This window comes from Bufo gargarizans, chromosome 3 (genome assembly GCF_014858855.1).
Source record: "Bufo gargarizans isolate SCDJY-AF-19 chromosome 3, ASM1485885v1, whole genome shotgun sequence".
Lineage (NCBI taxonomy): Eukaryota > Metazoa > Chordata > Amphibia > Anura > Bufonidae > Bufo > Bufo gargarizans.
The window spans coordinates 18,460,651-18,527,898 of record NC_058082.1 but is presented as its reverse complement, the minus strand read 5'-3'; the positions used below and the strand labels follow the sequence as shown (position 1 = coordinate 18,527,898).

At 46.8% G+C, this 67,248-nt stretch overlaps 1 protein-coding gene across 2 annotated transcripts; it reads right to left on the bottom strand.

The window, feature by feature from the left end:
• Positions 1-25,737: 25,737 nt before the first annotated feature.
• On the bottom strand, positions 25,738-53,585 carry LOC122932613. Of its 2 annotated transcripts, XM_044287120.1 has the most exons (20): positions 53,464-53,585; positions 49,136-49,280; positions 48,856-49,023; positions 48,641-48,781; positions 48,361-48,528; positions 48,163-48,286; positions 47,933-48,043; positions 46,232-46,369; positions 45,998-46,111; positions 45,799-45,884; positions 35,338-35,633; positions 33,864-33,917; positions 33,657-33,795; positions 33,278-33,582; positions 30,119-30,308; positions 29,938-30,045; positions 29,444-29,580; positions 29,154-29,360; positions 28,009-28,235; positions 25,738-26,897 (listed from the first exon to the last, which is right to left on the bottom strand). In XM_044287120.1, the coding sequence occupies exons 2-20, from the start codon at positions 49,244-49,246 to the stop codon at positions 26,344-26,346; spliced, it is 3,378 nt and encodes a 1,125-aa protein (XP_044143055.1). In that variant the 5' UTR covers positions 49,247-49,280; positions 53,464-53,585; the 3' UTR covers positions 25,738-26,343. The 2 variants fall into 2 exon arrangements, with proteins under 2 accessions (XP_044143055.1, XP_044143056.1); XM_044287121.1 differs by lacking the exons at positions 48,361-48,528; positions 48,641-48,781.
• Between the last annotated feature and the right edge of the window lie 13,663 nt (positions 53,586-67,248).

Genomic DNA, 67,248 nt, shown 5'->3' with positions numbered 1-67,248 from the left:
CATCAGAAAATTCACACTGGGGAGAAGCCATTTTCATGTTCTGAATGTGGAAAATGTTTTATTCGGAAATTAACTCTTGTGGATCATCAGAGAACTCACACTCAAGAAAAGCCATATTCATGCTTAGAATGTGGGAAATGTTTTACCCAGAAATCAAGTCTTATTCAACATCAAAGAATTCACACAGGGGAGAAGCCATTTTCATGCTTAGAGTGTGGCCAATGTTTTACACACAAATCATCTTTGAATAAACATCAGAGAACTCACACAGGAGAAAAGCCATTTTCATGCTCAGAATGTGAGAAATGTTTTACCCATAGCTCAAGTCTTATTGAACATCAGAAAATTCACACAGGGGAAAGGCCATTTTCATGTTCTGAATGTGGAAAATGTTTTACCAAGAAATTAATTCTTGCTGAACATCAGAAAACTCACACAGGGGAGAAGCCATTTTCATGTTCTGAATGTGGAAAATGTTTTATTCGGAAGTTAACTCTTGTGGATCATCAGAGAACTCACACACAAGAAAAGCCATATTCATGCTTAGAATGTGGGAAATGTTTTACCCAGAAATCATTGCTTGTTCAACATCAGAGAATTCACACAGGGGAGAAGCCATTTTCATGTCCTGAATGTCGAAAGTGTTTTAGTCAGAAAACAAGTCTTGTGGAACATCTAAGAATTCACACAGGGGAGAAGCCATTTTCATGTCCTGACTGTAAGAAGTGTTTTAGCCAGAAATCAAATCTTATGGCACATCTAAGAAGTCACACTAGGAAGAAGCCATTTTTGTGCTCAGAATGTGGGAAATGTTTTGCCCATAAAGCAAGTCTTGTTAATCATCAAAAAATGCACACACAGGAAAAGCAATCTTCCATAACTGTCTGCCAGACTGCCCCTAATAGTAATGATACCCTCTACAGTACCCCCAATAGCAATGCCCCCCAAGAGTCCCCCCTATTAGTAGTAATGCCCTCCATACTGTGCCCAATTATACCCCCGAAGTTTTCCCAGTATTAATCATGCCCCCATAGCCCCCCTAGTAGAAATATGACCCCCCTATTGTGCCCCCACAGTTTTGCTGATGAGAGCAAGACTTCAGATTCGGAGATGCTTAACTGTAACTTCAAATGGAGGTGACCACTACACAACTACACTCCAAATGAACGCTGATAATGTGATTCTATTAAATATAACAATAAGTATATAGATATAGAGATATCTTATCCTTCTTTAGGCGAATTAAGTATATACAAAGAATAGAAAACCTCTGACAGCGACACATCAGCTGGAAAGTTCGTTTCAGGGAAAAGCAGTCCGAGTCTCGGTCGGGAAAACATTTATATGCGAAGGGCCCTTCTGTAGATGAACTTCAACTGCTTAACTGAAAAGGTCCAGCTTTTATACTGTTTTAACCAAAGAGCCTCACCCCCTAATGGAATGTAGCCGGCTCATGCAATCTAGAAGGGTCACTGTGTAGATCTTGTTCATCTGTTATTATTTCGGACCTTGGAGGGGCCAATTCCCAGATCCCCAATAAATCAGAATCCCAAGATAACCTTGGCAGACAATGCAAACTCTTTTGAACAAACATTTCATTTTTAGGTCAAATAAGTAGGACAATACCTTACGTACATATTTGAGGCATGTCTCTTGGTTCAGTCTATCAAATAATAATGGACAAGGTCTCACACAAACATTTCCGATGCATCTTCAATTCATGCACAGGTCATTATTAGTTTTAGTCATGTGACTTAGTAGTGAATTGTTCCTCTGACTGTTTTTTATTAGTACCACTTACTTTTCCAGCCTTTGAGATGCGTTGCTGTCAAAGTTCTAAAAGAGTTAATTTTTTTTAATGAAATTATGCATTTTCTCACTTTCAGCATCTGATATGTGATCTGTGATGTATTGTGAATAAAATATGGGTCTGTGATATTTGTAGATCGTTGCATTCTGTTTGTATTTACATTTTACACATCGTCCCAACTTTTTTGGAACTGGGATTGCGCTTTCATGGAATTTTAGTCCTCTCTTCTCTGAACACCTGATTTAATTCAGACACAGCCTTAAGTTTTGTTACATGAAGTGTTCAGCTAGAAAACATCTAGGCACGTAACAAAGAAGTAAGTTCCACTGAAGACATCAGTCGGGAGACTACAATCTCTTTGTATGATGCCATGTTGGGAACTGTTCTATGACTGTTGCTTACTTTACTCTGTAAGTTGTCTTTTATGTATTTTATCACAGTTTAGTAAACTTATGCGCCTAAGCCATGTCAAGCCTATTTTATCCCTGGCCCCTAGAATATGTGACTTACAGCTGTTCAGTAGAGATGGCCTTGCGGTTCGCCTGGCGGTCGTTTCACGGCAAACTTTGCGCGTTCGCGATTTGCCGAACATGCGAACATATGGCGATATTCGCATGCGTCATATTATTTTGCATTGCGCTGTACTTTGACCCATGACACATCCATCAGGTGGGACAAGACAGCCAATTCAGACGTTTCAGCACATGGACACACAGCAACCCTATAAATAAACTCGATCTGGCAGCCATTTTACATTCTGTGTTTTGCCAGTTTAGGGAGAGGTTGCTTTGTGGAGCAGGGACAGGCTGTTAGGGACACCAAACGCTCGCTAATATGGCCACAAAAGTCCTTTGAAGGACTGGTATAGGTGTGCCATCAATAGGTGTGACTTACAGAGGGGTGTGATATACTTATAATATACTTTCTAACATAGAAAGTATATTATAGTGCATTTGTATTGTGCAGCAGTTGTGTGCAGTTCTGCTGCGATACCGCAGGTATATTGAGGGACAAGCGTTATTGGAACAACTATTTGCAACGGGTGTGATTTACCTGTTGCCCCCCCCCCAAAAAAAATATGATTAAGGGGTTCAAAATACCTGCTCCCACAAAATACTGATTAAGGGGTGCGATATACCTGCTTCCACCAAATATTGATTGAGGCCTGCGATAAACCGGCTTCCACAAAATACTGATTGGGGGGTGCAATATACCTGCTTCCACAAAATACTGATTGGGGGGTGCAATATACCAGCTTCCACAAAATACTGATTGGGGGGTGCAATATCCCTGCTTCCACAAAATACTGATTGGGGGGTGCAATATACCAGCTTCCACAAAATACTGATTGGGGGGTGCAATATACCAGCTTCCACAAAATACTGATTGAGGAGTGCGATATACAGCACCTGCTTCTACAAAATACTGATTAAGGGGTTCTATATATACCTGCTTCCACAAAATACTGATTGAGGGGTGCGATATACAGTACCTGCTTCTACAAAATACTGATTGAGGGGTTCTATATATACCTGCTTCCACCAAATATTGATTGAGGCCTGCGATACATCGGCTTCCACAAAATATTGATTGAGGAGTGCGATATACCTGCTTCTACAAAATACTGATTAAGGGGTTCTATATACCTGCTTCCACAAAATACTGATTGAGGGCTGCAATACACCAGCTTCCACCAAATATTGATTAAGGGGATTGATATTCGGGCTTCCATCAAATACTCATTAAGGGGTTCTATATACCTGTTTCCACAAAATACTGATAGAGGGGATTGATACACCGGCTCCCACCAAATATTGATTGAGGCCTGCTATACACCAGCTCCCACCAAATATTGATTAAGGGGTTTGATATACCAGCTTCCACAAATACTGCTCTTCTATAGGGACTTTGTCACAGGGTCATTTTGAAAATGACAGGCAAAGGAAGAGGCAGGCCATTCCGCAGGGGTGGTAGGAGTCGGGCAGGTGCACTAGGCTGGAGCCTAAGTGGGAAGTTGGAGAAGATGCGTGCGATTACGTCAAAGGACACACCAGAGTTGGTTGAGTGGCTCAGCCTTCCGCTTCTGCACCCTCCTCACTCTCTGCTGTGTGCACCCCCAAAGACACCACCACCATAGCCCCTCCACTCAAGTCAGTGGAATTATTTTCCCTTCCATTCCCAGACCTTACCCATGCACAGCTATTCTTGGCATCGGATCAGGAAAAGGAGGTAGCAACGGCCGCCACCCAGTGTTCCCAGATCAGCCCAAAGTCCCCGCTGTTGCTACCTACTCCGAGATCTCTAATGTCAGTAGTGGTGAAGGTGACAATGATGATGTGTCGATGGATGTCACGTGGGTGCCCACAAGAGGGGGGGAGTTCAGATGGAGAGATGGAGCAGCAGATAGGGAGAAGGAGGAGAAGCAGGAAAAACTCGCAGTGCACAGGAGTCAAAAAGCAGATTGCAAATGTATCTGGAGCGAGCCATGCACGGTCACATCTTGCGCTCCCGTGATGCTGGCACATGGCTCTGCAGTGTGGGCTTTTTTTAACGTGTCAGCTGCTGACAATAGTGTTGTCATCTGCAGCCTGTGCTGTCAACGCCTAGGTCGTGGTAAGCCCAGTGGAAGCAACACCGTCAGAACCCACAAAGCCACACTCCCGGCGCTCCACGTCCTGCCTCTTCTCCTTCTCCTCTCTCCTCCAATTTGTCCTCCACTCCACCTTCCACCGTGCCGTCGTCATGTTCATCTGGCAGAAGGCAGGCTTCTGTGGCCCAAATGTTCAAGCGTGAAAAGTTGATGACGTCGGATAACCCTTTTTCCCAACGGCTGACTGCTGGCTTGTCGGGACTGCTAGCCCACAAACTACTGTTATATAAACTGGTGGACTCGGAGGCCTTTGTGGCCATTGGCACACCGCAATGGAAGGTCCCCGGATGGAAATATTTCTCCCAGAAGGGCATCCCAGAGCTATATGGCCACGTTTAGCGGTAAGTGAATATATCTCTGGCACACAGTGTCGGTGCCAAGATACATTTGACTAGCAAATACGGGCAGGGAAGGTACATAACTTTTACTGCCCACTGAGTGAACCTTCCGACGGCCATCAAGCATGTAACCTGTGGCTCCTGTGTGGATTTGGTGTTACCACCACGGAGTGCATGCAGACCTGCCTCTTCTTCTCCTCCTCCTACTCCATCCTCCGTCTCCTCCTCAGCTGACTCCTCCTTTTCCACTGCTACCGCCTCTTCCGCTGCACCCCCCAAGCTCCCCAGAACCTATTCGACATCCCAGGTAATCTAACTGGCCTGCAGTAAAATTGTTATCCACTGGCCGTCTAATATACCTCCAGCCACATAATCACTTGTTCTTTTCTTTCCGGTGAATGCCTAATGTTTGGGGCCTGTACTCCTGTGGCCTAAATTAAAATCTTTCTAGGCTCCAGCAGGTCGGTTAGCGCCCAGCCCACCGCACCGCAGTCACTTTTTCGCTGATTAGCGTATCGCTAATCAGCAATGGTACTTTATAGTATCTGTAAGTGATCAAAACTGATCACAGTCAGATCTATAATAGTATTAGTGTCACCTTAGCTCGCCCTCCACCCAAAACGCAGTGTTTGCCCAATCAGGCCTGATTGGTCGCCCACACGTGCGTTCACCCACGCCCGCCCCGCCGCAGTGACAAAAAATTGTTATTTATTTTTTATCACTGCACAATCACTTTACAAGCGCTGCGGCGATAAAAAAAAAATCAGTTTTGATATTTTTTTATCAACTGCAGCGGCCTCCGGTACTTCGCTAGCCTCCCATTTGTAAGACAGGCTTGCTTTTTTTCTTGGGTAGTCTCAGGGAATACCCCTAAATTTAGTTGACCAAATGGCAAATAAGGGGTATTCTTCTGAAGAGGCCTACAGGCTTCTGACCCAGTCGGATGAGGAATGGGAACCCTCATCTGATGAATCTAGCGGATCAGAATGCGAACCTGTAGAAAGCAGTAGTAGTCTGGCCCAAAGTTCGGATGATGAGGTTGAGGTCCCTTATACCACCAGGCGTACCCGGCCCCGTGTTGCTAGACCACAGGTTGCACAGGATCCGCTTCAAGGGCAGCAGAGTGGGGCTGGCGCTGTCGGATTACGTGGTGAGGCATACACCAGCAGCGCAGCCCATCATGGACCTAGAACAAGCACTGCCGTACAACATGGTGAAGTGGCGAGCACCAGAAGGGCAGTTGAAGGTGGTACGGTGCACGTGCAGTAGTTCCCCCATCGCAGCCACCGCACAGACAGGCCCGTTGAGCCCCTAGAGTCCCTGAGGTGCTGGAAAACCCTGATTTGCAGCCCCAATCTTCAGCCGCACCAGTAGTTCCCCCTTTCACCGCCCAGTCTGGAGTTCAGGTTGAGACAGCTCAGATCGGATAGGCACTGGGGTTTTTTGAGCTGTTCTGGACTGCGGAGCTCTTGGACTTAGTCGTGGCAGAAACAAATCGGTATGCCACTCAATTTATAGCCGCCAACCCGGGAAGCTTTTATGCCCAGAAGGATGTGGTGTCATTTAAATCCAGACTACGGACTGTGTGGACAGACATGGGATGGGACACGTGTGAGGAATATGGATTAATATTTACTGTCAGCCATGCCCTCACACCCCCATTTGCTGACAGATAGCAGAGGTAGGGAACTCCACAGGAGGGCCCTGCTTCAAAGCCCCAGCCCTGATTGTAATTTGATGCACCTCTTGGGATGTTCAGTGTACATGCAAAATAAGTTTCCACCCCCCCCCCCCCCCCCTTCAGCCATCTGAGTGTCAGTTGGCCAGGAAGACAGCCCCCAGGGGGTCCAAGCTTCAAGGAGAAGTTCACACCTCAGTGCACCAGTTTGGAGCCACCTGAATCCTGCAGTAAAACCCTCAGCATGGGGTATCCGCTCTTGCCCAGGATCAATGAGACCTCCCAGATATGTTGGCACCTACCTTTTATAAGGAATTATGAATTGCCTGGCCATCGCAGGCGCAAACCGGATACATATTTGTGTCCCGGTGGCCACGAGGTACGTTCCCATGGTCTTTGTTTACTGGGACGAGGTCAGGATAGGGAGCTATTCATATCTCCCCACAGTGTCGGACTGGTGTACATAGGGACTAGCAGTAAAATTTATTTTGGGGGCCCACCGTACGGATACATTCAAATATAATAAAAATTCTAACAAGTTTTTTAAATGAACATAAGCTGGTTGAGGTACTGTACATTGAATATATGTATGTAGTGTACTAAATCTAATGTGTTGTGCCACTTGTGCAGGGGGTGGGAGACTAGGGGCCCACCTTGCTCAGGCGCCCACCGGGGGATTCCCCTGTACCCCTGTGGGCCAGTCCGAGCCTGTCTCCCCATAGAAACCACATAACGGTACCAGGTTTGGGCTCTACTTGTAGCCGGAACCCAGGCAGGTCCATTAGTCCCAGAACCATCTCCCTGTGACCCCCTGGTCTGGAATCCCTAAAGGGTTTTGTGGGTCATTTGCTGCCAGCCCAGAAGAGGGGGAGTGGACCCCTCCCTGAGGCAGGGAGGGGATGGGCCAGCTACAGGTTAAAAGTCTGGTGCCAGCAAGTAGGCGGGTCTTTCTCTGAAGAGGGGTCACATCCTACACATGTGTTTAGAGGGACCCAGGAAATAACTGAGCTCATGGCCCTTCATGTGGACTCCAGCAAAGAACATCTCAAAGGAACTTTCATCATACTCGGTAACTGACTTTTACACTGCTTAACCCTGTTGTAACCATATAACCTGTAATCTGTAACCTCAGACCACTGTATATATTCTTAGTGTATATTGTGTTAAATCTAGTGTGCTCTTACGGCAATTAAATCTATAATTTAATCTTGTGCTATCTTGTATCTCGATCACGAATCTCCACGTCCGTGTTTTGGCCTAGTTATAAGCTACCGCGGGTTGGTTTCTGACCCTATATAATCCCGTTAGCGGACCGGGCTTATATCAAACGAGACTGGTGGCAGTTACCCGGGCTGAGGGCGTGCTGTTTTCACTGCGGCAGTGAAAAGGCTCCCGCAGGTTCTTGCTTCTCTGTGCCCGCGTGGACAGGAGGTGTGTGTGTAAACTATACCAGCCTGACCTTACATGCTCCTCTGGGCGTAACTTCACATTTTTGGTAAACCCTGTGATCATACCAGGTCTCGTGAGCCCGACATGGTTGACGTCAAGTGGGCACGAGGTGTGGTATTCATCACATATAAAGGACCAATGGGACAAAAACTGTTGACATCTGCCTTCATGGAAGGACTGAGACCTGCTTTGCAGGTGAAATTGAAAGCCTGCAAACCAGAGCGGAGAGTAACGCCATTAACTCAATTAGTTGCTGCTGCTAAAGGTCTGGAGCTGGACATGTCTAGTTCCAAGCCCTCAAAGATAAACATGGTCCAGGGCCAACAGAGATCATGGTCTGGTCAGCAGGGACAAGGGAGACAGAGAATGATTTTAAATGTTACAATTGTGGAAAGCCAGGACATATTCGGAGAAACTGTCATTCCCCTCCCCAACAGGACCAGGATCCTCAGACTCAGGGGCCTGCGCGCACCCCTGCCTCTGTGGGTTCACAATAGGAGGCTGGCAACCCTGTTTCCTTATCTGCCATAAGTACAGCAAAAGCAGGATGTCAAATACAAATACCGGTTCAGGTGGGGAATCAACACGTTCCCTTTCTGGTAGACACGGGGGCAGCCAAAACAGTGATAAATCCGTATTACGTTATACCATGGCAGATACAGTCAGGCCCATAAATAATGGGACATCAACACAATTCTAACATTTTTGGCTCTATACACCACCACAATGGATTTGAAATGAAACAAACAAGATGTGCTTTACCTGCAGACTGTTAGCTTTAATTTGAGGGGATTTACATCCAGATCAGGTGAACGGTGCAGGAATTACAACAGTTTGCATCTGTGCCTCCCACTTGTTAAGGGACCAAAAGTAATGGGACATAATAATAATCATAAATCAAACTTTCACTTTTTAATACTTGGTTGCAAATCCTTTGCCGTCAATTACAGCCTGAAGTCTGGAACGCATAGACATCACCAGACGCTGGGTTTCATCCCTGGTGATGCTCTGCCAGGCCTCTACTGCTTGTTCTTGGGGCATTTTCCCTTCAGTTTTGTCTTCAGCAAGTGAAATGCAGCTCAATCGGATTCAGGTCAGGTAATTGACTCGGCCATTGCAGAACATTCCACTTCTTTCCCTTGAAAAACTCTTTGGATGCTTTTGCAGTATGCTTTGGGTCATTGTCCATCTGCACTGTGAAGCGCCGTCCAATAAGTTCTGAAGCATTTGGCTGAATATGAGCAGATAATATTGCCCAAAACACTTCAGAATTCATCCTGCTGCTTTTGTCAGCAGTCACATCATCAATAAATACAAGAGAAGCAGTTCCATTGGCAGCCATACATGCCCACCCCATGACACCACCACCACCATGCTTCACTGATGAGGTGGCATGCTTAGGACCATGAGCAGTTCCTTTCCTTCTCCATACTCTTCTCTTCCCATCACTCTGGTACAAGTTGATCTTTGTCTCATCTGTCCATAGGATGTTGTTCCAGAACTGTGAAAGCTTTTTTAGATATTGTTTAGCAAACTCTAATCTGGCCTTCCTGTTTTTGAGGCTCACCAATGGTTTACATCTTGTGGTGAACCCTCTGTGTTCACTCACATACACCTACCTCCTGGAGAGTGTTCTTGATCTGGCCAACTGTTGTGAAGGGCGTTTTCTTCACCAGGGAAAGAATTATTCGGTCATCCACCACAGTAGTTTTCCGTGGTCTTCCGGGTCTTTTGGTGTTGCTGAGCTCACCGGTGCGTTCCTTCTTTTTAAGAATCTTCCAAACAGTTGTTTTGGCCAGGCCTAATGTTTTTGCTATCTCTCTGATGGCTTTGTTGTGTTTTTTCAGCCTAATGATGGCTTCACTGATAGTGACAGCTCTTTGGATCTCATCTTGAGAGTTGACAGCAACCGATTCCAAATGCAGATAGCAGACTGGAAATGACCTCTGGACCTTTTATCTGCTCATTGTAATTGGGATAATGAGGGAATAACACACACCTGGCCATGGAACTGCTGAGAAGCCAATTGTCCCATTACTTTTGGCCCCTTAACAAGTGGGAGGCACAGATGCAAACTGCTGTAATTCCTGCACCGTTCACCTGATTTGGATGTAAATGCCCTCAAATTAAAGCTGACAGTCTGCAGGTAAAGTACATCTTGTTTGTTTCATTTCAAATCCATTGTGGTGGTGTATAGAGCCAAAAATGTTAGAATTGTGTCGATGTCCCAATATTTATGGACCTGACTGTAAGTGCACAGCGTGTACCCGCGTCTGGTTTCACGGGGAAGTTGTCTATGTTCCAGAAACATGGCCTATAAAGTTGAAGATCAAAGATAGATCTATAGGACTTTAACATGTATATCTGTGAAGGTTCTCATTTATCCAGGTCATGGTATATCTGTAAAGAATAAATCAAGGCAACTGGACTTACTGTAGATTTCTTGAAAACGTTTCATTCGTTCTTCCAACGAGCTTTCTGAATTCTGAGTGACTGTCCGAGAGAATTCTTGTACACTCACTCAGAATTGAGAAAGCTCGTTGGAAGAACGAGAGAAACGTTTTCAAGAAATCCAGTTGCCTTGATTTATTCTTTACAGATATATACCATGACCTGGATAAATGAGAACCTTCACAGACATATTGCAACACATTTTGGAGGGAAAACCCTTAAACTTGTACGAGAATATGAAAAGACAGCAAGAAAACTGGCAGACTATAGAAATCACCTGCGTTTCAATCTCAGATGCCGAAAACAGGGGCTGGTACCGTTTGGACTCCACGGTGAAGGGTCACAGAGCTGAGATGATTCTACAAAAAGCCCAGAAGCAACTACTAAATGAACTTCCCAGAGAATTCTTGTACAGTCACTCAGAATTGAGAAAGCTCGTTGGAAGAACGAGTTAAACGTGTTCAAGAAATCTACAGTAAGTCCAGTTGCCTTGATTTATTCTTTACAGACTTAACATGTAGAGCTTGGAAGAAAGACGAGACAGAAGGGATATGATAGAAACTGCTAAATACATAAAGGGAATCAACAAGGTAAAAGAGCAGAGAAGATTTAAAAGAAGAAAAACTGCTACAAGATGACATAGTTTTTAATTAGAGGGGCAAAGGTTTAAAAGTAATATCAGGAAGTATTACTTTACTGAGAGAGTAGTGGATGCATGGAATAGCCTTCCTGCAGAAGTGGTAGCTGCAAATACAGTGGAGGAGTTTAAGCATGCATGGGATAGGCATAAGGCCATCCTTCATATAAGATAGGGCCGGTGGCTATCCATAGTATTCAGTATATTGGGCAGACTAGATGGGCCAAATGGTTCTTATCTGCCGACACATTCTATGTTTCTATGGTAACACAGTTGTTGGTCAAAGAAAATATTTATTTTAATCTGCTAGGCACTGATGTTTTGCAGTCACTGGGGGCAGATATTCATTTTAATGAAGATGGTACCACGCAGGTAGATATAGGGGCCTCGGATTAGGTCCTCTGTCAGGTCATGGCATTATATTTGGAGCCTGACCCGGAACCTCACCTGCATTACAAGGACCGTGAGGAACTTCAGGTGGTCCCCAGTAAATTGTGGGGATCTACAAAACTGGATATTGGTAAGCTCAATGTCACGCCTTTAATAGTTCATCTTAAACCCGGTTGCCAACCACCTCGAGTCAAACAGTACCCATTAAGTCATGCCCAGGAGCAATCAGTGGCCCTGCATGTAAGAACTAACTCACCAGCAAACACGCCCCTGTTCCCGGTGAAGAAAAAGCCCATAAAGGGCCAGCCAGTTACATATCGAATGGTTCATGATCTCAGAGAGTTAAACAAGGTCACTATATTACAGATCCCCATTGTACCAAACCCACACACCTTGTTCTCATAGGTACCACCAACTGCTACACGCTTCACTGTGATAGACCTGACAAATGCGTACTTCAGTGTTCCCCTAAACCCAGACTGTCAATACCTGTTCGCATTTACATTCAAAGAGAACCAATATACATGGACAGTTTTGCCACAAGGGGCACAGAACTCACCTACCATGTACACACAAGCTTTACAGTCAGTATTATCTGGATGACAAATTCCTGATAACATTGTACTGTTGCAATATGTTGATGATTTACTCCTGCATGCAGAAAAACGGAAAAGCTGTAGGGAAGCCAGCTGTGAAGGACATAAAGCTTCCTCAGGGGTCAAAACCTCTGAGGATGTTTTTGGGTCTGGTTTCATACTGCAGACCATGGATAAGGCATGCGTCTATGCTTATGCAGCCTTTGTACGATTGCCTGTCGTCAGATCCTTTTTGTATGACAGAATAGGCAATTGACTTTTTTACTCTAAAATTGGCAATACTGTCTGCACCTGCTCTTGGTATTCCAAATTATGACCAGCCATTTAACCTGTTTTGTTCAGAGCTCCAGGGACACAGTACAGCAGTACTCACTCAAAAACATGGTGATAGACACACAGTCCAGTTGCATGGTTGAATCGTGTGTCCAGGGGAGCTCCTTCATGTGTCAGAGCTGTGGAGGCAGTCCAGCTCATGGTGGAAAAAACATCTGACATTGTCCTTGACTACCCTCTAGTGGTACAAACACCACGTGACATTCAAGGCATACTCAGTCAAGTACAGCCAAAACAAATTTCTGTGGCCAGGCAACTGAGGTTACAATGTTCCCTCCTCATGCCAGACAGCATTACCTTTAAGAGATGCACAACTCTGAATCCTGCTACATTGTTACCAATCACAGATTCAGAAATGGGGAGGTAGGTACAGGTCCATTACTTGCAGAGTTAATGGAAAAAGAAGGTCATGATTGTGAATATTTGCTGCAACAAGAGACCTCAGAATTTTCACATGTTCAAGACAAGCCTCTTGATAACCCTGATTTTGAGTATTTTGTAGATGGAAGTAGGTTCATGGGAGAAGATGGCCGGTTCCACACTGGATATGCGGTGGTCACAAAGCATGAGGTAGTGTTGGCTGAACCGCTCCCTCTTCACGTGTCGGCACAGGAGGTAGAGCTGAAGGCACTCTCTGAGGCGTGTAAAATGGCCAAAGACAAAAAGGCGAACATCTACACGGATTCCACATATGCTTTTGGTATTGCTCATGATTATAGACCAATTTGGGAGGCCAGAGACTTTTTGACATCGGCAGACCAGACCATTAAGAACAAAGACTCTGTATTTGAACTAATGAACTCTCTCTTGTTACCTGACGAAGTGGCTGTCATAAAGGTAAAAGCCCACACAAAACAAGGGACTGATGAATCAAAAGGAAACTACAGGGCTGACAAAGCTGCTAAACAAGCCGCCCTCAAGCCCAGAGACACTGAGACTGTACCGGTGTATGCCTTTGGGCCTCAGGAGATGTCTGTGGAGGTTTTGGTAAAACTGTCTGCTCAGGCAGATGAAGAAGAAAAAGAATCGTGGACTAAGAGAAGCACTACCCTAAATGAGCAGGGACTATGGGAGGTTCAAGGTAAGATCTGCCTACCCAGAGCCCTGCATTCGATGATGGCCCAAGAAGCCCATGGGGTGACGCACCAGGCAAAAGGTCCTATGATCAACAGTGTGGCCAAAAGGTGGATCGCTCCAGGGTTCTCCACCAAGGAAAGCAGGTTTCTACAAAGTTGCATGATTTGTGCTTTGAATAATCCCGGTCAAGTGGTGAAGACTCCAAGCAAGCACACTCCTAGGCCATTTTACCTGTTCCAGAGACTGCAGATAGACAATATACAACTGCCTAAGGTAGGAGTATATGAGTTTGTTCTCGTGTGTGTTGATCTCTTTTCAGGGTGGCCGGAAGCTTATCCTGTGTCTAAGGCAAATGTAAAGAACACCACAAAGAAACTGGTCAGTGAACTGATATGCAGGTATGGTGTTCCTGAAGTCTTTGAGTCAGATAGAGGTTCCCACTTTACATGTGAAGTGATGAGAGAGGTTGGGTAAGCTTTAGGGGTGACCCAAGCCTTTCATACAGCTTACCATCCCCAAAGCAGCAGCCGTGTTAAGCGACTGAACGGGACAATTAAGTTAAAAATTCAGAAGGCCATGCAAGAAACAGGTAAACCATGCACAGAGTGTTTGCCTCTAGCCTTGTACTCAATAAGAACCACACCAAACAAGGAGGCAGGGTTGTCCACCTTTGAGGTATTGTTTGGTAGTGCCCCAAAGATAGGATTGTATTTGCCTCAACAGTTGCGGACTGATAAAATGGTCAGCTATATGAAAGCCCTCACTGAAAGGTTAGATCACACTCAGAGACAAGTGTTTGCTTTCATTCCAGACCCTGATTCAATAGAAGGCACACACAGTATTGAGGCTGGAGATTGGGTGGTGATAAAGAGGCACGTGAGGAAAACCTTTGAGCCCAAATTTGATGGTCCCTTCCAAGTCTTGTTGAAAACTGCAACCTCTGTAAAGGTGGAAGGAAAGCCTAACTGGATTCACGCCTCACATTGCAAGAAAGTGCCAAACCCTGAGGATGGAGATCCTTGCACTGCTACTCCTGGCTCTGAGCATCCAAGCTCGACATGTGAACCTAAAAAGTGACTGGGACAATGCCCTTATTAGGCATCATCAGGTTATGTTAAAGAATATGACAGATGCGGACAATATAAAAACTGTTGGATCTGTACTCACAGTCCTGTGAGTTCAAAGACTATGCCTTATTTAGTGATCCCGGTGCCGTGGTTAGAGCTTGCTAACATAAACTGTAGACTTTTTATCCATTCGAAGACCAGAGAATGAAAGTCTTATGTTTAACTCTACTGCGGTGCCCCTTCCTATTGCTGGATGGGTAGAGCCCCCCTGGTGGCAGGCCAATGTGACCGCAAAAAAGGACAACACTGTCAGAGTATGGGATTTTGATGGACAGAATTGGGCCAGAAAGTACGAAAGCTTCATCTAGGAGATTTTGATTTTCCAGTATCAGTCTCTTTTGCACTGGCCCAGGGATACGATCAGACTAAAGGAGTCACTATAGTAGCCATACAAAGGACCCTACATAACGTGTCATGGGAGCATAACAGCAAGTTTGAAGGGCCCATAAAGGATAGTATGCGGGGGTTTTTTCGGGTCCGTGCGATTATTCACTACATCCTCCTCTCTCAAAGATCCTCCAGTTATGCAAGCACTAGTTGGATGCCGTATACTCCCAATATTCCTCTTTCCACTACAGCTCCTGTAGGAAAAGCGCACCAATAGTGTAGCACAGTATATGCTGCTCACCTGCACCTTTCCTCCGATGTTCTTATTCCTTAGTAGTTCTATATAACATAAAAGCTCCAATAGTGAAGAGACGCTATTCAGTAGATAAAACCTTTTTTATAATACTCACAAATGTAGGTGAACACAAGCGATTCTAACAAATAGCAGCCTATTGCTCCTGCCCGACCCGGGTTTCGCTCCAAAGCTTCATCAGGGGCTTCATCAGGCAGGAGCAACAGGCGGCTATTTGTTATAATCGCTTGTGTCTACCTACATTTGTGAGTATTGTGAGAAATTTTATATATTATTCTTCATGGTTTGATATTGAATAGAATGTGTAGTGTTCCCAATGGATTTGTGTGTATGGAAATAAAAGCTATTAGAAGGATTTTGAGCTTTATTCACTTTTTTAAATACACTGCTATTATTTTGAACACAACTGTACTTTAGTTCTGGACTATCTCACTGCCAGGGAAGGAGGAATGTTTCTAGTGATAGGACCAACCTGCTGTCATTACATAGATCCACAAGGTAACCTCTAGATAAGGGCAGGTATTGAAATGATGAAGGAAATGAGAGATAAGTGGTTGGATGAACACAGTGCGGATAAAGATTCTTGGTGGTCAGACACTTTCTCTTTCTTGAATCCAGCAAATTGATTCAAAAATATTGGTGGATGGCTTGTGGGTATAGCACAGGGGATATTACAGCTGTTGATTATTGCACTTATTTACATTGTGATTAAGCTCACATTAATGTGCTTGAGTAAAGTGACAAAACCAGTAGCAGGAGAGATTATTAAAAGGTGTTGAGACTATCCCTCATCCAGGTACGGATATGCAGAATCTGGGAAACCAGCAGCAAAGGGGAATGTCTGACTGAAGTATGTGTACCTGTTGCCTGCAATGAGTGAATATCTTAAAATGGGGGAATTGTGAGGGGATTGCACCTTCATTTTTGTATTCTGGATTCTGGTTTATTTGAGGTCAGAATGGAGAATTGCTGAACTGTGTGAACGTGAGACAAACAAAATGTATGTTGCTTGTATTGGCTTGAATCCTAGAAACTGGGTATACGTATTTCTGTTTCCTCTCAATAAAGTTAAGAGATTATTCTGATACAACCTTGAGTCTGTATTGTTTATCTCTTCCGAGTACTCGCACCTTTACCTGATTGGGACTCCAGCATTAATTATTTAGTATTAATATCTCCTCCAATTTGTCTCGGCTATTTAAGGATAACTTCACCAACCTCCTTCAATGTTTCTATAAGGAGTTGGAGTCCTGGCACCGTAGAGAATTCTCCTGGTTCGGTTCAATTAGCATAATAAAATGAACCTTATGCCAAAATTACCTTAGCGCCTGCAGACCATGCCCATTCAAATCCCTGCCACCTACTGGACCCCACTTCGTCAATGCTTTACGATGTTTGTTTGGTCATCTGGAGGTCATAGAATTAGATGGGAGATCTTTACTCGCCCTAAAGAAGCAGGTGGGACTGGTCTTACGTATTACCACCTGTATCATCACATGGCATACGCTAGGCTTTTGGACATGTTTAATCATGGTAACCCTAAATTATGGGTAGTCTTGTCCTGGATTCTTCAGTTTTCTCCCCAACAGTTCTCCCATGGCTGGCAGGAAGTCTAGATTCTGTCACAGCCTCGATATTCTTCACTACTAACCATATATTTGCGGACTTGGCCAGCATTAAACCCCGACATTCTCTTATTAATCCTAAAAGCCTCCTTGTCCCAATCACAGAAAACCCCTGGTTCCCGCCGGGGAGACGTGTCCGCTCCGCTCATGTCCTCTCGGGGACCTCTTTAAAACATCTTCCTTACTAAATGACATTGTGCCTTTGGCACACCACTTTGAACTCACTCAGCTGTAGGGTTGTCAAGATACCAAAATTTTGATTCAATTGCGATACTCGATACCACGCGAAAAAAATAAAACCCCAAAAAAGCCACGTGTATTCTGCTTTTTCAGGAACATCCGGCCCATAACAGAACAGTCCTATCCTATTTTTTGGGGGGACAAGGTGACTAAAAATTTTTTTTCTGTTACGTCATTCACCACATAGGAGATTTTTTTTATATTTTCATAGTTCGCACTTTTTCAAGCGTGGCGATATGTAATATGTTTATTTTTTTATGTATATATATATATATATATATATATATATATATATATATAAAGCAAAAAATGGAACAGCACCTCCTGAGACAAATCGCAGGTGCAAGCTACCCGGCAATAATACAGCAAACAAATAAAGTAGCAGCACACCACTAAATGCCCTAAGACTGAGTGAACAGGTGAATGTGTGAACAAGGTCAAATACATGACGCCAATATTTACTGCAAAGCAGTGAAGAAGCTCTTAGCGCATATTATTGATCAAAAATATGTCGAGCCCACCTACCAGACGACAAGGTAGCTTCTTATCAGGTGGGACCTACTCTCACATGGAGGGTCCAGCTCCATTGTTACTCTGATTAAAAACACCAAGGGGTGGGGGATGGGCGGGGAGTGCCAAGTTCCAAAGAGGATGCCTGGTCCTCTATAATATACATATAGCCGAATAACGTAACAGCACCTCCTGAGACAAATCGCAGGTGCAAGCTACCCGGTCTCAGGAGGTGCTGTTCCGTTTTTTGCTTATATGTATATTATAGAGGACCAGGCATCCTCTTTGGAACTTAGCACTGACCCTGTTCACACATTCACCTGTTCACTCAGTCTTAGTGCATTTAGTGGTGTGCTGCTACTTTATTTGTTTGATTGATATATATATATATATATATTCAGCAGGCTGAACTCAGCCTGCTTTTGTGGGAGGGGCGTAGGGGGCTTCTTAAGCTCCACCGCACAGCTCTCCTGGTGCACGTCCTCTCTCGCCTTTTCGGGTAAGAGGAGTTGCACCAGTCAGCTTCCTGTTCAGGCCTAGCTGCACTGTACGACTATTCTGTGTGCCAGAATCCCCGCGTCATTGGTAAGTCGCTCTGGTCCTTTCTCCCCCCCCCCGCCGTCACCCAGCACCAGCCAAACTTTTCCCCCCCGCCTCTTCTCCTGCCGCCGCCGCGCTCGGGGGGGGGGGGGGTTTGGGGGTGTCGGTTCCCGCACTGTTCGCCCCACACAAACAGCCGCTTTACTCACCCTCGCGGCTCACATTGCACGCCCGCACCACCGGCACACCACGCCAGATCCGGCCGGCCCCATCACAGCTTTCCTCTGCTCGATCCGCCCCTTCCGCCCACCGCCTTGTGCTCCAGCGGCGGTGAGGGCCTACCACCGGGCCGTCGGGCTTCCCACCCACCACCGCTCACTACTGCCGCATCAGTCCCCTGCCGCCCACCGCTTCCTCCTGCCGACACTCGCCCAGGCCAGAGCACCGCTCCCGTCCGCGGCAGTGACCAGGAATCCGGCGGCCGGACACACAAAAAAAAAAAACACGCCCGCATGGATGACATGACTCATTTCGGGTTTGGGTGGTGGCCGGTAGGAGGTATCCGGCGGCTCAAGGGTCCGCTGTGGCGCGGCGGAATTTCCCTCCGTCTCAAGAGCCTGACGGGTGCCCGGCGTCATCATTCCGCGGAGTGGTCACGCCCGGGTACCTACCGCAAACATCCTCATCCCAGTCTGGCCAGCGCCGCTGACTCGCAGCTTCTGACACAGCATAACTCCTGAAAAAAAAGGTTTTTATTTTTCTTTTAAACACATACGCTCAGGTTTCCAACCCGGCCATCCTTCACAACTCTTCTGTCCGCAGGAACGCCCTGCCTTCTTCTCATTACTTTCCTCTCTATCTTGTCGTATGTCATACATCACAGGCAAGGCCTGTATTCCCTCTTTCCATATGACATTGCATTTGTTCGTGTCCTATCTCTCTCTCTTTGTTTCCGCTCAGGTCACGCAACCCATGTCTTTTCACGCTGGTGCGCGCACCACGCATTCTCACACCAACCCCCGGGCCTGGTACGCCCAGGCCCCACGTTTCCCAACAGTCATCCTTACCAGGTACGCCCTGGACTGTCCCTTGACCTTGATCACACGTCTCCGACTCCCAGGATCGCCCTGGCACATGTTTCACTCAGCGACCCCTTGTTGCTAGTCTCTCCATCAGTCAATGGTTCATGGTCCACGTTCCATCTCAGGGGACCTGTTCAGGAACATCCAACAATGTAATTCCCTTCCATAGGGTGTTAAGGAGAGGGACAGTGAAGGAAGGACGCTGGAAAGCTGCCCCAGGACAGAAGCGCCAACACCTGACCCATCAAGGAACTAAGGGCTAAACCAAGGTCCAACCATGATTGTAGAAGGATAGGACCGCGGGGAGAGAAAAAAAACTGAGTGAGGGGATGTCCCGGCTTTCACAGAAGCCCAGGAAGGACCTCCAGGTCCTATAATAGATCCTGGTAGATGCAGGCTTCCTGGCCTGAATCATAGTGCGGATGACGTCTGCCGAAAACCCTCTCCACGTCAGAATGGCGGTTTCAATAGCCACAACGTCAGCTAAATGCTGATGTAAGACCGAACCCTGTGAAAGAAGGTAGTCTCTGAGTGGCAGTGACCAAGGGACGTCTCCTAGAAGGAGAACGAGGTCGGCATACCATGCGCGACGGGGCCAATCCGGAGCGACTAGGATTTGTCGGAATGCCCTCCATCTTGATCTTCCATAGAACCCTGGTAGGAGGTGAAGGGGAAAAACACATATGGAGGGAGAACTCCCGCCAAGGAGATATCAGGGCGTCCACGCTGCATGCTTCCGGAACTCTTGCTCGGGAAAGGTGGGAAGCTTTCGTGTAGATACCGTAGCACACCCAGACCAATGGAGGAGTCCCTGTAGAAGGAGGGATGTGGAGGGTGCCACAGCGCACCAGTCAGGACCGGAGCGTGCCTGGAAATGGAAGGCCACCAAATGAATACCCCGTGCAAATGCAGATGAGGGAAGGTAGTAACTTAGGAACTACCAAGGCATGCGGGTGGCTATGAACCATGAGCCAGAGGAGGAAAAAGACAGGAGAATAGGCTAGGTCTAAGCCCATTCCCCGTCTGAGACCGGCGCTATACAGAAGTAGCCCAGGAATAAGTATCTGTGCAAAAACTCTACCTGAGGAGGAAGCCAGGCAAGGGGAGTCACACTGTATTGCTAGCCCCATACCCTAGCAGAGGAGGGGGCCACCCACAGAGGCCACCGAATTTAGTGCTACAAGAGTCCACCACCTGACGAAAGAGCTGTGCAGCAAGAACCCAAGTATGTAGTGGTAACGCAATACCACTCCCACAGTAGTAGCCAGCGTTGCCCAGTCAGCGCAAAACTGAGGGGGGGGCCTGACTATCCGTAGAAGCCACGTACCATACTGCCCCAGTTAAGTAGAGCTAACCTTAAAGACTCTACCTGGAAGGGAGCTGAACAGGAGCAACTGACCAGCCAGCGCCAGGGTAGGACCCTTACCTGAGGGGGATGTCCCACTGCAGCGACCACAAACTCGAGCATTAGCGAAAAGCTGCACCTGTGGAGGAGAACACGCTGTAGCAGCTAAACCAGAGTGCCCGCATAACCACTTTCCCAGAGGAGGAGTGGTGGATAGAGAATACAGAGTCAGTGAAACACTCGACTCGCTGGAATGTACTCACCATATATGTGCAATGGTGTACGCACTAAGTATTGATGCGGACAATATCATGACAGACTGTAACAATGGAGGCCCATGGAGATGACGGGTCTCTAGGACACATAAGTGATGCTAGGTAACCCCCTGAGAAGACAGGGGATATGATAATCAGTGATGGCCAGTTCGCAGTATTCACCCGCGAACACATGCGGGCTGCCATCTTGACTCACAAGTCCGGCGATGCACAGGTAAGCTCTTACCTGTGTCGGGAGCTGGTCTGAAACAAATGCAGTCACCGGGAGCAGGCAGTTCCGAGAACAGCCCCGATGAAGGCCCCCCGGCGGCTGTTCTCGGAATTGCCTACTCCCAGTGACCGCATTTTATTTCAGACCGGCTCGCAGCACAGGTAAGGGCTTACCTATGCATCGCCGGACTTGTGAGTCAAGATGGCAGCCCGCATGTGTTCGCGTGCGAACACTGCGAACTGGCCATCACTGGTGATAATCATGCCCAAAACCAGCACCAAATGAAAGGATACAATGAGGAATAGCCACCCTATTCACTGGCGGCACCCATATACAACTAGAGTAAGAGTACCGGGCCCAGCGGGTACCGACTGTGCTACGCCCCCTTGTGAAATAAGCGAAGGCACCTAGAGCCGTGGCGCAGTTGAATTGCAGCATCCGAAGATGTTTAGTTATTCCCCCGCTAGTGGATCCTTGTGGAAGGGGGTAATGCAACAGGAAGCACGGTGATGTGCAACGCTCCGCCTATGAAAGGATAGCGCGACAGTCGGAACCGTATCCAATGGTGGTGCAATTACCCTACCTATGGAAGGTGGAATGCATACGGCAAGTACTTAAAGAGGACCTTTCACTCGTATACAAACTAAAAACTAACTCTATCTGTGGGCAGAGCGGCGCCCAGGGGTCCCCCTGCACTTACTAGTATACCTGGGCGCCGCTCCGTTTGCCCGGTATAGGCTCCGGTGTCTCAGCTCCGTCTATTGTATTGGACTGATTTTTTGTAGGAGGCGTGTCCCTTGCTGCAGTGCTGGCCAATCGCAGCACACAGCTCATAGACTGGCTATGAGCTGTGCGCTGCGATTGGCCAGTGATAGAGTTAGTTTTTAGTTTGTATACGAGTGAAAGGTCCTCTTTAAGCCAGTGGTAGGGGAAATACTCCACCTATGAAGGGGGGTTAATGACCACGGCGAGAACTAGTGCATATGGCGAGTCCTGTAACCCCTGGGAGAGAAATTATTGCACCCAAGTAAGGGGGCAATGCATACAGCACACATTGTAACCAGTGATAATGTCATTGCGCCACCTATGGAAGGGGCTAATGCATGCGGCAGGTACTGAACCCAGTGGAGATGCAATTCCGCCACCTACAGAAGGGGGAAAGAATAAGTTCGGCACTGAAACCAGTTTTACTATAGTTAGTCCACCGGGATGGGGAAGTAGGGCGGGAAGAATTCGCGCCAGAGTGCACCCCCCCCCTCCCCCTACCAGGGGAGGAAGTTTGCAGCCCAGCAGGCCGCAAAGCAGCGATCCAAGCCCCTGCGCATAGCCGATTAGGGCATTGCTAGCCCCTGCATCGGCCGGACTGCAAACCAGAGCAAAGCGCGAAATGCACCCACCCGGCAATGGACGGGGCTCCACCCCGTGGGCCGGGCAAAAAACATTGCGGCCGGAGCACCGTTAGGGTGCCGGGCGAACGCAGGGCGGTTAACCCCTTCCGGAGCGACGAAAGGGGTGGATAATGGTAGGTCCCCTCTCAGGAAGATTCCTCCTGTCGGGGAGCGGGAGCTGCGCTCCCCTCTCTGCATGTGTGACCGTGCGCTCTGGACACAGCGGTCATTAACCCCCTATGTGCCGTTGTCCCGGCTTGGGGGACAACAATGAGCGTCCTGTGCCAGAGGGGGAGTGAAGGGAATGCTTCAGGGGTGCTGGGAATGGCCGAAGGGGGACTGGGCTATGCTGAGGCCCTGTGCTGTTTGAGACTATTGCCACCAAGAGGGAGACCAATCAGAGGGTTAGACATACCTACCTAGTCCCGTGTACTAACCTCATCTTCATCCTCTTCTCTTCCCTGCCACCACCTTCACCCTTCCTCTTCTCCATCAGGGTCACCCCTTCAGCTACTGCAGTGCTTCTCAATTATTTTCTGTCATGCCCCCCCCCCCCCCTAGGAAGAAGAAAACATTTTGCTCCCCCTGCGCGACTGTAAATAGTATAATTTGTCTATAAAATTGTTATAATTAATAAGTACACCTCTGCATAACACTGTATCCTTATTAACGTATAAGAGAATAAAAAAAGAAAGAAATGTGGATCAATTTACAACAAAAATATTTTTAACCAAAAGGTGTGCTTTTGGTGGGTTTGGAACTAATGGTGGTCTGTGGGTGGCACTATTACTGGGGATCTGTGGATGACGGACACTGTTACGGGGGGATCTGTGGATGACGGACACTGTTACGGGGGGATCTGTGGATGACGGACACTGTTACGGGGGGGTCTGTGGATGACGGACACTGTTACGGGGGATCTGTGGATGACGGACACTGTTACGGGGGGATCTGTGGATGACGGACACTGTTACGGGGGGATCTGTGGATGACGGACACTGTTACGGGGGGATCTGTGGATGACGGACACTGTTACGGGGGGGATCTGTGGATGACGGACACTGTTACGGGGGGATCTGTGGATGACGGACACTGTTACGGGGGGATCTGTGGATGACGGACACTGTTACGGGGGGGATCTGTGGATGACGGACACTGTTACGGGGGGATCTGTGGATGACGGACACTGTTACGGGGGGATCTGTGGATGACGGACACTGTTACGGGGGGATCTGTGGATGACGGACACTGTTACGGGGGGGATCTGTGGATGACGGGCACTGTTACGGGGGGATCTGTGGATGACGGACACTGTTACGGGGGGGGATCTGTGGATGACGGACACTGTTACGGGGGGGAATCTGTGGATGACGGACACTGTTACGGGGGGGATCTGTGGATGGCACGGTTACAGGGGGGGGATCTGTGGATGGCACTGTTACAGGGGGGATCTGTGGATGGCACTGTTACAGGGGGGATCTGTGGGTGGCACTGTTACAGGGGGGATCTGTGGGTGGCACTGTTACAGGGGGGATCTGTGGGTCGCACTGTTACAGGGGGGGATCTGTGGGTCGCACTGTTACAGGGGGGGATCTGTGGGTCGCACTGTTACAGGGGGGGATCTGTGGGTCGCACTGTTACAGGGGGGGGATCTGTGGGTCGCACTGTTACAGGGGGGATCTGTGGATGGCACTGTTACAGGGGGGATCTGTGGATGGCACTGTTACAGGGGGGATGTGTGGATGGCACTGTTACAGGGGGGGATCTGTGGATGGCACTGTTACAGGGGGGATGTGTGGATGGCACTGTTACAGGGGGGATCTGTGGGTGGCACTGTTATGGGGTGGGGGATCTGTGGGTGGCACTGTTACAGGGGGGATCTGTGGGTGGCACTGTTACAGGGGGGATCTGTAGGTGGCACTGTTATGGGGTGGGCGATCTGTGGCTGGCACTGTTATATATGTGCCATCCACAGACCCCCCACCCCATAACAGTCGCATCCACAGCCCCCCCCCCTTAACTGTGCCATCCACGGATCAGCCTAACCCCTCCCCCCTCAGTATTTAAATATAAAATGTCTTATTCAATTAAAATGTATTAGATATGCCCCCTCACTCCTAAATTCCTAGTACCTTACATCCTATTCCTAGGTTCTGTACAATTGCGGCAGGCCGGGCGGGCGGCGCGTCACTCACTGACGTCACTTGCCTGCGCCGTTTGCTTCATTCATAAAGTAGGCGGCGCAGGCACGTGACACCAGGGAGTTACGCTGCCGCCCGCCCGACCTGCCGGCATTACAAGTAAGGTACTAGGAATTTAGGAGTGAGGGGGCATATCTAATACATTTTAATTGAATAAGATATTTTATATTGCTATACCGGAGCGGCAGGGCGGGGCTATAGTACACTGACTGCACCGCCCCGCCGCTATTCCCGGCCCCCAGCTCCTCCTCCCAGTCCCTCAGCGCCTGCGCCAGCCTCTGATCAGAGGAAGGGAGATGAGCGCTTCCACAATGGAAGCGCTCATCTCCCTGCCGCATATTACATTGCGAGCCCCCCTTTACGGAGCCTGGTGCCACCCCTGGGGGGCGCGCCCCACTATTTGAGAAACACTGAGCTACTGGCACCGTAGTGGCAGGACGCTGGAAAAGGGGCTTGGATGGGTGACCCTTCTGCTGGCGGGATGCAGGGGAGCGAGGCTGCCCTGGTCCACCTTGTCTTTTTGTAGGGGAGGAGGCAGTGTGGTGGACCAACGCTGGCGTGCTCCCCCGGGAGAACAGGGAGGCTAGGCGACCACTGTTTCCCACCTGAAATGAAGGAAAATAAAAAACTAAAATAAAAAACTTCAGGAGCTACCCTGCAGAGCAGGGAGGTCTTGCCTCCTATTGACACTAGAAAAAACTGAAGCTCTATCTCCAGGCTGGAGGGGGTATAGCTGCCAGGGGAGGAGTTAACAGCTTTTACTAGTGTCAACGCCTCCTAGAGGACATAGCTATACCCACGGTCTTTGTGTCCCCAATGAATATGGGCGAGAAATATAAACATCATCTTCTCTTATCCAAAAAACTTTAATAAAATGTGATCAAAAAGTCACAATCACTCCAAAATGGTATCAATAAAAACTATAGATCGTCCCGCAAAAAAATGAGCCCCCCACACAGCGCAGTAGAAATAACTGTAAAAAAAAGTTATGGGGGTCAGAATATGGTCATATTAAAAATAGAATTTTTTTTTTTTTTTACGTTTTAATTTATTTTTACAGTATTTGGACAAACGTATACATATGTCCCGCAAAAAACATAACTTTATATGGATATGTAAATTGAAAAAAAGAAATAAAAAAAATTTATGGCTTCAGGAACATAGGGAAGAAAAACGAAAACAAAAACGAAAAAAACCTCCGGTATCCTAAGGGTTAACAGCCACAGAAAATAACCACACAGTCAACATGGCTGCAAGCCGTTCTCTGCTCTAGTCAACTTATAGACTATTGCTTATTCTCAATAGTGAGCGCAAAATGGTGCTAAAAGCATTTTTTCTCTGCTGTCTGAATTAATCTGATGTTGACCCGAGAAGTGGCTAGTCGTTCACTTACGGTGGTGATTACTACTCTCGGGAACCATATGGGAATTGAAAGTGCTAGCAGAAAACTCTGGGTCGGTGATGCTCTTGTTTCAGCCCAAGTTAAGTCCCACAGTCCTGCCCCCTTTTTGCTCGATTTCAGCAAGAGATTATGTTCACCAAAGAATTAGTTGGTCACCTCAGGTGGTGATTACTAGCCAACCCTCAGGTAATTCAGAGAGCTAGCTATAATGAACAGACCATTTCCAAAAACAGCAGCAACAATCATGTGGTTATATAACAGATCAGCATAATTATATACATGAAATAGTATGGATATTGCACTTCTCAGGTGTTGGGCCAGTCCAGATCACCTCCATCTCCTTATGAGTTACATTCTATAATTGAAAAAAAGTTCTGTACCAGGAGATAAGTCTTTCACAGCCTCGAAAAGTATGACTGGCACTTTCCCATCCTGCACATACTCCAGCACAGCCTTCAAATTGTCTTTTTTGCATGAATGTTTCACAAGTCTTCCAAACGTGGAAGGCATGTGTGGGTGGCAGCCACAAGGAGCCTTTGTGGCATTTAGGCACATTTTCTTCCCTTTAACACTAAAGAAGAGACAGCCCTCGTCATCCTTTAGTGTTTTTTGTACGTCCATTAGGACCCCGTGATAATCACATACAACATCTCCTTTTTTGAAGGCTTGAGTTGTCTTTATCGAATAGCCACCTTTAGTTTCTTCTTCAACCATGGCAAGCCCTGTCCATTCTTGAGACTCCACCTTGCTTTCAAAGTTTTGCAAGTTTTCTTCCTTCCGTCGGGTTTTGTGGGGTCTCCAAGCCTCCAGAACATCACTGGTTTTTGGAATATTGGAGGTCCAACCCTGTTGCTTCACGTAGGCCAAAACCTGTTTCTTATTTGGACACTTCCTGAAGTGTTCTACAAGAAATTATATAAAAAATAAATAAAAAAATAAAAAGTTTAAATAATTGGGAAAGAAATTAAGTGGCCAATAAACATTAATGGTGCTTATATGTACCTAAGTCTTCATTTTCTGATTTTTATGCCAAAAATCTATGATTAAGAAATATGAGTCACCATTGATTCGTTAAAGGAAGCTGGACGGATACCACAAATAGGAAACTGCTTGGCAGAATGTGAGATTATATATATATATATATATATATATATATATATATATATATATATATATATATATATATACATACACACAGGGGGGACTTTTGCAGATAGATGACTCATGTCCATGATATACAGGTGAAACCCGAAAAATTAGAATATCGTGCAAAAGTCCATTTATTTCAGTAATGCAAATTAAAAGGAATTGCATTAATGCAGCTTAAAATTAGAATTTTGTGAAAAGGTTCAATATTCTCGGCTCAAAGTGTCGCACTCTAGTCGGCTAATTAATCCATACCCCCTGAGCAAAGGGTACCTGAGATTGTGACTTTGGGGTTTCATAAACTGTAAGACATAATCATCCAAATTATAACAAATAAAGGCTTGAAAGATCCCGCTTTGCATGTAATGAGTCTCTCTCATATGTTAGTTTCACCTTTTAAGTTGAATTCCTAAAATAAATGAACTTTACACGATATTCTAATTTTTCGAGTTTCACCTGTATATGAGTAATGCCTGTGTGTGTCTATGTGTCATTTTTCATACCATCATGTTTCTGATTGGTTGCTTTGATAAATGCTTGTGATTGGACATATTATAATTCATGGCTAAGGGGGGGGGGGGGGGAGGAGGCTAGATCCACCATGTACATCTACAAAAAATTGACTCGTTGGACGCTGCCCGGCAGAGAATCGTTTAACCAGCTACCTGTGTCTGGCTGTTTGATTCTTAGGTCGACCGCATCTCCTGGCACCCGGGGAAAACTTATTAACCAATTTGAATCCCACAGACAAGCAAGTGTAGTCCCCTAGTTTGGGACTTGTCCTAAATCGCAGCGACATAATGAATAGAAAATACCGGCCCAAAAATGCAATGCCATCTGTTAAAAAGCAGAAATCCAAAAACTTACTGATGACATCCTCTATACGAATCTTGCACTGCATGCGCCTCCATTTATCTTGGCAGTACTGAGCATAGCGCTCGCTGACCTGTTTACAGGTGTCTAGAGACGGAAGGTGCTTTTGAGGTATAACGGGGTGCCTCTCAATTAACCTTTTAAAGCACTTCTCCTTCATGGCAACCAGATCTTCAGCATCACTACCTTCCTCGGATTCATCTTCTGTCCTCTTCCTCTTTCTGTGAAAATAAAGTGAGCAAGATTATTTGTTTTCCAGAGAACTGAATGAACCGCTAGATCAGGGCTTGACAAATTTCCTTAGAAACTAGGAGCCAGCTAAAAAAGTTAGGAGCCAGGCGGAGCCGCATCATAAAGCCCCCAGTAGATGCCCCCATAGTGCCCCCCCCCCACCTCTCCATAGAGCCCCCCAATAATGCTGTATACCATGTTACATTTGCAGTGTACATGTGCTGTATACCATGTTACATATGCAGTGTACATGTGCTGTATGGTATATGCAGTATACAGGACCATGATATATGTACAGTATATAGGACTATGGCATACAGTGTACATGTGCTGACACCTCAGGCTCCTGCCTCACTTGGATGAGAGTAGTAGTAATTTGCACTGGAGGCGTGTAGTTACCTGCAGATGAACCCGAGAGCCACGAGGAGGGCGCAGGTCAGCACTATGGCCCCGCACAGCAGGTCAGGCCTCCGGCCCATCAGACACAGCAGCCGCTTAACGTGCTGCCAGGCCAGACTCTGCATTCCGCTTATAGAGCAGATGGGCGGCCCGAGCCCGCTGGGGGCAGGACGGAGCTTCTCCTCATCACACCCCGGGGCCACCACCAGCGCGAATCGAGCGCCGCCACGTCTGTCACAGTGGACTTCCGCGGCGTACGCTCAGCCATGGGCGAGGAGCGTGTCCAAAGAGCAGCCGGGTATAGGGAGCCTAAGGCACCGTCACACAGCTCTCCGCTCATCTCCGCTCCGCACCCATCGCCCGGCACCTTTGAAAACGGGCTGACAAATACCCAAGCGCCAGGACTAAATTCCTGGTCGCCATGGCGACCTGGGATTTGTCGAGCCCTGCGCTAGATATCTAGAATGTAATTGGCCATGTGGCTGAATGTGGATAAAACCATCTCCCACCTCGAGGTCTCGCTTTGATTGTCATCATCCAAGCGGTGTAAAATGAACATGGCCTCGATTAACTTGGTTTTGTTGACCTCCTCTTTCTGTTCGCCAAAGTGTATGTAGGAATTGAGGACATCTCTACGTTCCTCGGGGAGATTCAGATGTGCCCACCTCTTGGTAGAATCTTCAGCCTGTTGCATTGAGACTGAGGGCAGCTGAAACCTAAGAATATGCAGTTGGTAGCACTGGTACATAAGAAGCAAACTATAGAAAATATGTTATTGTTATTCCTACTGGTCACTTACTTTACTTGGAGCCTCTGAAGGTTCTTGCTGGGATTCTTTATAGGTTTTCCTTTGGTCGATACAAAAAATTGGAGAACTTCATTTGAAGCCTTATCCAGCATTGTGTGCCTGATGCATCTGAAGTAAATGCTGAAAAGCTGTAAGAAATGAACAAAGTGTTAAAGGGAACCTGTCACCGGGATTTGGGGTACAGAGCTGAGGACATGGGTTACTAGATGGCCGCTAGCACATCTGCAATACCCAGTCCCCATAGCTCTGTGTGCTTTTATTGTGTAAAAAAAAAAACGATTTGATACATATGCAAATTAACATAAAAGAGTCATATCTTACTTGTGTGACCAGAGAAGAGTCATATTTTCAAGCTCTGACTCATCTCAGGTTAATTTACATATGTATCAAATCGGGTTCCCTTTAAGGATTTGCTTGTCAATGGAAACCATATGGAGAACATCGGGTGCAATGACTCTACGGTGTTTTGGGTTTTTAACACTTACTAGCTCTTCCTCTTGTGGTAGCACAATGATGGTTTTTGGCATTGTTATAATTGTCACTGTTGTGTCTTCAAACTGGTTGCAGTTCTTTCTCTGAAGCCATTCTTTTACCTGTAAGAGAAGGAACAGAAAAAGAACCTTAGATAAAGCACAACAGGAGATAGAATAGTAAGAAGAACCTTACCGTCAGGTTTTGGACAACAGCTGGCTTACAGAGGTGCTTTAAGCTGAGCAAGGCCCCAAGGTAAAGACCTGCAAGCACTTTTTCTCCGTCATCCAGTAGTACACCTGAATCAGCCCGTTTGAAGATTTTTAGCACATGGGGTTTTGCCACTGTTAGCACCTTACGACAATCCTTGGGGGAAAGCAAAACCCTATAAACGATAGAGAAAAGAGGGGGGAAAAAAAGACAATTCTATGACTGTGTAGTGACCCGCTGGAACACTGCTAACAGGGTTAATGCTATGGTTCATATAGGAGTAGGAAATTAGTGTAGTTGCTGGGAGACAGGCTGCCCCCCTTCCCTCAGCTATTAGACAGCCGGATTCTGCCAGAGATTGTCGGGAAAGAAGTGTTTCTTACCAGCAATCGCCTGCTCGCTACTGGAGGAGACCACTGCCATTACATGCAGCGATCTCCTCCTCAGTACAGGGAGGAGCGATGGCAAATCATTGTTTGCCGGTAGCAGATGGTGTTTAGACACCACAATCTGCCGTCTGCAAACAATTTTTAAACCTGTCAAAAGATTGGGTTGCCAGATGAACAAGAGTTTGCTCGTACATCAGGTAATCGGCGGCAGTATTACACTGTCAGATGATCGCTAACGAGCGTTACTACAAACATATTAGAAAATGGTCAGAAAGCGACTTTGCTAAGGATTATTCCCTGAGGGAAGAAAGCACTGAACATTTACAGATGGTTGAGGACCAAAAAGGTCAGGGTGGACTGAAACATGTTTATGGCAAAAGACTTTACTGCATATGTGATGGACGCCACACTTATGAGTCTAGTACTGAATCTCCCAGGCTGGCCACTGCAGAAAGTATACTGCCAGTGACTGTATGCCTATGGCCAATTTTGTAAGATTGCTAATACTTATAAAAAGAGACTAAGGGGGGAGCATCATTACAGCCACCTCCTACTCACCTAAGCCTACTCTGAAATAGAAACATAGAACGTGTCGGCAGATAAGAACCATTTGGCCCATCTAGTCTGCCCAATATACTGAATACTATGGATAGCCCCTGGCCCTATCTTATATGAAGGATGGCCTTATGCCTATCCCATGCATGCTTAACCTCCTCCACTGTATTTGCAGCTACCACTTCTGCAGGAAGGCTATTCCATGCATCCACTACTCTCTCAGTAAAGTAATACTTCCTTATATTACTTTTAAACCTTTGCCTCTCTAATTTAAAACGATGTCCTCTTGTAGCAGTTTTTCTTCTTTAAAATATTCTCTCCTCTTTTACCTTGTTGATTCCCTTTATGTATTTAGCAGTCTCTCTCATCTCCCCTCTGTCTCGTCTTTCTTCCAAGCTATACATGTTAAGGTCCTTTAATCTTTCCTGGTAAGTTTTATCCTGCAATCCATGTACCAGTTTAGTAGCTCTTCTCTGAACTCTCTCCAAAGTATCAATATCCTTCTGGAGATATGGTCTCCAGTACTGAGCACAATACTCCAGATGAGGTCTCACTAGTGCTCTGTAGAGCGGCATGAGCGCCTCCCTCTGTCTACTGGTAATGCCTCTCATACACCCAAGCAATCTGCTAGCATTTCCTGCTGCTCTATGACATTGTCTGCCTACCTTTAAGTCTTCTGAAATATGACCCCTAAATCCCTTTCCTCAGATACCGAGGTTAGGACTGTATCACTGATTGTATATTCTGCTCTTGGGTTTTTACGCCCCAGGTGCATTATCTTGCACTTATCAACATTAAATTTTAGTTGCCAGATTTTTGACCATTTCTCTAGTTTTCCTAAATCCTTTTCCATTTGGTGTATCCCTCCAGGAACATCAACCCTGTTACAAATCTTTGTGTCATCAGCAAAAAGACACACCTTACCATCGAGGCCTTCTGCAATTTCGCTGATAAAGATATTAAACAATATGGGTCCCAGAACAGATCCCTGAGGTACCCCACTGGTAACAAGACCTTGGTCTGAATATACTCCATTGACTACAACCCTCTGTTGCCTGTCCCTCAGCCACTGCCTAATCCATTCAACAATATGGGAGTCCAAGCCCAAAGACTGCAATTTATTGATAAGCCTTCTATGTGGGACAGTATCAAAAGCCTTACTAAAGTCCAGATAAGCGTTGTCTACTGCACCTCCGCCATCTATTATTTTAGTCACCCAATCAAAAAAATTCAATAAGATTAGTTTGACATGATCTCCCTGAAGTAAACCCATGCTGTTTTTCATCTTTCAATCCATGGGATTTTAGATGTTCCACAATCCTCTCCTTAAGTATGGTTTCCATTAATTTCCCCACTATTGATGTCAGGCTTACTGGCCTATAGTTGCCCGATTCCTCCCTACTACCTTTCTTGTGAATGGCCACAACATTTGCTAATTTCCAATCTTCTGGAAAGCTCTAAGCTCTTTTAATAGCTTTGGGTGTATCCCATCAGGCCCCTGTGACTTATTTGCATTAATTTTAGACAGCCGACTTAGAACCTCTTCCCCTGTAAAGACACTTGCATCAAAAGATTCATTAGTCTTCTTTCCTAACTGAGGTCCTTTTCCTTCATTTTCCTTTGTAAAAACTGAACAGAAGTATTCATTGAGGCAGTCAGCTAGTTCTTTATCTTCTTCCATATACCTTCCTTCCTTTTGTTTTTAATTTTGTAATTCCTTGCTTTAGTTTCCTTTTTCATTTATGTATCTGAAGAATGCCTTATCGGCTTTTTTCCCTGAATGAGCTAATTTCTCTTCTGCCTGTGCTTTAGAAGCTCTTATAACTTGTTTGGCCTCTTTCTGCCTAATCTTATAAATTTGCCTGTCATCCTCGTTTTTTTTTTATAATTCCTAAATGCTATCTTTTTGTTTTTAATGATTTTGGCCACTTCTGCTGAGTACCACAGTGGTCTCTTCCTTTTTTTGCTTTTACTGACAAGCCTAATGCAATTTTCTGTTGCCTTCAATAGTGCCACTTTTAAGTAGTCCCATTTCTCCTGGACTCCAATGAAACTGTTCCAATCTGATAGATAGAAATACCTGAGAACTGTGTCTACTGATGGTATTTGTACTGCAACCCCCATCATCATTTATCCAGTAAAGAGAAACTGCCTCCACCATCCCTCCAACTCCCTTACACCAACACCAAGTAGTACTTACCCCTTCTTTTGCTTTTGCTTTTTCCTTCTCTTCGGGTTAGTCTCCCCAGTCATTTTTTTAAGCCTAGCCAGAAAGATCTTGGCGTCCTGCTTTGTTATCTCCTCTATGGCATTGGGGAATTGTTCTGAGAGGACAAACTTAACAAAAAGGCCAATGTGTGAAACATAGAGTTTCACCGTTCCCTCTGATGTTTTCGAATCAAAGAAGGTTTGGATGAACGCTTTGGTTTTCTCCGGGTGGCTAATAAATTCTAAAGTGATCTCATGAGGGTTAACGAAGTAGAGATATCTGGCCACGTTTTCCATCTAAAAGTAAACACACTAATGTCAGTGGAGGGACTGAACGTGTGAGGAAGAGTCAGGATGAAAATCCTACTTACTATCTGCTTGATGGTCGGCAGGGTGTAGTGAAGCTTCAGGTAGTGCTTAAAGCTTTCCAGCAATGGACATCCCAGGTCATGTTTTCTGTAGATGCCAGCCTCAGCCAGCGTCCTCCGCAGCGATACAGGAGAGCTGGACCTGAAATAAAGAGAACATGCACTGTCAGTGCGCCTAACATCTTCACAGGGTCCTGTAGTCGAAATTACCGAGTGGCTTCGATGTCTTCACTTTCTGATCCATCCTCTTCATCAGAAGATCGCCTATAGAGAAAAGTAAAACAATATAAAGTAATACATTTATACCATAGACAGATATCTGTATACACATGCTGTCCACTCAACTGGTTCATTAGATTTTGTGTTTTTGCCTAGTATGTATTTTGTTTCTAGACTTGAAGGGAGGTGTCATGAGAAAATGACCTGCCGTTTAAAATCAATTTTTTATATTTAACATATTTTTAAATAATTTTGGATTTTTTAAATTTTCCATAAAGCCAAAAATCCTGCAGTTTTCGCACTGGCCACTATGTCTAATAATAGGTGCCACTTTTGGTTTGTACAGATCACTTTACTGCAGTTAAGTCTACTTTTACACTCACGTTTGGTGCAACTGTCTGCATCCGTTCAGAACGGATCAGTTTGAATTATCTTTAACATAGCCAAGACGTCACAGGTCACAGCAGGCCTACAAAACTCTGCCATAGAAGTCAATGAGGACCCCCCTCCTGACCACTGTGTCTATGGACCATGGGGCTGCCGGAAAGCAATTTTTTTTAATGCTTTGTACACACTTAAGAACAGCTCGGGCAAGATGGCCGCCTCCACAATAAGATTCAGGAAATAATATATATCTACAGTCAGGAAATAAAACCAGATAAAAAAAAAAAATGATGTGTTGCTATCTGGTTTTAACTGGCAGATACAATTTTGGGTGAGACATTTCCTTTAAGTCTGTATTGCACATTGTCGGGAGGGATGCGTTCCTTCCCGGCAGCTGCCTGCTCCCTAGCAGAGGAGACCACTGCTATTACATACAGCGATCTCCTCCACAGCATGGGGTGGAGCGATCGTTACGCCTTCGCTCGTGTCCCCATGCTGTACAGTGGTTTGCCGGTGGCAGGTCGTGGTTAGACATGATCTACCACCGGCAAACAGTGATTTTTTTAACATGACAAAATATATGGATTGTCCGATTTGTAGATCTTCCCCATCAGTGGGTGAGGGGTAAGTATTACCGATAGTGGGGCTGGACCGAGCCATGTCTATTCACATAGGGGCCCCTTCCCCAGCACTGGACAGTAATCAGCTACCGGCACACACAATTAAGGCATTACACTGTGCCAGTGAGCAGATGATTGTCGGGAAGGAAGCCTTTATTACCGACAATTGCCTGAGCGTTAGTCGATCGCCTCCACAGTGAGCCGATTGCTGCTGCTATCTCTTGTCTTCATTGTTTCTGGGCAATGAGCTTTGGTGTCCGCATGAACAAGAGTTTCATCCGATGAACGAACACTCATCGGGTAAAACATCTAACCCGTGGCACCTCTAAACGAGCCAAGTATCTGGACCGGACATTCGGAGGGATGTTTGTTCCTGATAACATCATGAAATATTCAACATACACTTAAAAGGAAAAGGAATTCAACAAAAAAAATGCAGAAATGAGAAGATGGCGGCGTACCTGTCAGCTGGTCTATCTACAATAAGGGAGCCACGTCTCTGCAAGAAATCTGCAAAGAACAACTGCGGATCCGAAAAGCTGCTTTTCTGAAAATTCAGCTCTTCATATGAAACAATGCTGAAAGAAGCCTTTATTTTATGGAGGTTTTTCTTCGCTTCCGTCACACATTGACTGATCTCTGCTTCGCTTGCTGTTTTTAGGCAAACCCTGCGCAGGTGCACCGACAGTTTTCCCTGCAGTCTCCGACAGAACTTGCAGACGAGACGGGTGAAGTCTCCTTTAGAGGCCATTTTTAACTGCAAAATAAAGTCAAATGTAGTTTAACCCTTAGAATACCGGACGTTTTTCGTTTTGGCGTTTTTATTTTTCCTCCCCATCTTCCTTGAGCCATAACATTTTTATTTTTCCGTTCACAAAGCTGTATGAGGGCTTATTTTTTGCAGAACAAGTTGTACTTTCTAAAGACACCATTTAATATGGCATACAATGTAGTAGAAAGAGGGAGGAAAAAAAAATCCAAATGGGGTGGAATTGGAAAAAAAAAACAAAAAAACGCAATTCCTCTATTGTTTTATGGGTTTTGTTACCACGACGTTCCGGCAAAACTGACCTGTGCCCTTCATTCTTTGGGTCAGTACGATTACAACGAAAAAAAAACCCATATGTATAGGTTTTTATGTCTAACTTTAAGAATACATTTAAACTTTGAGAAAACATTTATTTTTACATCACCATAACTTTTTTTATAGCTATATCCACTGAGCTGTTTTTGCTGGACAGTCTGTAGTTTTTATTGATACCATTTTGGAGAGTGTGTAACTTTTTGATCACATTGTATTACTTTTTTTGGTTAAAAGAAGTGATGAAAAAGTGGCAAATAGGCCTTTTTCCGTTACGCCATTCACCCTATTGAAAAAATATTTTTCCATATTTTAATAGTACGGGGGGTTTCAGTCACGGTGATACCCATGATGTTTATTTTTTTTGTTATGATTTTGAAGCTCGTATTTGAGTCTAAAAAATAAAAAAAAATTCTTTTTAAATCTAAACATTTTTACATTTATTTATTGCTCACAATTGCTCATTTCTTATGCAGCTTCAATATCCTTGGTCTCTTCAGGGAGACCTGGGGAATTGAATTCAATTACCCACATCCTCATTGGCCGCAGAGGATGCCGGTCACACCTTGATATGCCATGACTGGGACCTGCACAGATAAAGTCCTGTGGAGAAGGAAGTGGGGGAGGATGAGGAGTTGGTGGTGCAGGAGTACATAGAGTTTTCCTGGCACAGCTTGAGAATGAGGCTGATGATGACAACACTGGCCAGGACCAACTATCACAGTGTGGGGCAGAGAAGAAAAGAACTGGGTCCTCGGGAAGGCAAGTGAACATGGCACGCCGTATGATAGGTGGTGACTTATGTACTGACAAGCACAGTGATGAATACGGAGGAACCATGCCTTTAGACCCTCACTATCAAAGCAAAGAATGTTTTCCTGATCCGGAAAGGGCGGCAACATTTTAGTATTACCAGGATATGCTTTGTACACAGCAGGGCAGATACTTGCTGCCCACATGTCTGACCAGGAGGATCCTCTCCTCCTCCCCCCATGCTGTGTCATCGACCTCCCGTCGTCTCTGCTAAGATGAATACCAGAAGACGTAGCACCAGCAAAAAATTCAGGATGCTCAACATGACCGAACAGTAAAAGGATACGCACAGACTCCTACAACCAGGTTTATTTGTACCTGACTGGTGTCCTTTCTCCAGCACAAACCCCGTTTCCTGACCCCATGGACTTCTGGGCAGGCAGACTGCAACAGTGGTAGAAAATGGTCAAGTTTGCTATGGGTGTACTGTCTTATCCAACCTCCAGCATACTGTCACCGAGGGTATTCAGCAAGGTAGGTGGCGTCACATCGAGGAGGAAAAAAACATCCTCCATAAGTGTATAAAACATCACACTAGAGAAAACGAGTGAGGCATGGATCTGTGAGGATTTTCACACACCTCCGGTTGAGGCCAATTAATTAATCTGCCATTGCCGACAGTGGCTATTTATCACTGGCCCAATAATACCACTGTCTGCCTGACCATCATGTTCCATACTGCATTGCTGCTGTTACTTCCCCTACTGCAACTACTCCTACGAAGCCACACATCTATCAGTCAGGTTCCATACTACTGCAGCTGTCACTACTACCCCTATACAGCCACACATCTCCTGCCTTATCTCTCAGTTTCCATACTGACAAAACTATTAGCCCATACAAAGCTGCACACCTCCTACCTTGTCTATGAGGTTCCAAATACACACTGCTGCTCCAAAAAAATTAAAAATAAATATAATATAATATAATATATATATATATATATATATATATATATATACACACACACTTGTTCAGAACAAGCCACTGTTTCTCCTGATACTACAATGTGCTGTGCTTTTTCATAAGTGTAAACAGTTATATCTACTTATTTTAATTATAATGGGTATTCATTGCCTTTAAGAGCAATGTTGATTTATATTCACTATTTTGTATGGATTTTCATGTAGGCCGAAGTAAGTCCATGGGAAGATTACTGCGCCGTTCAAAGAGCTAGTGTTATTATAACAATCTATTATACATTTGGACAGTTAGAAGATACACAACACCTGCAGACTTAGAGGCTTCATTGTTTTTCTTATCTGAACATGAATTCCACAGTGTGAGAATTGTCTAGATGTTCCTCAAAGTATACATTCACGTATCAAACTTTGTCCCTTGGCTCTGATACACAGGTGTGTAGTATTAAAAATATCAGGCATGTACGAGTTAACCGTTAATGGTATGATGCTTATTGCTCATATAACAGTGCCACCTAGATATGAGCAGTTAATACTACACCAGTAGCAAAAGTGCCTTCTGGGTAGTATTATGACATCACGTTCCTTATTAATGCACACGCCTATCCAACAATGATTGGAAAGTTCCAAACTAGGAAGGTGTGTTCATCAGATAAGTTTTGGGTTAAGAAACCAGATTTAAAAAAAAAAGACAGAAAGAAAAACAAAGAAAGAAAGGGAGATCTCTGGAGAAAGATTTGGAAAAACTCTTGAGAGCTGACTGCCCAAAAGACTCTGCACATCACTTGACCCTTGGGTAATGTATATTTTTGTTTTATGTAGTATCGATCTAAATTAATTGGCTTGATACCAGATACCCGCTCATTTGCGGACGTGTAATGTTAGTTGCTACATCAATATTTTTGCTGATTTCAGTTACGATGCATATAACTGAATAAAGGGGATAATATTGGAGAAACTCTCTGTTGGGAATCTTTATATTCCCTAGTTTGATATCAAGCCAATAATTTATAAGTTTTGTTGCAATACTACCATTATCTGAGATTGGTCATCATTTTGGGCAGAGCAAGGGCTCGTGTCTGTCATTTTCTTCTCTCACAATTTTAAAGCCATATTGCATAATATTCTAGTGTTGGTTGAGTAGTGTTTTGTTGGCACCATATAGTGGTGAATTCTGAGTACTGCATATCATTGTATATTATTGAAATTTACGTTGATTAATTTTTGACTGTATTATAAACTATTTATATTTTTGTATAGATGCTTGTACCCTGTTTTAGTGATTGCGCAAAATAATTAGGATCTCGATCGAACTCTTGGAGGTGTATATATGTCCACCTTGCTGATCAATATCATTTGCACAATTTTTATATTTTGATCTAAAACACACACACACACACATATATATATATGGGAATAAAGTTTGGGGTCGTCACCCTATCACCCATGACTGGAAGTGCTGCCTCTTCATTTGGTGAATATATATATATATATATATATATATATGTATATATGTATTACACTCACTGGTAATCCGGTTTCCTGGAAGTCTCCATGACAGCACAAACTGAGATTGCCTTCCTCTGATAGGACAGGAAAAAGCACACAGAGAGGTTAAAAACCCCACCCCCACCCCTCATCGCCAGTGTATTATAACAGGACTAGGACAAGGGGTAGAACGTAAAACTAGCCAAATAGTCTATTGACAAAGAAAACAAGGGCGGGACAAAGTTGTGCTGTCATGGAGACTTCCAGGAAACCGGATTACCGGTGAGTGTAATACTCATTTCCCCAGTCGTCTCCATGACAGCACAAACTGAGAACTAACAAAGTAACTTAGGGGGGGACTACAGCACCTAGGACTTTACGTCCAAAAGGCCAAGTCCTCGTCAGCAAACACATCCACCCTATAATGCTTGGTGAAGGTGTGGGCCCTCTTCCAGGTAGCTGCCCTGCAGATCTGTTCTAACGAAGCAGAGGCTCTTTCAGCCCAAGAAGTGGAGACCGATCTAACCGAGTGGGCTCTAAGGGATGGAGGAGCCTCCTTACCGGAGGCTTTATAGGCCTCGGAGATGGTGCATATAATCCAGCGGGATATAGAGCTCTTAGCTGCCTTCTTACCCCTATTTGGACCTGCAAACTGGATAAATAAATTTTTGTCGATACGCCACTCCTCTGTGGCGTGTAAATAATGAAGAACTGAACGCCTAACGTCTAAATTGTGGAATCTAGATTCCTGCTCGTCTTTAGGGTTAGGAAAAAAGACAGGGATAACTATATCTTGCGACCTATGAAAGAGGAGACCACCTTGGGGAGAAAACAGGGGTCTAATTTGAAAACAAGCTTGTCGTCTAGCACCTTGAGGAAGGGTTCCTGTATGGACAGAGCCTGGAGCTCGCAAACCCTCCTTGCGGAGGATATGGCCACTAGGAAGATGGTTTTCAGAGTGAGCCACTTAATAGATAGGGAGAGCAGAGGCTCAAACGGAACATCTGACAGCCCTAAAAGGACGGTGTTGAGGTTCCATGGTGCGACCATATTCCTGACTCGGGGATTCAGTCGATCTGCCGCTTTCAGGAATCTTGCTACCCAGGGGACCTCATAAAGGCTGGTATTATAGAGGGCCCCCAAGGCAGACACCTGAACTCGCAATGTGTTAGGAGCAAGACCCAAATCCAGCCCATCCTGGAGGAATTCCAGGATAAGAGGGATATTAGGGGTGGACTGGTTGAACCTGACTCCGCCCCAGGAGGCGAACTTCCTCCAAACCTTGAGGTACGCTTTGGAGGTGTTGGACTTCCTACTGAGTAAGAGGGTCTTAACTACTCTTTCAGAGAGCCCTAGCCCTAGCAAGAGGGATTGCTCAGAATCCAGGCGGACAGCTTGAGGAGGTTGGTATTGGGGTGCGGTATGGGACCCTGGGTTAGAAGACCCTCCTCCGGCAGGAAACGGATGGGATCTTCCGGGCTGAGGGACCTGAGGAGCCCGAACCAGCTTCTCCTGGGCCAGAATGGGACCACCAGAATCAGTCTGCACCTTTCGGACTGAAACTTTTGGAGCACTCTTGGGATTACTGGTATCGGGGGAAAGGCGTAGACTAGGCCCGTCGTCCAGCTCTGGGTAAAAGCGTCTATTGCCACACATGGGTCTCTTCGATTGAGGGAGAAGAAATTCTGAACCTTGCGATTCTTCGCTGATGCGAAACAGGTCTAGGATGGGATTCCCCCAACGATCCCGAATCTGTTGGAAAGCGGTCTGGGACAAAGACCACTCGCCTGGATCCAGACTTTGCCGACTGAGGTAATCCGCCTGGAGATTCAGGGATCCCTTTAGATGTACTGCCGCAAGGGATTGTAGATTCTTTTCTGCCCAAAGGAAGATTCGGTCTGAGAGCCTCTGGAGATGACCGTGTCTTGTTCCTCCTTGGTGCTAGGATAAATGCCACCGCTGTGGAATTGTCCGAATGGACCAGGACGTGGCGATTTTTGGCCTGTATTTGGATGGACCTGAGGCCTTCCCACACCGCACGGAGTTCTCTGTAGTTGGAGGACATCCCTCTCTGGTCCTCGGACCAAATCCCTGAAAAGTCTCTGAAGCCGTGAGGGCCCCCCAGCCCCAAGAGCTGGCGTCCGTCGTGAGGGACAACACGCTTTCCTGCCTCCATGGAACTCCCGATTCCAGGTTCTTGGTCTTGAGCCACCAGCCCAGTGAAACCTTTACCTCCCGGGACACTGACAACCACTGGTCCAGGGATGATCGATACCTGTTCCATTGTTTTAGAACCAGCTTCTGCAAAGGTCTCGTGTGGAATTGGGCCCAGGCTACCGCGGGGATGCAGGAGGTGAGATGGCCCAGCATTTCCATGCCCTGCCTTATTGAGCAACAGGACTGTTTGGTGAAGTGGAGGACCCTTGACCTCAGCTTCTGTACCTTTAGCGGAGGGAGAAAAGATTTTTGAAGAACTGAATCCAAGAGAATACCCAGGAGTACCTTCCGATGGTCTGGAAACATGTCGGACTTCTCCCGGTTGATCAACCAGCCCAAGTTCTGGAGGCGCGAGAGAACCACTTGGATGTGTCTGTGAAGAAGATCTGAGGTTTCTGCTACTATTAGCAGGTCGTCTAGGTAAGGGACGATTATTATCCCCTCCTTGCTTAGGGAGGCTACGACCTCCGCCATCACCTTGGTGAATATGCGGGGTGCCGATGATATGCCGAACGGGAGGCACTTGAACTGATAGTGGCAAACCGTCCCGCCTTGCTCCACTGCGAACCTCAGATATCTTCTGGAACGGACCTGTATTGGGATATGGAAGTATGCGTCGGAGAGGTCTATTGTAGCCATCATAGACCCTCTTTTGATAAGCTTCACCGCTGACTTGACTGTCTCCATCCTGAACTTGTGGTAGGTGATGTGTTTGTTCAGGGGTTTTAAATTTATGATGGTCCGAAAATTGCCATTCGATTTCCGGACCAGGAATAAGGGGGAATAGTGACCTCTCCCCAAATCTCTGGCAGGTACCTTCTCTACTGCCCCCAGGCGTAATAAGTTTCTTACGCCCTCGGATAAGGGAGACTCGAGGCCCCTGGCGAGCTTTGTCAGGACGAACCTCTGCGGAGGAAGGGAATCCAGTTCTATAGTGTAGCCATGTTCTACGATGCCTAATATATACGGATCCGTGATGGTTTGTTCCCAAACCCCTAGAAAGGAGCTGAGCCTTCCTCCGACTGGGATGATGTCATTGTTTTGATGAAGAGGGATCTCCCCTGTTGGGATTAAGGAAAAACCCTTTTCCTCTCCCGCCTCTCGTAAATCCGCGACCCTCGCGGCTCCTCCTATCGGCCTTGGGATCCTGCTGGGGTCTCCTGGACTTGGATTTGTCCTCTGGAAAGCCCTTCTTACGGTCCGTGGCATTCTCAAGGATCTTGTCCAGGTCGGACCCGAACACGTACTGACCGTGAAAGAGTAGAGATATCAGCCTGTTTTTGGATACGGTGTCGCCCGACCAGGCTTTAAGCCATAGAACCCGTCTGGTGGTATTGGACAGGACCGCCGTGCGGGCAGAAAGCCTAACCGATTCTGCAGCGGCATCGGCAAGGAAGAAAGTCGCCTTCTTAAGAAGAGGAATACTATCCAGGATCTCCTCCCGAGGGGCCTTATTCGCTATATGGTGCTCTAGTTGTTCAAGCCACACTGCTAGTGTACGAGCCACACATGTCGCTGCTACCCCCGGTTTTAGGAGAGCTGCTGTAGCTTCCCAGGTTCTCTTGAGCAGACTTGGCTTTCCTATCTAGAGGGTCCTTGAGCTGCGCTGCGTCCTCAAATGGAAGGACCGTGCGTTTCGCTACCTTAGCAACGAGAGCGTCCACCCTGGGAATGGCCTCCCAGTCGGCACAGTCCGCTTCGTCGAAGGGGTATCGCCTTTTGAGGCCCCGTGGGATAAAGGAACCCTTCTCCGGCTTCTCCCATTCTGCCCGTATCATCTTCTGGACATTGTCCGGGATTGGGAACACCGATTTGTGCCTCTCCCCTAAACCCCCGAAAATCTCCTCCTGGACTGACTTGGACTTCTTAGGGACCTCCATCTTAATAGTAGCCCTGATGGTTCGGATCAATTCTTCTATATCCTCTGGGTTAAAGAGGAATCTCCTGTACTCACTACTTTCCTCCAATTCCTGAGATCTTGCCGACGTCCCCGCATCTGACACAACAGATTTGGCCGAGTCCAGATCACTCCCGGAGTAGTCCAAGCCTCTGGAAGAGAGTGGTCTGCGGCCCTGACTGGGCTGGGGTATAGGGGAGGCAGGGGGGTCCCTAGCGGCCAACGCTGATTGGACCTCCGTTCTGACCAGAGTCTTGATCTCCTCCAAGAAGCTAGAGGACTCTGCCTTCACCACGGTAGAGGTGCAGTCCTTACATAATAACTTGGACCCTGAGGAAGCAAGGCGCTTAGAACAGACGCCGGACTTCCTGGGTCTGGATTTAACGGAGGAGGAAGACTCCTTTTCTCCCTGCAACACCAAGGGAGGAAAGGGTCAACCACTGCAGGGAAAAATAAGCAATATGAAAGGGTGCCAGCAGGTTACTCACACCGCCCAGAGTGGTAGGGGGCTCAGGACCCGAGCCAGTGGTGGTAGGGGCGCTCATCTTCTCAGCTCCCGTCCACTTGCGTTGCTATCAGCAGGTAAGGTGACCGTGGAGACCTCAGAGCGGCCGAATCAGCTTCCCTTTTTGAATTTGGCGCTGGCCGCGGCCTCTGTGACGTCACGACGCTGGCCACGCCTCCCGGCGTCTGACGTCATCACCTGGCGACTGGAGGGAAGCGCATCACAGCGTCGCTCCAGCCGCCCTACCTCACTGCTTTAAGCCCGCCTGGGCCGCCGCAGAGGGAACTTCGCCGGGATCACCATGAGTGAGGGTGACCCGGGCATAGACCGCGCCTGGAGGAGGGAGAGCCGGACCCCGGAACCGACCTACGGTCTAACAGGTGACACCCCGCCGCAGCAGGGTGAGAAGAAAAAAGTAAAAAATAAAAACTAGGGAACCCAGAAGGGCTCCCAGCACCTCTCTGGCATTCCTTCCTTGACAGGACAGGAAAAAACACTGGCGATGAGGGGTGGGGTTTTTAACCTCTCTGTGTGCTTTTTCCTGTCCTATCAGAGGAAGGCAATCTCAGTTTGTGCTGTCATGGAGACGACTGGGGAAATTTTATATTATATATATATATATATATATATATATATATATACACACACACATACATACATACATACATACACTCCCCTAAAGAATTATTAGGAACACCATACTAATACGGTGTTGGATCCTCTTTTGACTTCAGAACTGCCTTAATTCTACGTGGCATTGATTCAACAAGGTGCTGATAGCATTCTTTAGAAATGTTGGCCCATATTGATAGGATAGCATCTTGCAGTTGATGGAGATTTGAGGGATGCACATCCAGGGCACGAAGCTCCCGTTCCACCACATCGCAAAGATGCTCTATTGGGTTGAGATCTGGTGACTGTGGGGCCATTTTAGTCCAGTGATCTCATTGTCATGTTCAAGAAACCAATTTGAAATGATTCGAGCTTTGTGACATGGTGCATTATCCTGCTGGAAGTAGCCATCAGAGAATGGGTACATGGTGGTCATGAAGGGATGGACATGGTCAGAAACAATGCTCAGGTAGCCCGTGGCATTTAAACGATGGCCAATTGGCACTAAGGGGCCTAAAGTGTGCCCAGAAAACATCCCCCACACCATTACACCACCACCACCAGCCTGCACAGTGGTAACAAGGCATGATGGATACATGTTCTCATTCTGTTTACGCCAAATTCGGACTCTACCATTTTAATGTCTCAACAGAAATCGAGACTCATCAGACCAGGCAACATTTTTCCAGTCTTCAACAGTCCAATTTTGGTGATCTCGTGCAAATTGTAGCCTCTTTTTCCTATTTGTAGTGGAGATGAGTGGTACCCGGTGGGGTCTTCTGCTGTTGTAGCCCACCTTTCTTTCCCATTCTGACATTCAGTTTGGAGTTCAGGAGATTGTCTTGACCAGGACCACAACCCTACATGCATTGAAGCAACTGCCATGCGATTGGTTGACTAGATAATCGCATTAATGAGAAATAGAACAGGTGTTTCTAATAATTCTTTAGGTGAGTGTATGTACACACACACACACACATAAAGCATTTGCTTTATATACCCGACAAATGTGTCTATAAACAGGCATTTGCTAATAAATTTTTGGAACTCTTGTTATTTTAAAAAGCATAACAAATCTGACGCTGCCATACGGTTCCCCATAGGTATGCATGTCCGTCTCACCCAACACTATTCCTGTCTGTGTCAATGGAGAGAGAACTGGTGAAAAAAAAGTAACAAAAAATAGAAAGGCAAGCTACAAAACAACTGAGTCCTAGAACAACACAAAGTGTCAAACAACAATTTTCAGGCCAATTGGAGCCTGGATTTATTCAAACCCAAATTTCCAACCAATTCATTGGAATCAGACCGGAAATGAATTCAATTTCTAATAGAAAACTTCACTACATCATTCTATAGAGGATCTACTGAAATCTGAGTTACACCTACCGGATGACCCGGTGGGACATTCTGCTTCTCCCCTGGACAGTCCTGGGAATATAGACGACTGGGATATCTTCTCTGACTGGATCCATCTATAGGAAATATACACAGTGACTGAATACATTGTCTATATGTGACGATCAGATGAGGGGTGAGTATCCTCAAACCTGGACTTTCCACTATAATCAGGAAGGTCTCCTCTTACCCGGTGATGTTAGGGACTGATGATCCAGCGAGTTATTCTGCTCTTCATCTGGACAGTCCTGGGGACATAGAGGACTAGAACATCTGTCTGGTGAATTTCTCTGACTGGATCCATCTATAGGAAATACACACAGTGACTGAATACATTGTCTATATCTAATGATCAAATGAGGGGTGAGTCTAGATTACCCCCAAACCTGGACTCCCCTCTATAATTAGGAAGGTCTCCTCTTACCTGGTGATGTGAGGGGCTGGTGATTTTCCATCATGATGTCCTGATGATCTAGTGGGACATTCTGCTCTTCCTCTGAACAGTCCTGGGGACATAGAGGACTAGGACATCTCTCGGGTGGATTTTTCTGACTGGAACGATCTACAGGTAATACACACAGTGAACTAATACATTTTCTATATGTGATGATGATATGAGGTGTGAATATAGGAAATTCTCAAACCTGGACTCCCCTCTATAATTAGGAAGGTCTCCTCTTACCTGGTGATGTTAGGGACTGATGATTCTCCATCGTGATGTCCTGATGATCCAGTGAGTTATTCTGCTCTTCCTCTGGACATCTCTCTGGTGGATTTCTCTGACTGGATTCATCTATAGGAAATACACACAGTGACTGAATACATTGTCTATATCTGATGACCAGAGGAGGGGCGAGTCTAAACCTGGACTCTCTTTTAAAGAGGTCCTTTCACCTGTTCTGACATTACAAGATCAATACCTGGCACTGTAGGGGCATGTTTACTACAGGTGATAACAGTAATATTTTTTTTCTGATCTGCTCCTCTGTTGTCCCCCCGCCCGTTCTGTTTTGGCGCACTGTGTGCTAACCAATAGCATCGGTACAAGGAGGATGAGACGGCAGTTTTTCTCAGGGGGTGTCTCCTCCTCCCTGGCTGCGACGGAATCCACTTGAAGCGGACCGTGTCACAGCCATGGAGAAGGTGAGCTGTTTTTGTCTCAATGGCTGTGACACAGTCCGCTGTGATTGGACAGCTCACAGCCACAGAGAAGAAGACCCCTGCTGAGAAAAGCTGCTGTCTCCTTCTGCTGGTATTGATGCTACTGATTAGGATACAGGGCGCCAAAACAGAACGGGGGGGCACGACGGCACAGGAAAAAAAATTACGATGTCATATCTAGTGAACATGCCGTACAGTGCCAGGTATTGATATTGTAATGTTAGAACAGGTGAAATGTCCTCTTTAAAATCAGGAAGGTCTCCTCTTACCCGGTGATGTAAGGGTCTGATGATTTTCCATCATGATGTCCTGATGATCCAGTAAGTTATTCTGCTCTTCTTCTGGACAGTCCGGGGAATGCAGAGGACTGGAACATCTCTCGGGTGGATTTCTCTGACTGGATCCATCTACAGGAAATATACACAGTGACTGAATACATTGTCTATATGTGATGATCAGATGAGGGGTGAGTATCCTCAAACCTGGATTTTCCACTATAATCAGAAAGGTCTCCTCTTACCCGATGATGTTAGGGACTGATGATTCTCCATTGTGATGTCCTGATGATCCAGCGAGTTATCATGCTCTTCCTCTGGACATCTGTCTTGTGAATTTCTCTGACTGGATCCATCTATAGGAAACATACACAGTGACTGAATACATTGTCTATATCTGATGATCAAATGAGGGGTTAGTCTAGATTACCCCCAAACCTAGACTCTCCTCTATAATTAGGAAGGTCTCCTCTTACCTGGTGATGTGAGGGGCTGCTCTTCCTCTGGACAGTCCTGGGGACATAGAGGACTAGGACATCTCTCGGGTGGATTTTTCTGACTGGAACGATCTACAGGAAATACAGACAGTGAACGAATACATTTTCTATATGTGATGATCATATGAGGTGTGAGTATAGGAAATCCTCAAACCTGGACTCTCCTCTATAATCAGGAAGGTCTCCTCATACCTGGTGATGTTAGGGACTGATGATTCTCCATCGTGATGTCCTGATGATCCAGTGAGTTATTTTGCTCTTCCTCTGGACATCTCTCGGGTGGATTTCTCTGACTGGATTCATCTATAGGAAATACACACAGAGACTGAATACATTGTCTATATGTGATGATCAGATGAGGGGTGAGTCTAGGTGACCCTAAACCTGGTCTCTCCTCTTTAATGTGGAAGGTCTCCTCTTACCTGGTGATGTGAGGGGCTGGTGATTCTCCATCATGAGGTCTTTGTACAGATCCTTGTGTCCTTCTAAATACTCCCACTCCTCCATGGAGAAATAGACAGCGACATCCTGACACCTTATAGGAACCTGACAACACAATGATACAGTCATTACCAGACACCTCCCTTGGCGTTATTGTATAATGTCCCAGCAGAACTTACCTCTCCGCTCAGCAGGTCAGTGATCCTGTTGGTAAGTTCTAGGATCTTATGCTCATGTATCATTGAATGAGGTGGAGGCTCAGTGATGGGGCTCTGGGTCTTTTTCCGTCCTCTTGACGCACGAGGTCTCACACACTTGGCAGATGACTTCTTCACTACTGTGTAATCCTGTGTACGAGGAGACACTGATCACTACAGAGATTCTAAGAAGCCTCCACCTTTCCAGACATTTACCTGGTTTATTACTAGAGATAAGACTGACTACATGTGAGACTCTCACCTCTCCAGTTATCAAGGAGATGATCTCTAGGGCGAGGTCTAATATCCTTGTAGCCATGTGGTTTTTGTCCTTCTCCCCTTTTAAATACTCCCACTCCTCCATGGAGAAATAGACAGCAACATCCTGACACCTTACAGGAACCTGACAACACAATGATACAGTCATTACCAGACACCTCCCTTGGCTTTATTGTATAATGTCCCAGCAGCGCTCACCTCTCCGCTCAGCAGGTCAGTGATCCTGTTGGTAAGTTCTAGGATCTTCTGCTCATGTATCAGTGAATGAGGTGGAGGCTCGGTGATGAGGCTCTGGGCCCTGCTCCGTCCTCTTGACGTACGAGGTCTCACACACTTAGCAGACGACTTCTTCACTACTGTGTAATCCTGTGTATGAGGAGACGCCGATCACTACAGAGATTCTAAGAAGCCTCCACCTTTCCAGACATTTACCTGGTTTATTACTAGAGATAAGAGTGACCTAATGTGAGACTCTCACCTCTCCCGTTATCAAGGAGAAGATCTCAAGGGTGAGGTCTAATATTGTTGTAGCCACATGGTTTCTGTCCTTCTCCATCCTTGGTGGGTCATTGGTGGAAATGACCATCATCTTACAAAGAAGACCTTATCTGCGAGTCCTGTACCTAAGGAGAAACATAGAAGATTGAGGGTAAAATCCCATTAGGAAGAAGATCTTACCCAAAGTATAGAGTCAATGATTATAAAGGACTACTACTCCCAGCATACAATGGAGGGGACATTTATTGCTGAGGACAATGGGATATATTAGTCTTCCACCCCTGCTATCAAGTAGAAGCAGCACTCCAATAGTGAAAAGAAACTAATGTGGAGTTAGTCCCCCAAGTTCTCAGGTGACGTTTCTGCTCGTCTTTCAACAGTCTAACGAGGAACAGAAAGGTCACCTGAGGACTTGGGGGAAATAACTCCACATCAGGTCCATGTTACTACTGGAGGCCATCGCTACTTAACGAGTAACTAAACCTTTGTATCAAATTTTAATAAGATGTCCCTAATACCCTAATAAAAGTTTTTCTAATTGGCGGTGTACGGAGTACGGGCAGGAGCGCACATTGCTGCCCGTGCTCTCCGGAGAATTACTAACCCCTGGCATAGCAGATGTATACTCTGTAACCGTGTACTGTGCCAGGATTAGGGGGGTGGGATCCTGCTTCTGCCTGCTCCGCTCATCCTGGCATAGTACATGGTTAGGCCTCATGCACACATACGTGGACAACGGTCCGTGAAAACCCGTCGTGCTGAGTGCACAGCGTCCTTGGTTGCTATGACGCCGTGCGCTTTGTGCTGCTGTACAGTAATACACAAATATCTATACGAGTGTATTACTGTACAGCGACGGCGGCATGAAGCGCACAGCGTCATAGCAACCAATGGCGCCGTGCGCTCCTGCACTCAGCAGGGTGGCAGGCCAGGTTTTCACGGACAGTGGTCCAAGTATGTCTGCACGAGGCCTTACAGAGTACACATGTGCTATGCCAGGGGGAGTAATTCTCTAGGGGGCACGGGCAGCAGTGTGCGCTCCTGCCTGTACTCCGTGCGCTGCGGAACCATTGTAAAAACGTGTACTCCGTACACCGCCGAGCGTCAGCGGTGCGCGGAGAACTGAGTATTAAGCACACAGGGAACGGTGATCTATAGGGAGGAAAAATACTAAGAAAAATACAAAATTTATTAATAAAGTATATTAGAAAAGGTTTTATTAGGGAGAACGTGTAACATTTCATAGAACGGTTTGGTAACTGTGTAACATTGGGATGGATGGGAGGTTGAGGAGACCAGCCTTATGGAAGCAAACCCCCTGGTGGAGGTCTTCTGCTGCCTGCCTGCCTGCACACACACACACACACACACACTGCTCCACCTGCTGCCTGCACACACACACTGCTCCACCTGCTGCCTGCACACACACACACACACACACACTGCTCCACCTGCTGCCTGCACACACACACTGCTCCACCTGCTGCCTGCGCACACACACACTGCTCCACCTGCTGCCTGCACACACACACTGCTCCCCCCCCGCTGCCTGCACACACACACACACACACACACACACACACACACACACTGCTCCCCCCACACACACTGCTCCCCCTGCTCCCTGCACACACACACACACACTGCTCCCCCTGCTCCCTGCACACACACACACTGCTCCCCCTGCTGCCTGCACAGACACACACACACACACACACACTGCTCCCCCTGCTGCCTGCACACACACACACTGCTCCCCCTGCTGCCTGCGCACACACACACTGCGCCCCCTGCTGCCTGCACACACACACTGCTCCCCCTGCTGTCTGCACAGACACACACACACACACACTGCTCCCCCTGCTGCCTGCACACACACACACTGCTCCCCCTGCTGCCTGCACACACACACACTGCTCCCCCTGCTGCCTGCACACACACACTGCTCCCCCTGCTGTCTGCACACACACACTGCTCCCCCTGCTGCCTGCACACACACACACTGCTCCCCCTGCTGCCTGCACACACACACACACACACTGCTCCCCCTGCTGCCTGCACACACACACACTGCTCCCCCTGCTGCCTGCACACACACACACACTGCTCCCCCTGCTGCCTGCACACACACACACTGCTCCCCCTGCTGCCTGCACACACACACACTGCTCCCCCCGCTGCCTGCACACACACACACTGCTCCCCCCGCTGCCTGCACACACACACTGCTCCCCCGCTGCCTGCACACACACACACACACTGCTCACCCCGCTGCCTGCACACACACACACTGCTCCCCCGCTGCCTGCGCACACACACACTGCTCCACCTGCTGCCTGCCTGCACACACTGCTCCACCTGCTGCCTGCACACACTGCTCCCCCTGCTGCCTGCACACACACACTGCTCCCTCTGCTACCTGCACACACACACACACACTGCTCCCTCTGCTACCTGCACACACACACACACACTGCTCCCCCTGCTGCCTGCACACACACACTGCTCCCCCTGCTGCCTGCACACACACACTGCTCCCCCTGCTGCCTGCACACACACACTGCTCCACCTGCTGCCTGCACACACACACTGCTCCACCTGCTGCCTGAACACACACACTGCTCCACCTGCTGCCTGCACACACACACTGCTCCCCCTGCTGCCTGCACACACACACTGCTCCCCCTGCTGCCTGCACGCACACACACACTGCTCCCCCTGCTGCCTGTACAAACACACACACTGCTCCCTGCACACACACACTGCTCCCCTTGCTGCCTGCACACACAAACACTGCTCCCCCTGCTGCCTGCACGCACACACTGCTCCCCCTGCTGCCTGCACACACACACACACACTGCTCACCCTGCTGCCTGCACACACACACTGCTCCCCCTGCTGCCTGCACGCACACACACTGCTCCCCACGCTGCCTGCACACACACACACTGCTCACCCTGCTGCCTGCACACACACACTGCTTCCCCTGCTGCCTGCACACACACTGCTCCCCCTGCACACACACACACTGCTCCCACTGCTGCCTGCACGCACACACTGCTCCCCACGCTGCCTGCACACACTGCTCCCCATGCTGCCTGCACACACACTGCTCCCCCTGCTGCCTGCACACACTGCTCCCCCTGCTGCCTGCACACAAACACTGCTCCCCACGCTGCCTGCACACACACACTGCTCCCCCCACGCTGCCTGCACACACACACACACACACTGCTCCCCCTGCTGCCTGCACACACACTGCTCCCCCCGCTGCCTGCACACACACACTGCTCCCCCGCTGCCTGCACACACACACTGCTCCACCTGCTGCCTGCCTGAACACACTGCTCCCCCTGCTGCCTGCACACACACACTGCTCCCCCTGCTGCCTGCACACACACACACTGCTCCACCTGCTGCCTGCACACACACACACTGCTCCACCTGCTGCCTGCACACACACACTGCTCCCCCTGCTACCTGCACACACACTGCTCCCCCTGCTACCTGCACACACACTGCTCCCCCTGCTACCTGCACACACACACTGCTCCCCCTGCTACCTGCACACACACACACTGCTCCCCCTGCTGCTTGCACACACACACTGCTCCCCCTGCTGCCTGCACGCACACACACTGCTCCCCCTGCACACACACACTGCTCCCCCTGCTGCCTGCACACACACACACTGCTCCACCTGCACACACACACTGCTCCCCCTGCTGCCTGCACACACACACTGCTCCCCCTGCTGCCTGCACACACACACTGCTCCCCCTGCTGCCTGCGCACACACACTGCTCCCCCTGCTGCCTGCGCACACACACTGCTCCCCCTGCTGCCTGCACACACACTGCTCCCCCTGCTGCCTGCACACACACACTGCTCCCCCTGCTGCCTGCACACACACACTGCTCCCCCTGCTGCCTGCACACACACACTGCTCCCCCTGCTGCCTGCACACACACACACTACTCCCACTGCTGCCTGCACACACACACACTGCTCCCCCTGCTGCCTGCACACACACACACTGCTCCCCCTGCTGCCTGCACACACACACACTACTCCCACTGCTGCCTGCACACACACACACACACACTGCTCCCCCTGCTGCCTGCACACACACACTGCTCCCCCTGCACTTGTCTCTCCTCACTAACATCTGCCTCCTCCGCAGCCCCAACTCCAGCTCTCTAAATGTTTCTTCTATTTAACCCTATAATGACATCTGCTAGGAGTTCTGCAGCATGCTGGGGGTTGTAGTCACACGCGCAGCACACAGGACAGGTCTCCGTCACTTACTCTTCTTTCCTCCAGTCCAGGATCCTGTCTACGTCACACACACTGGTCACGTGACCCTGATAGGCGCGATGCCAAAGAAAGCGGCGAGGTCTATTGCTCACTATCAACTAGACACGTGACCCCTTGAAACGCGGGAAAACGTCAGGTACTGGAGAGAAGGAAAGCTAGCGTCCATGCGCCGTACGGACCTTCTGACGTCAAATGGGCACATGACATGTGTGACTCCCAGGGCTCTGAAGAGATCCCGGGCCGTTACCATAGTAATAGGGTACAGTCTGCGGCACATTGGCATGGTCTGCACAGTTTCACTTTCAGGCTTCCGGTATCACGTGATCCTGACGTCACCAACTCCTTACTGCACTGACTCATCTACATGTGTGCTATAGAGGGAACAAGGGATTTACATGGGACTGTATGTGAGCGAAGACTGGAGGGAGGGATGTTATTTACATGGGGCTGTATGTGAGAGAAGACTAGAGGGGGTTGATGTTATTTACATGGGACTGTATGTGAGAGAAGACTGGAGGGAGTGATGTTATTTACATGGGGCTGTATGTTAGAGAAGACTGGAGGGAGGGGTGTTATTTACATGGGGCTGTATGTTAGAGAAGACTGGAGGGATGTTATTTACATGGGGCTGTATGTTAGAGAAGACTAGAGGGAGTGATGTTATTTACATGGGGCTGTATGTTAGAGAAGACTGGAGGGAGGGATGTTATTTACATGGGACTGTATGTTAGAGAGGACTGAGGGATGTTATTTACATGGGGCTGTATGTTAGAGAAGACTGGAGGGAGTGATGTTATTTACATGGGGCTGTATGTTAGAGAGGACTGGAGGGATGTTATTTACATGGGGCTGTATGTGAGAGAAGACTGGAGGGAGTGATGTTATTTACATGGGGCTGTATGTGAGAGAAGACTGGAGGGATGTTATTTACATGGGGCTGTATGTGAGAGAAGACCGGAGGGAGGTTATTTACATGGGGCTGTATGTGAGAGAAGACTGGAGGGAGTGATGTTATTTACATGGGGCTGTATGTGAGAGAAGACTGGAGGGATGTTATTTACATGGGGCTGTATGTTAGAGAAGACTGGAGGGATGTTATTTACATGGGGCTGTATGTGAGAGAAGACTGGAGGGAGTGATGTTATTTACATGGGGCTGTATGTTACAGAAGACTGGAGGGATGTTATTTACATGGGGCTGTATGTTAGAGAAGACTGGAGGGATGTTATTTACATGGGGCTGTATGTTAGAGAAGACTGGAGGGATGTTATTTACATGGGGCTGTATGTGAGAGAAGACTGGAGGGAGTGATGTTATTTACATGGGGCTGTATGTGAGAGAAGACTGGGGGGAGTGATGTTATTTACATGGGGCTGTATGTTACAGAAGACTGGAGGGATGTTATTTACATGGGGCTGTATGTTAGAGAAGACTGGAGGGATGTTATTTACATGGGACTGTATGTTAGAGAAGACTGGAGGGAGTGATGTTATTTACATGGGATTGCCTTTTAGAGAAGACTGGAGGGAGGGGGGGTGATGTTATTTACATGGGACTGTTTGTTAGAGTCTGACATCGCCAGCAGAGTGCGTAACGTCACCAGCAGAGTGTGTGACATCGCCAGCAGAGTGTGTGACATCACCAGCAGAGTGTGTGACATCACCAGCAGAGTGTGTGACATCACCAGCAGAGTGTGTGACATCGCCAGCAGAGTGTCTGACATCACCAGCAGAGTGTCTGACATCACCAGCAGAATGTGTGACATCACCAGCAGAGTGTATGACATCACCAGCAGAGTGTCTGACATCGCCAGCAGAGTGTGTGACATCACCAGCAGAATGTGTGACATCACCAGCAGAGTGTATGACATCACCAGCAGAGTGTCTGACATCACCAGCAGAATGTGTGACATCACCAGCAGAGTGTATGACATCACCAGCAGAGTGTCTGACATCACCAGCAGTGTGTGTGACATCGCCAGCAGAGTGTCTGACATCACCAGCAGAGTGTCTGACATCACCAGCAGAATGTGTGACATCACCAGCAGAGTGTCTGACATCACCAGCAGAGTGTCTGACATCACCAGCAGAGTGTGTGACATCACCAGCAGAGTGTGTGACATCACCAGCAGAGTGTGTGACATCGCCAGCAGAGTGTGTGACATCGCCAGCAGAGTGTGTGACATCGCCAGCAGAGTGTGTGACATCGCCAGCAGAGTGTGTGACATCGCCAGCAGAGTGTGTGACATCGCCAGCAGAGTGTGTGACATCGCCAGCAGAGTGTGTGACATCGCCAGCAGAGTGTATGACATCGCCAGCAGAGTGTGTGACATCGCCAGCAGAGTGTGTGACATCGCCAGCAGAGTGTGTGACATCGCCAGCAGAGTGTGTGACATCGCCAGCAGTGTGTGTGACATCGCCAGCAGTGTGTGTGACATCTCCAGCAGAGTGTGTGACATCACCAGCAGAGTGTATGACATCGCCAGCAGAGTGTGTGACATCGCCAGCAGAGTGTATGACATCACCAGCAGAGTGTCTGACATCACCAGCAGTGTGTGACATCGCCAGCAGAGTGTGTGACATCGCCAGCAGAGTGTGTGACATCGCCAGCAGAGTGTGTGACATCGCCAGCAGAGTGTGTGACATCGCCAGCAGAGTGTATGACATCGCCAGCAGTGTCTGACATCGCCAGCAGAGTGTGTGACATCGCCAGCAGAGTGTGTGACGTTGCCAGCAGAGTGTCTGACGTCGCCAGCAGAGTGTGTGACATCGCCAGCAGAGTGTGTGACATCGCCAGCAGAGTGTGTGACGTCGCCAGCAGAGTGTGTGACGTCGCCAGCAGAGTGTCTGACGTCGCCAGCAGAGTGTCTGACGTCGCCAGCAGAGTGTGTGACGTCGCCAGCAGAGTGTGTGACGTCGCCAGCAGAGTGTCTGACGTCGCCAGCAGAGTGTCTGACGTCGCCAGCAGAGTGTCTGACGTCGCCAGCAGAGTGTCTGACGTCGCCAGCAGAGTGTGTGACGTCGCCAGCAGAGTGTCTGACTTCGCCAGCAGAGTGTCTGACATCGCCAGCAGAGTGTGTGACGTCGCCAGCAGAGTGTGTGACGTCGCCAGCAGAGTGTGTGACGTCGCCAGCAGAGTGTGTGACGTCGCCAGCAGAGTGTGTGACGTCGCCAGCAGAGTGTGTGACATCGCCAGCAGAGTGTCTGACGTCGCCAGCAGAGTGTGTGACGTCGCCAGCAGAGTGTCTGACTTCGCCAGCAGAGTGTCTGACATCGCCAGCAGAGTGTGTGACGTCGCCAGCAGAGTGTGTGACGTCGCCAGCAGAGTGTGTGACGTCGCCAGCAGAGTGTCTGACGTCGCCAGCAGAGTGTGTGACGTCACCAGCAGAGTGTGTGACATTTCCAGCAGAGTGTGTGACATCTCCAGCAGAGTGTGTGACATCGCCAGCAGAGTGTGTGACATCGCCAGCAGAGTGTGTGACATCTCCAGCAGAGTGTGTGACATCTCCAGCAGAGTGTGTGACATCGCCAGCAGAGTGTGTGACATCGCCAGCAGAGTGTGTGACATCTCCAGCAGAGTGTGTGACATCGCCAGCAGAGTGTGTGACATCGCCAGCATGGAAGGTGAGATGTGCGGCACAAGAGCTTCTAATCTATACCGAAATCGCTGATTTTCAAGATAATTTTTTGCGGATCTTTTGTGTGTGTTCACCTGTACTGGTATGCAGGAAGCCTTCAGACGTTTTATACTGAGGACCCATCCTCGGGATCGGTCATCAGTATCTGATCGGTGCGGTCTGACACCCGGAACTGTTGGGATATAAGGCAAATGGCTTCATATAAAAGAAAGGATCAAAGAAAACATGTCGAGGGTATTTTCATTCAAGGTGGACATAAAAAAAAACACCTCAAAAAGAGCTCGATCGAGAACCTAGTTATATTGTGCAATCAGTAAAAACAGGGTACAAGCGTCTATGCAAAAATATAAATGATTTATTATACAATCAAAGATTAATCAATGGAAAGTTCAATGATACACAGGGATATGCAGTACCCAAAATTCGCCACTAGATGGTGCTAACACACCCCGAATTTACCAACATTCACAAATATCAGATCCAATGCAAGAATGAATATGCAAATTCTGCTTACAAATATGAGCGTTATACCATCAACTAATTATACACAGAAGTTCAATGAAGAAAATGACAGCAGCGAACCCTTGCCCTGCCAAATCTATGTCCAATCTCGGATAATATTGGTAGTATAGCAATAACTGAGCTGTATAGGTAGGCCGAGTACACAAGGGTTAATATTTCTAGCACATATATTATCACATGAAGGCCTCTTTCACACTGGCACATGCAGCCCGTTGCCGTATCGCGGGCCGCAATACACAGACGCCGTTCCGTGGGCATTCCGCATCTCCAGATTTTCAGACCCGTTCAAGTGAATGGGTCCGCATCCGTGATGCGAAATGCCCACGGAACGGCGCCCGTGTATTGCGGCACGCAATACGGCAACGGGCCGCACATGCCAGTGTGAAAGAGGTCTTCATGTGATAATATATGTGCTTCCGTGGGGTTTCGTCCCATACTTCCATTCCGCAAAAAGATAGAACATGTCCTATCTTTTTGCGCAACGGCCGGATGTTTTATAGTTCCCCCCTTATGTTGTAATCAGGGTTCTTACTATCGCCATTCTCCCACTGGGTTGTTTGTGAGCAGCTGGGCGTTGATTTAGCGCTATTGGGCTATCTCTGTTTTTAAATGTCTTCCGTTCAAATGTCAACCGATATAAAATAGAATTTTTGTAGGTTACCGCTCCACGCCGCTTTAGTCTTTACTTTTTCCTGCAGGGACCTTACGCGGCGTCCCAGGTGGTCACTTGCTTGTATTACAGGGCATCCCACGTGACTTGGGCGGGGCGATGCGTTCCTTGATCCGGGACTGGTGATTGGTCCTCCTTTGGAATCGCTGGAGCTTCGGGGGATGCGGTTGTTTGTTAGGTCGTTCGCAATTGATAAAAATGCAAATAAAGAAACAATGAACCGCAATTGTTCTCAGCTTGAATAAACCTCACTGTTCCTTGATACCAATACCATACGCGTTTCAGAGCGTATTCCTGCTCCTTCCTCAGTGGCTAGTGTTTGTACACTGGAAACAAGTGAGGGCTTTTAAATGGTTATCCTCAAGGGGGTGTAGCTTGGAGTAAATTGGGTTATTCCCAAATTCTGGACTGGATGGTTTATTTCAAGTTGTCCGGAAGCTGGTGTTTGTAGTCAGAATTTGTTGATAGCGCATTGGGTGTGAGATATGATTAATAGAACAGTGAGGTATATGGTCATTTGTAGAGAGGAATATGAGAAAGATTGTAAGAAATAAGAGTTTTATATATATACAGTACAGACCAAAAGTTTGGACACACCTTCTCATTCAAAGAGTTTTCTTTATTTTCATGACTATGAAAATTGTAGATTCACACTGAAGGCATCAAAACTATGAATTATCACATGTGGAATTATATACATAACAAACAAGTGTGAAACAACTGAAAATATGTCATATTCTCGGTTCTTCAAAGTAGCCACCTTTTGCTTTGATTACTGCTTTGCACACTCTTGGCATTCTCTTGATGAGCTTCAAGTAGTAGTCACCTGAAATGGTCTTCACTTCACAGGTGTGCCCTGTCAGGTTTAATAAGTGGGATTTCTTGCCTTATAAATGGGGTTGGGACCATCAGTTGTGTTGTGGAGAAGTCAGGTGGATACACAGCTGATAGTCCTACTGAATAGACTGTTAGAATTTGTATTATGGCAAGAAAAAAGCAGCTAAGTAAAGAAAAACGAGTGGCCATCATTACTTTAAGAAATGAAGGTCAGTCAGTCCGAAAAATTGGAAAAACTTTGAAAGTGTCCCCAAGTGCAGTCACAAAAACCATCAAGCGCTACAAAGAAACTGGCGCACATGCGGACCGCCCCAGGAAAGGAAGACCAAGAGTCACCTCTGCTGCGGAGGATAAGTTCATCCGTGTCACCAGCCTCAGAAATCGCAGGTTAACAGCAGCTCAGATTAGAGACCAGGTCAATGCCACCCAGAGTTCTAGCAGCAGACACATCTCTAGGACAACTGTTAAGAGGAGACTGTGTGAATCAGGCCTTCATAGTAGAATATCTGCTAGGAAACCACTGCTAAGGACAGGCAACAAGCAGAAGAGACTTGTTTGGGCTAAAGAACACAAGAAATGGACATTAGACCAGTGGAAATCTGTGCTTTGGTCTGATGCGTCCAAATTTGAGATGTTTGGTTCCAACCACCGTGTCTTTGTGCGACGCAGAAAAGGTGAACGGATGGACTCTACATGCCTGGTTCCCACCGTGAAGCATGGAGGAGGAGGTGTGATGGTGGGGGGGGTGCTTTGCTGGTGACACTGTTGGGGATTTATTCAAAATTGAAGGCATACTGAACCAGCATGGCTACCACAGCATCTTGCAGCGGCATGCTTTTCCATCCGGTTTGCGTTTAGTTGGACCATCATTTATTTTGCAACAGGACAATGACCCCAAACACACCTCCAGGCTGTGTAAGGGCTATTTGACCATGAAGGAGAGTGATGGGTTGCTGTGCCAGATGATCTGGCCTCCACAGTCACCGGACCTGAACCCAATCGAGATGGTTTGGGGTGAGCTGGACCGTAGAGTGAAGGCAAAAGGGCCAACAAGTGCTAAGCATCTCTGGGAACTCCTTCAAGACTGTCGGAAGACCATTTCAGGTGACTACCTCTTGAAGCTCATCAGGGGAATGCCAAGAGTGTGCAAAGCAGTAATCAAAGCAAAAGGTGGCTACTTTGAAGAACCTAGAATATGACATATTTTCCGTTGTTTCACACTTTTTTGTTATGTATATAATTCCACATGTGTTAATTCATAGTTTTGATGCCTTCAGTGTGAATCTACAATTTTCATAAAAAGCGAAGAAGGTCACGGCACTCCAAAGGCTATTCAGTGTTTTTATTACACCACAAAATCATGTGGTGTAATAAAAACACTGAATAGCCTTTGGAGTGCCGTGACCTTCTTCGCTTTTTCTGGTATTTGTGGGGTCCATGAGGCCGGGACCTGACGTCACGAGCACCGCCGCAAAGACCCTTGAATGAATTCAAGTAAGTGGTGCTGTCCTACCACTCTTTTTTGTCTGATCTACAATTTTCATAGTCATGAAAATAAAGAAAACTCTTTGAATGAGAAGGTGTGTCCAAACTTTTGGTCTGTACTGTATATATATATTTTAAATCTAGCTGAGCCTTCTATTACTCTTAGATCTAGTCATTGGCCTCAGCAGAGGGGTGCTGATCCTCAGGGATCTATTCATCATTCATTTTCACAAACGTGATGTTTTCTACACTTGCAGAGGACTATTTTGTCTACTTCTGTGTGAGGCCACTTGCGGTGCTGAATACTCTCTCTGACAGTACTGGTGGCTGGGAGGACACTAATGGCAAACTGGGCCAGTTCCAGGCGTTGCTCCAGTCTGCCTGCTAAGAAATCCATGGGGTCAGGGAACAGGGTATGTGCTGGAGAAAGGGCACAGTCCAGGTAGGACTGAACCTGGTTGTTGAGGCGGTGCGTATCTGTGACACTGGAAAAAACTTTTATCATGTCCAGAAAACGGAGTTGACTGCTGGTGGTGCTGCTGCAGCTTCTGTATGGCAGAGATGGTGGGAGGTTGGTGACGGAGAGGAGCCTCCCGGTCATGCACAAGTACTGCAAGCGTCTGCTCGGTGACAGTTGTGCACAGACCATATCCTGGTAATAAAATCATTTTGCCTCCTTTTGACATAAGTAAAACATTTCCCTGTTCTGTGTTAATAGCGAGGGTCTAAAGGCATGGCTATCCAGTAGGTATCACTCTGCTTGATGTTAACGATACACTTGTTAGCAGGTAGACAACCAAGAATACAGCTTGCCAGGCTCACCTAAGGCCCCGGTCAGTTTCATCGTCATCATCAGCCTCATTCCCTAGCTGTGCCTAGGAGAACGTCATGTCCCCTTGTACTACCAGCTATTCCTTCTTCTCATCCTCCAATGCGCAGACATTCTTCTGCATGTGACCAGCACCTTCTGCAAGCCATGATACTATTTTAAAAAGCATTGCACCGCTAAATCTATCATGTGCGCCATGCAAGGAGCATGTGTTCATTTCTGCAGCGCAGCCACCATGTTCACATCTACTGGGAGGTTTGATGCAGTTTAGGAACTGATCTGCTGTGTGGCTTCTTTTGCCCGGGCTCATCAGTTCTAATACAGCATGGCAACACTTAGGTTTACACAAATGAAGAGGGAGAGCAAGGAACACTCTGCCCTGTTTCTGTTGTGGATGGGAGGATGACCATTGAGGAAGAAGTGGAGGAGGCGGATAAGTGCCTGGTGTGGGATCCTGATCAACACAGACTTGAAGATATCAATAGGATCTGACCTAGTTGCTGCAATGTAGTGTCACCGCTGCCACACAAAAACCATTGACCACTGGGCCATGAAAGACATGTACTGTCCCTGCCTGTAACAGCGGCTCCAGGTGTCCATGGTGGTGCGCACCTTGCCACACAGCAACAATTCCAGAAACAAGGATGGTTTTCCAGCGAGGCTAGGCGCACGCCAACAGTTCCTTAAAGGCAGTGGAATAAGTGGTACGGTAGCGACTGCACAGTCAGGTGGGAGTTCAGTTTGCACAGAAGCAGATTGCTGGGCTTGTATATATGCTTTCTGGCGACACCTCTCGTTATGGATAACTGAAGACAAGGAGATAGAGGAGTATTCTGAAAAGGAGAAGCAGTAGCTGATGACAAGGACACTGCAGTGTTATGGAAAGAACACCACAAGAAGGAGAGTCGATAGCTGGCCAGTCCTGTATTCCCACAGGATCTGGTGATACCACCTATGTGCTATGGGGTGCCTATGTTTGTGTTTGAATGCTTATCCATCTTCCCTGGTAGATAACCCTGCATATTCCTCTATGTATACTGCTTTATGCAAGTGTGATATCATTGTGTTTAGTCCCATAGATGTTCTCCCAATTGACCTGATGTGATTTATGTGACTGTTGTTCTGCTTGTGATCTGTAGTGATTTTATGGCCCATCCAGATCCTTAGCTCTGTTTGTTTACCTACATAGAGCATCTCTTCTCCTGGGTCTTGTTTAAGTGATTAATTAGATAATGATCTAAATTGCCTCTAGTTCTATGATGACACTCCCTATAAATGTAGACAGTCTAAGGGGAAGCACTCGCAGGGGTCAGCACAAGCCAAAAAGCACCATCCTTGCCATATTGCCTAAGTGCCTGGTAGTTAATCATGTCAGTTAGACGGGCAGGAGATGGAGATGCAATTAACAAAATGAAAATACTTAAATATTACTTCATTATGAATACAAACCGGATTCCCAAAAAGTTGGGACACTAAACAAATTGTGAATAAAAACTGAATGCAATGATGAGGAGATGGCAAATGTCAATATTTTATTTGTAATAGAACGTAGATGACAGATCAAACGCTTAATCCGAGTAAATGGATCATTTTAAAGAAAAAATACGTTGATTCAAATTTTCACGGTGTCAACAAATCCCCAAAAAGTTGGGACAAGTAGCAATAAGAGGCTGGAAAAAGTAAATTTGAGCATAACGAAGAGCTGGAAGACCAATTAACACTAATTAGGTCAATTGGCAACATGATTGGGTATAAAAAGAGCTTCTCAGAGTGGCAGTGTCTCTCAGAAGCCAAGATGGGTAGAGGATCACCAATTCCCACAATGTTGCGCAGAAAGATAGTGGAGCAATATCAGAAAGGTGTTACCCAGCGAAAAATTGCAAAGACTTTGCATCTATCATCATCAACTGTGCATAACATCATCCGAAGATTCAGAGAATCTGGAACAATCTCTGTGCGTAAGGGTCAAGGCCGTAAAACCATACTGGATGCCCGTGATCTCCGGGCCCTTAAACGACACTGCACCACAAACAGGAATGCTACTGTAAAGGAAATCACAGAATGGGCTCAGGAATACTTCCAGAAACCATTGTCAGTGAACACAATCCACCGTGCCATCCGCCGTTGCCAGCTGAAACTCTACAGTGCAAAGAAGAAGCCATTTCTAAGCAAGATCCACAAGCTCAGGCGTTTTCACTGGGCCAGGGATCATTTAAAATGGAGTGTGGCAAAATGGAAGACTGTTCTGTGGTCAGACGAGTCACGATTCGAAGTTCTTTTTGGAAATCTGGGACGCCATGTCATCCGGACCAAAGAGGACAAGGACAACCCAAGTTGTTATCAACGCTCAGTTCAGAAGCCTGCATCTCTGATGGTATGGGGTTGCATGAGTGCGTGTGGCATGGGCAGCTTGCATGTCTGGAAAGGCACCATCAATGCAGAAAAATATATTCAGGTTCTAGAACAACATATGCTCCCATCCAGACGTCATCTCTTTCAGGGAAGACCCTGCATTTTTCAACAAGATAATGCCAGACCACATTCTGCATCAATCACAACATCATGGCTGCGTAGGAGAAGGATCCGGGTACTGAAATGGCCAGTCTGCAGTCCAGATCTTTCACCTATAGAGAACATTTGGCGCATCATAAAGAGGAAGGTGCAACAAAGAAGGCCCAAGACGATTGAACAGTTAGAGGCCTGTATTAGACAAGAATGGGAGAGCATTCCTATTTCTAAACTTGAGAAACTGGTCTCCTCGGTCCCCAGACGTCTGTTGAGTGTTGTAAGAAGAAGGGGAGATGCCACACAGTGGTGAAAATGGCCTTGTCCCAACTTTTTGGGGATTTGTTGACACCATGAAATTCTGATTCAACATATTTTTCCCTTAAAATGGTACATTTTCTCAGTTTAAACTTTTGTTCCGTGATTTATGTTCTATTCTGAATAAAATATTAGAAGTTGGCGCCTCCACATCATTGCATTCAGTTTTTATTCACGATTTGTATAGTGTCCCAACTTTTTGGGAATCCGGTTTGTATATTCCCAAATACAGTTGCAAGAAAAAGTAGGTGAACCCTTTGGAATTATATGGATTTCTGCACAAATTGGTCATAAAATGTGATCTGATCTTCATCTAAGTTACAACAATAGACAATCACAGTCTGCTTAAACTAATAACACAAATAATTAAATGTTACCATGTTTTTATTGAACACACCATGTAAAAATTCACAGTGCAGGTGGAATAAGTATGTGAACCCTTGTATTTAATAACTGGTTGAACCTCCTTTGGCAGCAATAACTTCAACCAAACATTTCCTGTAGTTGCAGATCAGACGTGCACAACGGTCAGGAGTAATTCTTGACCATTCCTCTTTACAGAACTGTTTCAGTTCAGCAAAATTCATGGGATGTCTGGTGTGAATCGCTTTCTTGAGGTTATGCCACAGCATCTCAACAGGGTTGAGGTCAGGACTCTGACTGGGCCACTCCAGAAGACGTATTTTCTTCTGTTTAAGCTATTCTGTTGTTGATTTACTTCTATGCTTTGGGTCGTTGTCTTGTTGCAACATCTATCTTCTGTTGAGCTTCAGATGGTGGACATATGGTCTTAAGTTCTCCTGCAAAATGTCCTGATAAACTTGGGAATTCATTTTTCCTTTGATGATAGCAATCTGTCCAGGCCCTGATGCAGCAAAGCAGCCCCAAACCATGATGCCCCCACCGCCATACTTCACAGTTGGGATGAAGTTTTGATGTTGGTGTGCTGTGCCTCTTTTTCTCCACACATAGTGTTGTGTCTTTTTTTTAAACAACTAAACTTTGGTTTCATCTGTCCACAGAATATTTTGCCAGTACTGCTGTGGAACATTAGCTGACACTCTAGGATTCTTCTTCACCTCCTTGAGCAGTCTGCGCTGTCCTCTTGCAGTCATCTTTACAGGACGGCCACTCCTAGGGAGAGTAGTAGCAGTGCTGAACTTTCTCCATTTATAGACAATTTGTCTTACCGTGGACTGATGAACAGCAAGACTTTTGGAGATACTTTTATAACTCTTTCCAGCTTTATGCAAGTCAACAATTCTTAATCGTAGGTCTTCTGAGAGCTCTTTTGTGCGAGGCATCATTCACATCAGGCAATGCTTCTTGTGAAAAGCAAACCCAGAACTGGTGTATGTTTTTTATAGGGCAGGGCAGCTGTAACCAACACCTCCAATCTCATCTCATTGATTGGACTCCAGTTGGCTGACACCTCACTCCAATTAGCTCTTGGAGATGTCATTAGTCTAGGGGTTCACATACTTTTTCCACCTGCACTGTGAATGTTTACATGGTGTGTTCAATAAAAACATGGTAACATTTAATTCTGTGTGTGTTATTAGTTTAAGCAGACTGTGATTGTCTATTGTTGTGACTTAGATGAAGATCAGATCACATTTTATGACCAATTTGTGCAGAAATCCATATCATTCCAAAGGGTTCACATACTTTTTCTTGTAACTGTACCTTACATTAGTTATAATGGCTTATTTTATCTAGGGAGCAATGATTAGGAGAAACAAAATGGCCGCTGTCCTATTAGTACATACAAAACCTGTTCTGATCTCACAGGAGGACAAGTTATTTCACAACACTGAGGTAAAGAGCTGACTCATCCACTTCTCTGCTTGTCAGGGATTATGATTCTTAATACAGATGATAAGAACTTTAGCTGAATCTCTGTTGGAATAGAGTTCATGAGCAGATGTGGTAATGAGCAGCAGCACTTGTCTACAGTCTCTCCTGTCTGTCCTTTCTGTACTGCATGTCTCCTCATGCACTCCATTTCAACAAAGATTTAGCTAAATATCATATTAAACTGTATTTAGGATCATAATCCCTGACAAGCAGAGCAGAGAGGAGGATGAGGCAGCGTTTTTCCTCAGTGTTATGAAGTAACTTCTCCTCCTGTGTGATTAGGACAGGTTTTGTGTGAACTAATAGGACAGTGGCCATTTTGTTTCTTCTAATCATTACTCCCTAGACAACACAAGCTATTATAACTAATGAAAGGTATTTGGGAATATATTTATAATAAAGTAATATGTACGTATTTTCATTTTCTTAATTCCTAGAGAACCCCTTTAAACATAGCATAGGTATGTGACAGCATTGTTTCACTAAGTTTATTGCTTAGGGTCTCATTGTTATGGCTTTCTACCTTCAAAATCAACCACAACTTCTCTCCACATCAGTTCCTCCCTCCTCCCCTCACCCATGTTCAGCTTACATACACTTTTTACCCTCATATATCACCCTGACCCAACTTCCTCCATGGTGCAGCATAAAAAAACACCCATACAAATCATTCAACTACTTGCTGTCTCTCCGTTTTCCTGCTACTAGCTGAAGGGGATATTTCACCAGACCCTGACGCTTCCCTCTATTGCCAACTTCAGCTTCATATCTGCCATACATAGAAACCCTGAAAATCTCATTAATATTCACTGTACATCTTCTCCAGTCTCTTTTAACTGTACGCTCTGGAACGCAAGTTCGGTTTGTAACAAACTTCCCACAATCCACGACTTCTCCCTCACACTCTCTGAACTTGCTGGCCCTTATAGAAACCTGGCTTTAACATCTCTCTCTCTTTCTTCTGGTATCTTTCCATCCTCTTTCAAACATTCTGTTATAGCCCCATTGCTAAAAAACATGTCTTGACCGGACCTGTGCTGCTAACTACCAACCTGTTAACTTCCTCTTCTTAAACTCCTTGATTGTTTTGTCTACTCTCACTTAATAAGCTATCTC

Coding starts and splice junctions, on each gene's coding strand:
- LOC122932613 (XM_044287120.1), bottom strand. CDS start 49,246: ATGATGGTCATTTCCACCAATGACCCACCAAGGATGGAGAAGGACAGA. Junction 46,370..47,932: donor TCAGTCCCTAACATCACCAG/GTATGAGGAGAC, acceptor TATTACCTGTAG/ATCGTTCCAGTCAGAAAAAT. Junction 35,634..45,798: donor ATGTCCCACCGGGTCATCCG/GTAGGTGTAACT, acceptor TTTATTTTGCAG/TTAAAAATGGCCTCTAAAGG.